This window comes from Cajanus cajan, chromosome 1 (genome assembly GCF_000230855.2).
Source record: "Cajanus cajan strain Asha chromosome 1, NIPB_CcT2T_4, whole genome shotgun sequence".
In the NCBI taxonomy this organism is placed as follows: domain Eukaryota; kingdom Viridiplantae; phylum Streptophyta; class Magnoliopsida; order Fabales; family Fabaceae; genus Cajanus; species Cajanus cajan.
The window spans coordinates 21,162,407-21,234,495 of NC_138517.1; the positions used below are offsets into that span (position 1 = coordinate 21,162,407).

A 72,089-nucleotide genomic window follows, 5' to 3' on the forward strand; every position below is an offset into this window, starting at 1 on the left:
TAAAATTCCTTCGTACTAATACACACATATTCAACCCCCCTTCTATATGTTTTATGTCTAACTTCAGCATGCTTCGATTTTATCCACATACGAATCAATATTGGTCACTTATAGCTAGTATATCTCGACTTGCCCCACATATTTCATCAACTAAAGTCCTAAAAGAGATTCAACTATCCATTTCAAGAGTTTACTACTCAAGAAGAGTTTTCAACAATTGGGTTTTTAAAACACCACACCAATATCCTCACAATGGAATATCCAACTTTTGAAAACACCCTCTCCCCTGGTCCTAAGTTGATCATGCCTAAATGCCTAAAACATTTTCAACATCAACGCCTCAACAATTCAATAATTAACAAACATATCATGGCTAGATGCCTAAAACATTCTCAACACCATCACCTCAACATTCAACAATTCATCAACATAACATGTCTAAATATCTAAAGCATTCTTAGCATCAATGCCTCAACAATTCAACATTTATTCATCTATATGCATTATCCCAAATCAATGAATATAGAACTAACAACATTAAAAATATATGACATATAGTAGATTCACCTAACTTGGCCATGTTCACCATTTTATTAAACACACCACAAGTTTTAATAAGGTAATCCACACCTGGTACCATACACCTTGCGCCTAGAGCCATTGAGACAAAGAATTCTCTACCTCACTCACATCCGATGCCATTCAGCCTGCAGTCGATCTGGATATGAGATAGCTATGGAACCCTTGGACTTTCACGTCTAGCGTGGCAAAGCCCATGCTTGACCCTATTTCAATAGTAGAGCACCTCTACCTGACTCATGCTTAGTGTCACTCCATTGACACCTAATATCAATCCATGCAAAAATGATTCTCTCTCCTCATACCCAACGCCACCAATCTTGCATCTAACATAAGTAAGATAGAGGGCCCTACTAATTTGAGTCATGCTCGATTCCATGAAAGTGCATTAGGCATGATGGTGAATTTTGCACTTGCAAATTCACAAAATTGCTCTTTTCACTTGAAAACTAGAAAATCTCCAACATGCAATGCAATATATCATACATATACACCACAATGCAATGCAAGCAACTCAAAACCAACCAATATATCCGCATGCAACTACAATTGATCAAAATCCATCCCAAACATGCTTTACAAACAACTACTCCAACTTCACTCATTCGATCCAAATCAACAAACACCACACGTTTATAAGTGAAATCAAGTAACACACAACTTCAACAATCAATCAAGATTTTGTTCTAACTTCCCTTACCTAAAAACCCAAAAGAAAGGGAAGAAGAAGACGAACTCTGAGCTATCACCAAAAAAGCTCCACACTGACTTCGATTCTTAGCTTCAATGACTTTGAATCTCTAACAATCAATCTCAACTCTCAAGGGAAGGATCCTATAAGTAGTTGGGGTCAATAAAAGAAGGGGGATCTCATTAGCTCTAGAGTACTTTTTTCTAACTTGTCTCTCTAAATTTCTCTAAAGAATAAGCTTATAAGGCTCAAGTTTTAAAAGAAATCTTATATACTTTGTTCTTAGGATCAAACTAGACCTATACTCAGGAAAACCTTTTAAACACCTAAAAACTCCTCAAGAGTTTCTTAACTCCTAAGGTCTCTCAACAACAAACTCCAAAAAATCACAACACATAATTATCAAAAGAAATCATAATAATTAACAAAACAAAATACAATGTTACAAAAAAGAATAAAATCAATTCAAAAGGCTTGATCTTTTATTAATATTTAGTTGCAAACGCTTAAAGATAATTACATATAATGAGATCCAAATTATCCGTTAATTATTCAAATTCAAAGCACATTTATTATTTACAAGTGTTGCCATTAACTTGGAAATTTTCTAAATGTTGAAAATCATATTTGACTAGGTCTATTTTAATTTTTCAAAGATCATGTTTTGAATTGAAGTCGGAGGTCAATTCGAAAAACTGTTCTTTGAATGTATTGAAGAAAAAAAAAATTAATATTTTATTAAAAGTAAAGAAGTATAATAGATCATTTTAATACATCAATGCATTAACTAACTAATTGAAAGTTACTTTTTTAGTTTTAAGGTCTAACCCTCCTCCCCTCCCCCACACCTCGTTAAGAGTGGATATTTAATGCTCTTAACACAGAACGGAATTTGGAAAATGGAGATGAATGAAGGAGTTTAATGAAAAGATTGTCAAAATAACCAACACTAACTATAGGTTGTAGATGAATTAATTTTATATCAAAGTTCCTCGCAAACTATATGAGAATCAATCTTTATGTGTTTAGTGTGATCATGTAATGTTAGATTAAGGGCAGCTATACTGCAATGAAATGAGATACGAGAATTAAAAGGCGATTGTAGTTGTTGTTGGAGATAAGTAAGCCAGTGTGTTTCACAAATTATGGATTTAAAGGCACTATATTCATGTTCGTAAAAATATTTGGACAATATTGTTTGCTTTTTGAAGTTTTACGAGATGGCATAATTGCTAAGGAAGATGCACGTGCCAATGACAGATTTTTCTTTTGGTGATTGGACAACTACACCGATCAAAATCTTTAAAGGAGTTGTAGATTTGACTTAGGATAAAAAAATAAAAAATTAAAAGGGCATTGGAATGGAGAGCTTGGTGTGTGTAAAACAAACTCTCAGACAAGTGTATCTTTTCATAGTAGTGATAAGGAGTTGAGTCCAAAAATCGTATCCAGAGGACTAATATGTAAGTATCATGCTTGAGACATTGTAATGAGGTCTAAGCAATGATCAAAATAGAGGAAAGATAAATATCACAATGAGATGAGAAGCAAAAATATACAAAGATAATTCAATAGTCAGGAACATAGGGTAACAGTTTTGGTTGTACTTTTAATTCCCCAATCTTAATTTGATATAAACCCTAATTAATTTTAGAGCAATAATTCCTTTACAATTTTTATTAACAATTATTGACCATAAGTTACAAATATACTTTCTCTAAATTAATTCTTATTTGATCATGTAAAACATTTAGCTTGGAAAAGCATCAAATACAAAGAGGATGTTTAAAGAATTCTTTAATTCAATTTAAAGTTTAGGATTAAAGGTTGATCATACATTAATTCCAAACTTGATTGTCCTATTGATCTACTAATCAATTGTGGTACGATCATCAATCAATCAATCAATATGAACATTTCAAGAGTGTAAATTCTCAACAAAGATTAAAATAGTAGAACAATTTATCATGACTAGTAAAATTAGGAATTCAAAATGAAATTAGAAATTATGGGTTCGAGTAAAATCACACCACATAACCCTAGATGTTAAATTTAGTTATCCATTAGTAAGACAAAACCAAATTGATATACATGAAAATGAGAAGGAAAATAACTCTGTTTATAGGTTCCCATTTTTACTCTTCATGCACCTTCTCCATTTCTAAATTCTCCTAGAAGTGCACTCTCCTAGCCTTCACAATCTTCTAGTGTAAAAAAATGACTTTGCATTTCCTCTTTTCTCCTTTTTGTATAGGTAACAAGTAGGAAATTGAGGTGTAGTGAGAAGAACGATTTATGCAACTTTAGGCATACCTGTGCATATGGACACATGGGAAATCTTAGGCAAAGAACCCAAAATTATGCACAGTCATGTGTAGTTTAGCATAACCCTGCTCCTTTAGGGATAGGCGTGCTTTAAAGTGTGCATGCAACATATGAAGCGGAGACGGATAATCCTTGCACGATTGTGATAACCTTTGCACGACCATGCTAATTAACCTCCTCATCAATTATGATTTTCTGTTGTGCATGCACCATTATGCTTCAACCAATAAGATGATCGTGCTCCTTAATTAGGAACTCTAACTTAACCTTTTCTTCTTCTTCTTGTTTTTTTCTTTTCACGAGAAAAAGTCTCCAAGATCTTCAATTTTTAACAAGTCTAACTTTTCATCAAGTTTGTATCAAATGTAAGAAAAATGGATGAGTTGCAAACTTTTAAAGCTTAAAATGTATGCTTTTCTCAACAAAATTATTCAAATAAGTACACAAAATATGGTTTATCATAGTTCTTGATATATCAAACCGTAACATCTTGTTACATTTGATACAACCCTAGCTAATTATTTACTTATTTATTATTGTGAAAATTAGGGTACTTTGTTTTTGGTTTATTAAAAAGATATTATCATCATAAAACATGAAAAAAAATAAGATCTTCTTGAATATAAATATGAATTCTTATTAATAAAAATTGTTTATAAGCACCCATACTTTTTTACCACTCATACTACACTTTTTGCAAAATTTCTGTTTACTTCCACCTTGGATCAACATCAACCAATCAAACCTCTCCATTTTAAATTTTAGAGTGCTAAGCATTATTGTTTCTCCAAGCAACAAAGCTAAAACTTTTAGAACTTGTCTTGCCACATATGCTTAGAAATTTATTGTAAGCACTATTGCTTAAAAATAAAATACACAACAAGCACCTCCCACTGAAGGTGCTCTTATTCTAGGCACAAGTACCAAATTTACCCTAGGGTCATGGGTAGAATAGTCATTTTCTATCCCACTTCCTGCCACTTGTGCATCTTTCTCAATAGTTATCTCGTTACACCTACTTGCTTTGAACAACTCCCTAATGTATGGACATAGAGGTTACACTTGCAAAGTAAATGCAACCATTTGTACGCCACATTGAATCAATGGTTTCTAAACCATGCTCTCCCTACCACAGGTTGATCATGATCAATTTCCATGTGCATACACACAAACCTTCTCCTGGTTAAATCTTTTGTCTTTATATATATCCACTTTAATTGGTTTCCATACCACTAATGATAACGTCAATAATACACTCTCATCATAATATTCCGTACCCAACCTTAAAAAGTGAATCCAAAATTAGGTTTTGTCAATTCTAACATGGAAAAAAAATAAAATCTAGATTCCATTGTCGAACTGTTAAATAGTGATAAAAAAAACATCAATGAACTTCCATTCATCACATTTTTAGTCATCTTCCAATTCAAACTTCACCGTAAAGAATCCATTCTCAGATCAATTAATATCAATACCCCTACAAGTCTCCGAAAAACCTTCAATCAGGCTTTTATCATAAGAAACCCAATTAATTTCCCCCAAACTTTCACAATCACTATTTCCTTCGACGACTTTCACAACTCCTTGAGATTACTTTCCTTAATAAAGTATTTAGGGTTAAGCCCATACACTCCCTCCTACTTGATTTTAAATAGTTTGTACCAATAAAATCCGCCCTTTCCCTCTTAGGAAGAATTAAGTGTCTCAAATCCAATCCCTTATATTTGAACGATATTTTCTTTTTACACACCAAAATACATGAAATTAATTATCACTATAAAAAAAATAATTATCACATTTTGAAAATCAATTATATATGTTTCTGAAAATTTTAAACTGGTCATCAATAACCATAAAAACTCACAACTCAAGAAATATATATACAGAGAGAGAGGTGATTTTAACCACCACCTCTAAAAATATACGAGATCACGTACATCTTTGTATTTGTCTCTTCCCTTATTTTCCCTCTGCTAAGCACGTTGTATTTTTTTACTTATCACCTATTTTTAAATCCTATTTCTTCATCATTTCAATTTTTTTATATATAAAATCTTCATCATTTCAATGGTACCAACATAAGCTTTGGTACGTAATGCAGTACCTAAATGTATGATCACCATGTGATGAAAAAAGGCGTGGGTTGCGGATATTTGATGAGGAAAAGGCTTACATTCCGCAACAAAATGAAAATAGCAGACAACTTCATAAAGAAAGATCATCCGTCCAGACAACCAAATTATGATGGAAACTAATAATAGCCTTTTTGATAAATATATGCAAACCTCTACTTGCGTTGAAAAAATAGTAGCCTCGTTAATTATGTTTGGCTGAATTCGTAGCTAAATTAAAAAAATCTGCGAAGGGGTTCAATTTTCATGCACTTTTAGTAAAAAAAAAAAAAGAAAAACAGAAATTATTACATCAATCAATCAATAAATTCGCCTACTGATACTATAAAAAACACAAACTTAGAAGGTGAACAATAAAAAAAGTGCAGACCTAGAGTCCTCTGAAGCTGACTTGAGTATAAGCGTGCGAAATGGATCTCCTGACATTTCGGAGGAAAAGTTATAATAATTTAATATATTTAGACGGTTGAATTTTAATAATTTAATTTATTTTTATAAATCTAAAAGTTTAAATATATTAAATTATCGTGACTTTTACATCTTAAAGTTAAAAAATCTGAATCTATAAGTGTAGCCTAAATAATAAAATAATAAAAAGAAAAACCTATGACCTACTAAATGATGGTAGGCAAGTCATATCTTGACTTGTTCAGTTGGACTTGAGGGAGATAATCGGAAAACCTAAAATCTCACACTGAACAAATAAAAACAACTTAATGTGTATAACATAGCTGGATTAAGCTTAATTGATTTGAAAGTTTTGGATAACATACCTCCAACATACACATTCAGTTAATCTACACTTTCTTATTGAGCAGGTTTGTAGTTGGAAAATAGTGTAAAAATATTTACGTATTCTTGGTACAAATATTATTAGGAAAATACGTGTAACTTAGATTTGATTTTTATTGTGATAGTTGTAATCTTTTCCACTACTTTTATTAGGAAAATACTACTTTCATTTAAATAAATTGGTTCTTCTAATCTTATTTTAAAAATATTAATACTAATCACATTCATTATATATACTACTAAGTGTGTGGACTACTAGTATAACATTTAACCAATTTTTAAGGATTAAATAAGTTTTTAACCCCATTATTTTTTAAGAATTCAACTTTTAGTCTTTTTAAATTTTTTTGTCAATTTTTAGTCTTCCATTAATTTTTTATCACATAAATTAGTTCTTGGAATTTACTCTTATTTATCAAGTGATGATGCATGAATAAATTATAACTGACTCAGCTATTGATACTCACATAATTGCTTAGTAGATGTTAAATCATATGAAAAATGTAATTTTACTATTCTTTTATGGTTATATGGTGAAGATTTGTTCTAATAACATTTTTTTATTTTCAAAAAAGAAATTATGTCTATAGAAAAATTTCACGTGTTATATGATTTGACATCTACTAAGTAATTACGTGAACATCAATAATCGAGTTAGTCATTATTTATTAGCATACATTATTATCTAATAGAGAAGACTTAATCCTAAGAACTAATTTTTGTGAAAAAAAATTAATAGGGGATTAAAACTTGTCAAAAAAAATTAAGAGGAACTAAAAATCAAATTCTTAAAAGTTGAGAGTCTAAAAACTTATTTAATTCAATCTTTAAATATTAGGAAGAAAAATTTTGTCACTAATAACCGATCTACATGTCCGGTAGAGTATACATATGATATAAACAAATACATCATTATTTTTGTTGGAGATTTTACATCGACTAGTGAAATGACCAATATAGTATATACAAGTGAAAAACAATCTCCACCTTATGAAATAGTTTTGTAAAGTTGAGTTACATTCAATTTATTTCTTAAAATAGTATCAAAATTTATTCTAACAATTATAAATCGTTGTTATACTTATCACGCTACTTACTATTAGATCACTATTGAATCATCCACAAATATCCAGTCCTATATTTATATAATTCCATGCTGAAGATGTTTAATCTTTAGCATGGGGAGGGTAGGGAACTTGCATCTCTTGTAAAATGACTATAAGTGAAGAATAATCCAATTTTGTAAAGTTGAGTTAAACTCAATTTTTCTTAAGAATTTTTAATTTAATTTTACCAGATATTAAATTAAACATATATACATTAAGTAGAGGTAGTGACAATTCATGATTATCTTCTCCATTTAACCCAATGAAGCTGGACATCCTCAATTGAGCAAAAATACTGAAATGCAAGGTGATAAAGCCGAGATGTGGAAAGGGAAGATTTGAAATCTCACAAACCTGTTATGTTTGTTGTCCTGTGTCTCATTCGTGGGTTCCGGGTCCTCGGTTGAATTGTCATATTATTAGTACGTTGTCTCCTACAAACCCTACCAATGCAAAACGTGGGTCCTGTGGTGAGTTCATGCACTGCATGTGGGGTTTGCTATTTAATCATCTTTACCCATCAAAATAAATCATTCAATCACTCCTCTTTTCAAGCTTAAATACCGTTTAGGTTTCCAGATTTTAAACTTTGAAACGAATTAGACGCAAGGTAGAAAAGAAAAATGTTGGTGCTATCATAGAGGTGGGAGCCGTATAGATTTGGTAACTCTTGCTTTCTTACTTTATAAGAGGAAACGTATTATATATACTGAAAAAATCTCTTTAAGGTACTACAAATCTACAATGATTGAATTATCTAAAAACCGGTAAAAAGTTTCGAGTGATTTTTCATATATTATAACCATGGATTTAGTCCTTGAATTATTAATATTATTCTCACTCCTAAATAGTATCCAAACTAATAAAATTATATAATAAGTTCATAATGTATTGAATATTCATTAATTTAATCTTTCAACTAATATATTTTACTAGCATAAAGGACTAATTAGCAGATATTTTTAATAGTTAAGTGACTACATAACATAATTTCTAAAACTTTAAAGAGTATTTATATAATTTTAATAATTTAAGTACTATTTAGGAAAGAGAGTGATACTTTAGGGACTAAATTGGTAGTTTATTCAATTATAATTAAAAATTGAACAGTACTCTAGCATACTTTATTTATTAATTTTTCACTGTTTAAGCATAAATTGACACAATTGAATTTGGGAATTTAGAGGTTAAATATTCTTCTCTCTTAGAATATTTTTTAGTTCTTATAAAAATATTGATTTATTTTTAATTTTATAATTAATAAAATATGTAATTTTATTTCTTTGTCAAAAATTAAAAATAGTTTTATTATTTTTTAAGAATTGAAAACCAATATAAATTTTATTGCAATTCAAAATGAGAAAACTTTGATTATATATATATATATATATATATATAATAAAAAAATTATTTGCATAAAAATAATTTTAGGAATTTTTCTTTAAGGAAGTGTTTTTAGGTATTTTTTTATGAGTGAGTTTCAAGAATTTTTTAACTTTTTTTATTTATCTATTTCATGTGTAACATTGTATGTTTTGTGATGTTTAATTTAATTGTATGATTACGTGTGAGTATTTGTTAGTGTTGTTGTTTGAGAACTATAGAGTCAAAGGACTCTTAAAGTTAAGTTATCTTTAAGATAGTTAAGTCAGAGTTTAGATAGTTTAATCTAAGGAAGGGTTTATGTTAGATGAATTTGGTTCTTAGAGGTGTTTAAAGAGAACTTGATGATTCTTGATTTGGATGGATGCATATTGTTTTTCATAATGGAATTATGTTGTGCATGTTGTTTAGATGTTGTATATTGCAATGCATTTTTGATTTTGCTAAATTTTAGGTGGATTGGGGCAAATCAGGTTTCTGCATGGGTGCAAAAATTGATGTCACGCCGGGCACGACTTCAACCATGAGACTTCTGTCTTGCTCACATCAAACGCAGGATTGGTGGCATCAAGCATAAGGAAAAAGAAATGTCTTAGGTTGAAATCCTGCTAGAAGCAATTTGAATGGCGCTAAGCATGAGGAGAGAGAATTATCTCTGCTTGGATTCACATCGGACGCTAGTGGAATGGTGTTAGGTGTGAGTCAAGTAGAGGTCCTCTATTTGATTGAGGTTGGACGTGGGTTTTTACCATGATATACGTGAGATTAATGTGGGAGACTCTTTGCCTCAATCACACCAGACATGGATAGTTTGGTGTTGCATGTGGGCAAGATAGGAAGTCCTCTGCCTCATTAGCGTCGGGCACCTAGGGGATGGCGTCAGGCGTGGGTTACATGATTTCTCTATGAAGTTTAAGTTGTTTCATGATTGAAATATGATAATTAAGTCGTATGATGAAGATGATATGATGATAATTCATGATGTTCGTGGTTGATATATTACATGATGATGTTTATGTTGTTAAGTTATAAGTTGATTGATGATTAAATTGTATAAGTTGTAAGATGTTATAGTTGAGTAAGTTTATATGTCGTAGGCATGTGATATAGATACATGTTTTTGATAAGATGCATAAAAACTAAAGGTGAATAAAAGTTGTTTTAGAAATTAAATTATCTTATTGTGTGGATATAAGTTGTGGTACTTTGAGAACTCAATTGAGAACCCTTTAGTATGTAAGCTAACTTTTGAATGGGTAGTTATTCTAAGTTGTTTCCTCTAGATTTTTGTGTGAAATATGTATGTGGACAAGGTTAAGACATACATGTATAAAGCAACCAACTAAGTAAGGTACAAGGTCGGGAATTTAGTTCCTAACTAAGTGTTGGAAGAACGTAGTATTTGGAAGGTAGTCAATAGGCTAGTCTCATAACTAGGTGGCTTACTATTGTAAGCTAATATTATGGTAGCTCATACCCAAATTCTTTTACCCTAATAAAGTATTAGACTTTATAATTTAAGTGACGACACTTGAGAGATCAAATTAAGTTGTTAAACAAGTTCTCTAAAAGGCTTGAAGTTGTTTATACTTGACCTGATTGCGATAGGTCAGAAGTTGTGGCTCGGTAGGGTTTAGCCACTTAAACTGCTCATTTCTATTGTATAAGACCTTCGTAGTTGACATGCATGATGATGCATTAGTTGTTTAAAGTTGTTTTATGATAATATTGTTGTTGTGTTGTAAGTTATTGAGATTTTGGTGAGATGATGTTTTCTATAAGTTGAAAGGTTACATGTTGAATTGCTTTTAATTCTGGTGAAGTTGACTATATGTTGTATTGTTGTGCGAAGCTTAGTTGTATTATTATGTTGATGAATTCTTTTCAAAAGCTTACCATTCTTTTTCTTATGGTTAAAACTATAATGATCATACTTGGTATAGAAGTAGGACAGGATTAGCAAGTTTTCTTGGACGATTAGTGGCGAGCCATGCGGGTGATAACTTTTTTGTTGATGTTGCTTTAATGTAGCATGTTCTTGTATAGACGCTTGATCGGTGAATAAAGTCTATTATGTATACAGTTATGTATTTGGTTTGGATTGTGCATATGTATAAGGTCTATATATAACCCCTACTAGGGTTTTATTGATATTTCAATCATTTTAATCACTGCCCTATACATGTATAAATGACATGGATAATTAGGTAATTGTTGCATGAAAATTCAAGGATAGTTGATTGTTATTTTAATTTTTTGTTGCGTAGCAACTAAACTATAACAAGTGTAGTGATATGTTGGGTTTTTATGTCATGTAACCATAAAAATTATTTATCATAAATCTAAAATATATTTATTTATTTAAAAATATTTATTTATACAAATGGTAAATATAATTTATACATTTAAGTATAGTGTTTATTTTTATATATAATTATTATGAATTTTAGTTATATATAATAAATATTTAGCTTATGCAATACACAAGCTAAAATGTTCATAGTAATTTGTTTTAGTATTGAAAATTGTTAATGTAAATAGTTTGACATTTATGTTTGCTAATCAAGTATCAAGTTTGATTTATTGCTTTAACTTGCAATTATAATCAAAGATATTGCGTTGGGCTTATGACATTCATTCTATCCCCAACATATAATAGATTATAATAATAAAGAATAACTCCTTCAATGCAGGTAAAATGATTCACATATCAAAATACTTTCAACTATCCAAATAATTTGAAACAAAATTAGAAAATATAAGTTCATAAATTTAAATAATAAAGAAACATAAAATCCGATTACAATAAAATTAACATTCTAAAGAAAACCTTACCACAATGTCACATTATCAGAGAAATCCTCAACTCAATAATTGGTACCTTGAATGCTACTTATATCAAAATCTTCCTCACCTAAAAACAGTCACAAAACGTATGGTGAGGAAAGAAGACATTCATATGAAAAAATCACAACAAGAAATCTTCACCAAAACAATCTCAATTTATAAAACAAAACAAATACAATAGTCATCATCCAAACATACTTAACATCATCAACTCTAAAATCAATCCATTCCACTACCACATCACAACTCAAATATACATCGCGTCACACATCTAGCAACGTATGACGCATACACCTATGCCAACATATCACATATTCAGCACTGTGTCACACACACGACTCTGCCGATGCATTCCATTATTGTCATCGTATCATGCACATGCTCGTATCGACGCGTCACACTTCCAATGTCGTGTCACACATACGATCGTTCCCAAAACATCACGTAACCAACACTGTATCACGCATATGCTTGTGCCGACACATCACGCATCCAGCATCGTGTCACACATACGACTATGCCAAAACATCACACAATCAACACCGTATCATGAATACACCTGTGCTGACGCATCACACATCCAATATCGTGTCACGCACATGACTGTGCCAAAACATCACATAACATCTTCAATTTAACTCAATATCACACACACAAACCAACATTTCCATATATAAACCAATGGATCATACACAAATCATACACAACATCCTCAAACACATCAATTTTGTAATTCACATTTAATTACATTCCATCCAGCACACATCATTTATATCTATTCATACAATAGTCACTATTGGACATCATACGATTCACAACCATCATCAAAATCCATCAATATAATACCATATTTCACAATCCCACATCAAACTCATTCAATCATATCATAAGTATTATAAAGCATCACTAAGAAATCATAAGGTATCACAAACATACCAAAAAGGGGGTCCCAAAACGTCAAAAACGCAACTAAAATAGAATACCCGCATCAGGCATCGTAAATCCTAACAACTTGACCTCTACTCACTATTTTGACCACTACTTGAGTTATACACATCCTTTTTGAGTGATTTTAAAGCCATTGGAAAGCTAACATCCAAAGCTACAACTTTTTTGAAGCACACAAAGCATAAAAATGTAACACCCTAATTTTCATAAAATTATATTAATAATATGTCAGTATTTATTTTAATATTTTAATGTATTTATTAAAATAATTTTTAATATTATTTAGTTAGTAGATATGAGTTCTATTTTTATATAAACGTATGTTATTTTTACTAAAAGTGAGAAATATATTTTATATTATTTATCTATTTTATGTGAGCTCTATTTTAATATAAAAATGATTTTTAATTAATATTTGTATTATTTACTATAAGACTACTTTTATGAAAAATATGTTTTTATTAAGAACTATGTTTATGTTATTTATTAAAAAGGAGGAAAAGTGTTTTAATTATATTATTTTATGAGAAAGGAAGGAAGGACGTAGTAGTCTTTTTCTAATTATTATTATTATCATTTTATTAATTTGAGAAAAGTGTGGCTATTAGAAGTTACTAGAGTCATTTCACGCATTCACTCCTTTGACTCATTTTCTTTCTTACGCTTTCTTCTGAAGAACAAGGAGAACCAAGAGAAGAGGAACAATTAGATTTCGCTCGTGTCTCATTTTCTGCTCATCAAGGTAAGGGGGAGTGAGAAACCTCACTCAAGGGTGTGAGAATAACTATTGGGTAGCAAGATTGACCCACAATCCCTTGCCTGATTGGAACAGACACTTTATGAAAGTTTTTTGTTTTGCTTTCTGATTGTTCTATTGCATTTCTTGTGTGATTCTAAATGTGAATATGCATTCAATTTAAAGAATAGATAAGTTTTGATATGGATTAGAGTTCTTTATGAGTTCTTATGGGAAATCCTATGAGAAATAGATAAATTTTGAATATTTTTTGTTTTGTCTTCTAAGTTTTTTGTTGTATTCCTTGATGATTACTGAGCATGAATGTATGATTAATTTTGAGTTTGGATATGTTTTGATATGGATTAGAGTGCTCTACGGGTTCCTACGGGAACTCTATGAGAAACAAACAAATCTCAAATGTTTTCTATTTTGGCTTCTAAGTTTTCTATTGTGTTCCTTGATGTTTGCTGAGTGTAAATATGTGTTTGATTTTGAAAACAGATAAGTTTTGATATGAATTAGAGTGTTCTGTGATTTTCTATGGAAAACCCTATGAAGTGAAATTAGGGATATGATCTTCGGACGAATTTTGAGGCATTATATGTAAAATTGATGATGGATTCGTGTTTTGGATAATATTTGGAGTGTTTTGACCGATTGAAATATTATATTAACTGGCTAGTTGTAAAAAAATGTGTGAACTCATGAAGTTGGGTTTATGACCTTTATGCTTCCTATGTTATTAATTGCAAATTGAATGTGTATGATGTTGGATAATTTCTTGGTATGGTTTATGTTTTATTCTGATGTATATGCCTATGAGAAGTTTCTTGTATGAGACTGTGAATATGATAAGACATGTGAAAAGTGAATATGAGACACGAGACCTGATGATATGTGACAATGAGACATGATATATGAGAAACTATGACAAGTGAAATGATGAGTCAATGAAGTGTGAATGTGTGACATGCATCATGTGCATCTATGTGACGGGTACGATGTGGAGTACACCATTAGGGAAGGCCCTCCTTGTGTAACAGCTTGGGGGAGTTCTAGGGGATATAGTGCGGTTTGGATGTCTCGATTCCGCCCGTTTGTGAGCACGACACGTAACTTGCGTAGCTTCACTATCACGACCAGACCCTCATAGTACATCCTTCTAGTTGAGAGTGTATGGGTAGCTCCCTACATGTACTCCTAGACTACCTTAGGTGTGTTATTTCAGTAGCACACTAGTGATATGTGATATGTGACTAGCGCCACATGCATGCATCTATGAATCGAGTCCATAACATCATTGCATGATGAATGATTGTGTATGTGGTACTATTGAATGTGTAACTTGAATTTGTACTTGATTAATGTGTAGCTATGTCTGTGTTTGTTATGATTTATGTGTGTTTCCTAACCGTTATTTATACACCTTAACCTGAGTGAGATGTTTTTCACTCCCCTATTTGCTCTATGTATGTCTTTTATTATGTCGTAGGTGACCATCAATTGGGTGTGCTCTAATAGGATATATGACATCAGGGTGTAGTTAGGACTAGCCTAGGATGTTGTTTCCATTAAACTGTTTCGAAAACCTTAGTTTCTTTTCTTTTGTAATTTCTACATTGGAGTTATGGTTTATGAGTTGTGAATGTGAATCTTCTACCTTATGATATTTGAGACACTTGTTTTATCCATGAAAGATGTTATCAACTATGAAAGATTATTTACTCAGAAAATTATAGTTTACATTTATTGTGTATTAATGTTGGGGTAGAGAGTGTCACAAAAAATGTCGTTAAGGTCACCTCGCATGGCTGACAACACAAAACTTAATATTTTGCGCACTAGAATGGAGACTGAACTTATAACTCACATAACACAATCAATTCTTAACATTTTTACACGATTCTAGAGTCTAAATTATAGCCCCAAGTGTCTATTTTCTAACCCAACAAATAGAAATTGATTTGGTTAATATCACAGAAAGATATTATAAAAATACTAAGGTACATTCATAAGTAAAATCTCTTTATTACTCATTAATTCATATAACTAAGGGTGCTCATTAATCTACAAGAACCTTAACTTATACAGCACATCCCAATGAATTCAATCTCTCTTCAGAACATCAATTTTAACATCTAATACCAGAAATACAATCACAAATTCAAATAGAAATTATTAGAATTATTAAACATTCAAAAAGAAACATATGTAAAATTCCTAATAATTCTTGAGATCTCTTCCTCTACTTATTCCCCCCTATAACTATGCATATGAAAATCCCCTTTTCCCTTGTACCTAGTTGCATTAATCTGAATAATACTGATGCTAATTGAGATTATTCTTGAACACCTGTTTCTCTTCTCTTAACCCTTTTAGAACGCAAAATGAGGCAAATAAAGTTAATTTTGCCTAACTCTTTTCTTAAAAATAATCCATTGGGTCAACCCAACCCATTTTCCTATTCTTCCCTACCTGCTTCTGTTTTCTCCAAAATAATTATATATATATATATAATACGAAATACTTTTTTCCTAATAATAATAAAAAAGTATTTATGACCCAAAATATAATAATATAATTGCAATATCAAAATATCCTATAAAATCAACCTTTTAAATTTTATAATAAAATATATAATTAATATAATTGTAAAAATATAGGAGGTTGTATCTCATCTCGACTCCTAAATTATTTCTTAAAACATTAATTATTTAAAATGCTAATAAAAATACTTATTTAATACTTACAAAACAAGTATCCAAAATAATAATTATTTAAAACATACAAAATAATATTCCCCTATAATTATAAAAATAATTCTGACAAAATATCATATAATAATAGTATTTTTCAAAAAAAAATGAGGTGTTATATATAGTGCTGATCTTTTAAAACTTTTTTTCTTTTTTAAAAAGTTTTCTTTTAATAAAATAAGTGTTTTTATACTTTTATTTTTATGCTTGTCTCAAGTACTTATTTTAATATATATATATATATATATATATATATATATATATATTACATTTTTAACAAAACATTACTTTTAAAAAACTATTTTTAGTTTTTTTAAACAAATTAAACTAGTTTTTGTTTCTAAAATGGGCCAACTTATAATAGATAGGATTTTATAGGATTTTAAAAGACTTTTTTTGAGTAAAAAAGTTCGTTGGTATTCGATCAGGATTTTATGTTACTTAAAAATAGTCCAGTGGTGTTAATCTGGATTTTCAAGATTTTTTAAAGAGTTCATTAAAATCTATTGGTATTCATTTGAGACTTTTTAGAACTTAAAAATAATCTGTTGGTATTATAAAAAATATAGGTATTAAAAAATATAGGGATTTTGAAAGACTTTTTAGTGGTATCTATTATTTGAGATTGTTCCTCGGTTATATAATATAGAAAATGCTTGAAATTTTAACTTTTAAGTAGTAATTTTTTTTATAATGCGTGTCAAGAAAAGAGAAAGGTGAAAGTAAAAATAGATATCATGATCTCTATAATCAATTGTAGATCTTCAAGACCTTGTAATCAATTTAGATTTATTACAATAATATATATATATATATATATATATATATATATATATAAGATGAATTTGAGTTTAGATTTTTGTGAGTAGAATGAGATAAGAATGGATCTTAGTTGGGGGGAGAACCCTCTTAGCACAAAAATTGCGATCTCTCTCTCTCTTGAATTTGTTACTGTTATCCTTCTCCTTTTATGACTCAACAATTATTTTATTTCTTTTTTTTTACTATGATTTTTTTTTTTATATTGTGAAATTTGGATTTTTTATATTTTAAAAAAGAAAATTAACATAAGACATTGCAGTATCTTAGAATTCAATATTAAAAATATTTCTTCATGAGTGAATAATTGAAAATAATTAAAAAAATTATTTTGTACCTGTAACAAATTTTATATTTTTTTCTCCTAGTTGATGTTTGTAAATTTCTACTTCAGTACCAATATAAAATGAAGGACATATTTAGTTATAAGATGGTAGGATAGTTGTCCCACTATTTTTTTAATCATTTATAAATTTATAAATAAAATATTTTAAATCACAAATTATAAAACTTTTAAATGTTGTTTAGAATAATTTTTAGCATGTGTAGCACTACATAACTTTCTTCATAAAGAATGTCATTCTAATAAATTTTTAATTGGAGTGGTGGAGAAACCTTCATTTTCAACATTACCGGTTAATGAAAATCATAATTTTGAGCCTATTATTAAAACCCAAGAGCAAGAGTGAAAAAATGTTAATGCTTAGAGGACTAGTATAACTATGAATATGTGGGTGAATGCTATTTAGAAGGACATGATATTACGGAGAATTATTATTCTTATTATTGTTTATCCTGGCATTATTATTTTTTTTTTATATTTGACTCTTTTTAAATTTGAATGTATGAAGAAAAACAAATATTGAACTCTTATCGTATGTCAAAAATCTACAAAATTCTGCAAAGTTCACAAAGTCCTGCAGAATCTATTAAAATCCTAACTTAAAAATCTTGCAAAGTCCATTAAAATCCTTATTGAAAGTCTTATGGAATCCTACAAAATCTTAAAAATCATGAAAATCCTGCAAAGTCTTTTAAAAACCACGGGACTTTTTTCAACTAAAAAAGTCCTTTAAAATTCTAATCCAATACACCTCCCTTTAAAATCCTGATTTAGTGTAGTTGAAAAAACCTAAATCATAGTAAATAGGAAAGTTAATGATTATAATAAATCTTGAAAATAAATTATTATTATCATTAAATATTAACTATCACATTGTTCATTTAATATCGTATCATTAAAATTATACTAAAATTACAAATATTATGAAAAAAATTAAAATTAAAACTTAGAGAATCAAACTCGCAAATTCAAGATATTATAGGAGATTAAAAATGAAATTTAGCCTAAAATGAATTACACATTTCTCTCGTAAGACTCAAGAGATGTAGATATTAGTCTACTCATTTCTTATTATATTAAAATATAGAATTCCATTTATTTTTTTTAGTTTTCCACACACTAGTGGAAAATTAGTATATTACGTCACCTCTTTAACGTTGGACACACTAAAATTCGACGTAAAAAAGACGCGGTGGCATTTTTATAATTTTCGCGAACTTTTTTACGTTGGACCTGGTAGGGTCCGACGTAAAATGTCAAATCTACGTCAGATGTATGTTGTGTCCGACGTAGATTTGATATTTTACATCAGACCCTACCAGGTTCGACGTAAAAAAAGGACGCGAAATTGAATAAGAGAGTGCGAGGCACACTGCGTGTATTCACTCTTCATCACTTTTCATTTTTTTTCTCTGTAAACCCTCTCTCTCTCCTTTGTTACTGAATCATTTTTTGTCTTCTGCAGAGTGGGGTGAACTCTTTGTTACTCATTCGCACACTGTTGCAGCTCATCAAGTATGAATCAGGGTTTCATTAACATCTTTTTGCTTCACATTGCTATTGTGGCTATCTGTTCTATTCGATTTTTTGGTTGTTCTATTTGTATGGGTTGTTGGCCTTTTCTTTTGAATTGTTCTATGAAGCAGAACGGGTCGTTCTGCTTGCACTCATTTTTTATTTTTTTTATTACTTTTTTACGTCGGACCTTGGTAATGTTCGACGTAAATTTATGTCGATTTTACAAAGTCGACATAGATTTACGTCTCCCGCATTAACGTCGGTATTTTTTCCGACGTAAAAAACTCAACATAACCGACGTGGAATACCTCTTTTGTACTAGTGACAAGTATCTTATTGCTTTAAATGTGATCACCTTTTTTAGCAGATTACTGAATCTCATTTCACCATGTCACATCCCATTTTTCAAAAAAGAATATAAGTATTTTATTAATAATTTTTGTATTTTTATTTTATTAATAGAAGTTGTTAAATATTTATTTAATTATTTAATATGTTTTAGAATATAATATATGATATTTTATTAAAGGATATTAAAATATTTTATCAAGGGGACCGATTTGTAGCTATGGTTAGTATGTTTTAACTAGAGGGTTAAAGAGAGGTTAAGGTTTTTAAAAAGGGAGTTTTCTGATCAAATCATTTTTGCGCCTTTGTTTTCACATACATGCATTAGAACTCAGAATAGGAGTAGGAAGGAAATCATCCCGAAGTCGTGCACTCATTGTCTAGAGCTTATTCAAGTAAGGGGGAGTAAGAAACTTCACTTTGCACTAGTGGAAAAAAGGCTTTTAAAATCGGTTATTTAAGAACCGATCTTAAAAGTGATGTCTAATACAACTTTTAAGATCAGTTCTTTTGTAACCGATCTTAAAAGTTATGTCAGACATACCTTTTAAGATCGGTTATTTTATAACCGATCTTAAAAGTACTTTTAAGATCGGTTAAATTTTAATCGATCTTAAAAGTGTTCATATTATTTACAAAATTTCCACTGCGTCACTTTTAAGATCGGTTACCTTATAACCGATCTTAAAACTCCGATTTTAAATCCAATTTTTGCACTAGTGTTGCGTGTGTCGGAAACCGAAAAATTTTGATCTTACCCATAGATTGTTTAGACTTCAAATTAAAAATCACGTTAATTAAGGAATCCCCAGAGACCATACTAACCCCTAATTAAAGGCTTTGAAAAGAGTTCATGGAGTCGTCATCGATGTTTTACTCAAAACATTGAAAAAATAAAATATTTTTAAAATTGCAATAACGGCCTTTACAGCCAGAATTAGGTTCGGGGTCGGTTACGTATAGGAAAGGTGTTAGGCACCCTACGACACCCTAATTCGGTACCCTATGACGATTTTAGCATAATAATAAACAATAATTTAAATGTTTACCCCTTTTGTTAATAAACTATTTACATTTGAATTTAAAATTACTTGATCTCACCTATGATGTTTACATGGTTGTTTTTAATGATTGAAAATGTTATATGACAAGAATAATATATTAAAGGAAGGTTTTTTATGAAATACCTCTTAATCGAGCTTTATTGGATCTTCAATGGCAGAATTTAGGCACTTTTTGACAACCTTTCGCACTACAATTGTCTCACAAAACTCAAGAAATACAAGAGAAGTAAAAAGATAAGTGTATAGACTCTATAGCGACTTTCAAAGACTAAATTTTGGCTCTTGAGCACTGTGCACGAGCCTACTATTTATAGGAATGCAAATCCACTAGAATGAGCCGTTTTGAATTTGGAACGGGCCATTCTGGACTTTTATATTACGTGTAAGATTTGAACATGGAACGGTCCATTCCTAGAGCGGAACGGGCCATTTAAGATTTGAATTTTCCATGTAATAGACTAAGCCAGAATGGGGCGTTTTGACCTAGGGTTACAAGCCTTTTTCTAAGCTTGGAATGGTCCATTCCAGTTTGGAAATGGCCCATTTCGGGCTACTAATTCTTCCATTTTGTGTTTTGGATCTCTGGATGTCATGTTAGCCTACTCTCGTGTTGTTTCTGGGCCTTCAGAAACTTCTTCTTCATGCTAAAAGTCCATTTCTTTATTTTTATGCCCTCTAATGAAATTAGGTGTCTATAGATGTCCCTCTTTACTTGTCCTTTCAAATAGCTATGTGTTTCTTTTTCAAAGGCAAGCAAAGACATTGAAATTTCATCTAGGTCTTCTCTTTGTCTCTTCGTGTAAGCGCTTTCATGTCCTTTGCTTCGGAAAAATGGGTTTGACTGTATCCTTGTTCTTTGAAGTAGCTGAGTGTTGGGTTGCGTACTCCATTGGGTCACAAGAATGACAAACTGTACCACCTGATCTTCTGTCTTCGTGTAGATGATCCATGTCATTTCCTCTAGTTACTTTTTTGTGATAGTGAGGTGAAGATCCAGGTCTTTTCTTTTGTTTCAATAATGTAGGTACTTCCACATTGTTTCCTTCAGGTAGATGAGTTTACCTATATCCTTGCCCTTTTAGAGCACTTGAGTGTTAAGTTGCATGCTCCATTGGGTTACAAGGGTGGTATAATGTACCATCTAGGCTTCCAGTTCAATGTAGACGCTCCATGCTGCTATTGTTTATTTTGTGATATTGTGATCCTTATTCATTGCTCGCTAAAGAGGGAATATATTATAAGTTTAGCCTCTCCAGGATGGATTGATATTAAGGCTTCATTCGGCCCATGGCGAGTGTTACTTATTCCAGCCTCTCCAAGCTGAATTGGTATTAAGGCTCCAGTTGACCTTTTTTGCTCTTGTACTGGTTTTGAGGGTCCAACAACCTTTTTTGCTCTTGCACTTTGTTGTGTGAGTATTGTGATGCCTCTTCAGGCGTCTCCTATTGAGGATGACATGTGTGACAGGGGTTCTAGTCTTATTCCTACCATGTGAGTATTGTAATGCCTCTCCAAGCGGCTTCTGGGATTGATTGGTTAATGATTGGGTGGCAAAAATCTAGTGTTGCTCCTATTGAGGTGAGTATTATGATGCCTCTCCAGGCGTATGCTGTGTATATTGATTATTATTGTGTCAGCCTCTCCAGGCAGCCTACTATGGTGGTTTCTTTGATCTGGTCGCCTTTTTTCTTAGGCGAGAATGTTTAATGAAGATAGTTTGTAGATAGTGTCCTTGTGCTGGTGGGTAAAAAATCATCCTTTTTGTGGGGTGATTTTTTTTTTTGCTACATGCAAGATGCTGAATGTTTGTTTATTCCTCTTGGGCAGCTTCTGCTCTCTTTTGTTGTTGTTGTGCTTTTCTTTGCTTAGTGGCTATGAAACCACTTTTAGGGAGTGCCCTTACTTTGTACGTCCCTTTTTCGATATGGTTTTGGCCCCGATAGCCTTGCTCGTCTATTGAGTCTTTCTAATGCTTGTGGATTCTTTTGGCTTGAGAACTCCCCATGACTCATGGCAAGTAAACACACGCAAAGAATGCAAGAATGCAAGATGCAAAGAGAATGCAAAGTAGGAATGGATTGGAATTATTCTCTCTTTCTCCATTTTTTAAGATGAATTCTTCTCTCATACATTCTATTCGGAAAAAAAAAAAAAAAGAAAAAAAAATTCTAAAGCCGACGTAAATTTACGTCAGACATTCACAAGAGCCGACGTAAAAAAGTTGGAAACCAAAAAAAAACATAACACGTGCAAGTAGAACAGGCCGTTCTGATTGGAGAACGCCCCGTTCTCCTTAGAGAATGGCCCGTTCTGCTTGGAGAACGACCCGTTCTGCTTGCAGATCCACCCAAACGCAAAGCATTTTCTACCTGGTATTAACTAATATGTTTACAGACAATGATCCACCCAAACGCGAAGAAGAGGATAATATTAACTAATATATTAATAGATCAATACATACATTTATTTTCAACATATTAGCTAATATATTAAGAAAGTATTTTCCAAACTAACCTCAAACGCGAGCCCAATGCAATCGGTCAAAAACTCAAGAACCACCCAAACGCGCAAACATACACTCATATGCAATACGCTCAAATGAAATCTTAACTCAGAAAACTTGAATGGCACGTACACTCAAAGCTCTCTTGTTTAAATATTGACGCGTGCGCGAATACAATTTGAAATTTGTAGATATTTTACGTCAGACCTCATAAGGGCCGACGTAAAAAAGCAAATCTACGTCGGATTAGCTTATATTCGACGTAGATTTTCTTTTCTACGTCGGCCGCTATGAGGTCCGACGTAAAAAAGTTGGACTTAATTACAAAAATGCCACCGCGTTTTTTTAACGTCAGATTTTTCTTTGTCCGACGAGAATACAGTAACGTAAATTACCCTTTTTCTACTAGTGTGCCATATGCATGTAATGCATTAATGCTTCTACGCTAAGCTTAAAGTGGAAATTATTTTTTACCTTCAAGAAATTAATCTATGCACATTAGTTGTTGATATGGAATGTTAACCTTTAACCGCATCGAATCCATTCCAAGTGTTGCCTTTTGAACCTGAGGTTTGTGCAATTCGACCTTCTTGCATGTACCAGATATGTTGTATTAGCCCTTAGATTAGGTGTACCTAGACTCTGTTCTAGGACACCTCCAACTTCTCCTTATGAGTGTTCATTGTGCATACTCCGTGTATCTCTCAATATTACCTTAATGTCATATTGGTCAAGAGAAAGAAAAAGGATGTACATATTTTTTGCAAAAGGTATGTTAGAAGGGATTTTTCAAAAATGATTTTTAGAAGCATAGCTAGTTGAGGTAGGCTAGTGTTTTAGGTTGATAAACAAGCATATCCGTTATAGGGAAGTCATTGTTTTACTTAGCCCTTTTCTTTTTTAAGAGTCGAGCAATGAGTTAGGGTCGTGCTTTGATTGAATCCCCCTAAGCCACCTTTCGATTTTCAACTCAGGTTGTTGCTTTAACGTCTTAACTTTTGCCTAGGTCACTTGAGGTGTGTTCCCTAGCGGACATTTTTCTTTTGATCCTTACTTCTGCCTAGGCGACCCTTTTTTCTTGTGGTTCTCCTAGCGGATCTTGCCCTAATTTTTGTATAACCCCCTTAGTGGGTTTCCTGTTGGTCTCTTATTTTTGCAGCGTTCATTTGGGGATGTGAAATTTTATTAACCTCAGTCATTTATATTGTGCGATCATTCCTTTATTGTGTTTTCCAACTTTAGTGCATGCTAGGCTTATCGTTTGAGTGATGCCCCTATTCCGAATAGGCTTTGTTTATTGCGGGTTAATGAGTGAGGCTTAGAGTAAAGAGAAAAGAAATGATATAGAGAAAAAGTATGGCATTAAAATAATATTTTGATTTACACATGCTCTTTTAATGTAGCTTGAGAGCCCGGGCATGCCCCAGGTTCATGATTTGTACACAAAGAAAAGAAGGGAGAATGCCCATTAAAGAGGCCTAGGTGATCTGCCTACTAGAGTTAGTCCTCCACTTGCTTGGATGTTAGTGCCTTAGAAAACCTCGTGTAAGGGGAGGTCCTTCGGCTTCTTCTCCCATAAAGATGTGGCTGACTCGTATCTTGAACCTTTTCGTTGTCTCGGATGTCTAGTAGCTTGGTTATTCCTTAAACATCTTTACCTAGCCCTTGTCTTGGCCGGTACCCTTTTTGTGCCACAAAGCTTCCATTGCTCAAGATCGTGTCCTTGTGCGTGATCCCTAGGGTTTCTTCCATTGTATCCACGTAAAAGATGGTGAGTGGTTTGTTGATAAGTAGTTATTCCTTAGCTTAAACCACTATTGGCTTATCATTCGCCATGAACTTGACCTTTGGTGGAATGAGGAGGATATAGCTTGCCCTTGATTCATCCTAGGAGGCGATTATAGGCGGGAGTGATAGTAGAGATTGGAGTAGAACTTCCACAAAGTCTTTCCTCTTAAGGGGATACCCAAGCTACCTTTCAATTTTCAACTCGAGCAGACATTGCTTTTTTTTCATTTATTCTTTTATCCCTACCTTTTACATAAGACTTATCCTATCGGGATTTTTATCCTTTTTTTTTGCCTAAGACCCTTGTCTTGGCGGGCTTTTTCTCACCCTAATTTTTGCCCAGAACGTCCTTTATGGGTTAGAAAGATCTATTTGTTCCACCTTTGTGTGTTTGAGAAGCACATCCTCCTCCTTAGGTTTTTTTCCTTTCTTCCTTGTACTTCTCCTTCGCTTTGGAGATTTCAACTTGTAGTTTACTAAGAGCGTGGATCCATCCACTCCTAGTTATTCCTTCTATCTTGGTGATGTTGGATGGGTTTTCAATTGATGATGCTTGGATGCTCAAACCCATGACACAACTTTATCCTTTTCGTATGGGGAAAGGCTTTGGCGTCTTGATAGTTAATGTTTCGATGTTCCTTCTCCATTACCCACTTGGATTGTAACTGGTTTATTCATTAAGTGTTCCCCGCTCTAGAATGTGGGCTTGATTACCAGCGACTTACTTTCCATGATTAACATGCATAGGTTAATTTCCCTTTTTATTCTTATTTACAAGGAAGGAATAATGCTCTAGATGAATTCCATGTAGATAAAGTTAAGAATTGATAAATATCAGTCTCATTGATTTGTTTATCGCTAAATGCTTAATAGATTTTGACAGTACTGCAAAAGATTCTAAAGATATTTTAAGGTGGTTGATGTCTATATGAAACATGTCTCATTAATGCCTAAGTATGCACTATTTTTTCTTTTTTCATTCAAGACATTTGTCTTAGCGAACCCGTAATTTGCCCCAAAATTTTTTATTAATAAAACAATTTTTTGTCATAGTGGGCTTTTTTGTAAAAAGTGCATATTAGATTTTAAGGATTATTTCAACAGACATATCAAAATAAAGACTTCAGAGACTAAATTTCAGCCCTTGAGCACTGTGCACGAGCCTACTATTTATAGGCATGGAAATCCACCAGAATAGGCCATTCTGAATTTGAAACGGGCCATTTTAGACTTTTCTGTTATGTGTAAAATTTGAACTTGGAACGACCCTTTACTAGAGCGAAACGGCCCGTTCCTGATTTGAATTTTCCATGTAACAAACTAGGTCAAAACAAGGCATTTTAACCTAGGATTACATGCATTTTTCTAAGCTTAAAACGGCTAGTTCCGGTTTGGGAATGAACCATTCTAGGCTACTAATTCTGACACCTTGTGTTTTGGATCTCTGGATGTCATGTTAGCCTGCTCTGGTGTTGTTTTCGGACCTTCGGGAACTTCTTCTTCATTTTGAAAGTCCATTTCTCTATTTTTGTGCCCTCAGATGAAATTAGGTGTCTACAGCGTGTTGATTTGTATATTGAGTAGTGGGATTGGCCCCCAATCCTGCGTATGTTGTGTGTTCATTATGAGGGGTTTTTCCTAAATGTGTCTGTTTTACTTCTTGTTTTTCTTGTATGTGATTAATGGTATAAATTGTTTAAATGTATAATTAATTTTATATTTGGGATGGTAATTGTGTGATTAGAGGTCCCTCAAAGTTCCCATGGAAAGTCCTAAGGGAACTTGTTGTGATGATAGTGAAGGGATAGTGATTGTATGTGTAAATTGAGATATATTGAATGTTAATTACATGATATAGAACAATTTTATTGATTAAAATGTGTGTTTGGTGATTTGGAGTGTGACTCACAATTTTGTGTTTTTTTGTTATGTGTGTTGTTTCTAATATGTTGTCTTGTTTTTGATACGTCGTCCAGTTCCATTTGGGGCGCGTCGGGCGTCATTAGAGTTAAGAGCAAAGTTTTCTCTCAAGTTCTCTCATGTTTAGAGTGGGATGAGCCTCGTCGAACACAGAATCTCTAGGGGTTCCTTGTGACGCTTCCGCCAAGTGTGAGTTGACTCTTGTTAGGCATGGACACTCCAAAGGGCTCTTAGTGGTGTTCACACTAGGCATGGACTCAATCACACTAGGTGCGGTTCAGATAGAGACCAATGTCGTCCTTTGGAGGTATTACGTCGAGCATAAGATATGTGTCGTTGGGCACCGTCCTACCTGTGAATTCTTTACTTTACTTCTATTGAATCCCATTGCTATAATTATATGCTATGACACTGATGTAGATAGGCTATGATATCACTAGTGGAAAAAACATTTTTAAAATCGATCATTTTTTACTTTTAAAATCGGTTCTCTGACCGATTTTAAAATAGCCGATTTTAAAAAGTGAGACTTTTAACATCGGTCATGCATAAACCAATTTTAAAAGTTAGACTTTTAAATTGGCACAGATCGTTCCAGTTTCCTCAAAAGGCCTAAAACTGTAGTCTAGAATGGCCCGTACTGCAATTAGAACGGCCCGTTCTGGTTGTAGTACGGGCCGTTCTGATTGGAGAACGGCCTATACTACAACTAGAATGGGCCGTTTTGACTACAGAACGAGCCGTTCCAGATTCAAAATTTACGGAAATGCAAGACATGAGAAAAAAATTAGAATATTACCTTAATATAGTCTTGCAAAGAAAATGAGAAGCTAGAGACTTTAGATGTGAGTGCGAGAGAGAGTAAAGAAAAAAATGGAGGAAATGATTAAAGAGAATAGAGGGAAAGATCAAAGAGAATGGAGGGAAAGAGAATAAATATAGGCATTGACATTTTTAAAATCATTTATTTAAGAACCGATTTTAAAAGTAGCACTTTTAAATCGGCTCCTTAAAAGTAGCTTTTAAAATCGGTTCTTAAGTAGCCGATTTTAAAAGTAGCACTTTTAAAATCGGTTCTTATGTAACCGATTTTAAAAGTAGCATTTTTAAAATCGGCTCTAGAGTAGCCGATTTTAAAAGTAACACTTTTAAAATCAGCTACTTAAGAACCGATTTTAAAAGCTACTTTTAACATCGGCTCCTTAAGAATCGATTTTAAAAGTTACATCAGAGACCTTTTAAAATCGGTTAAAAGGTAGCCGATTTAAAAAGTAATGTCATTATTTACAAAATTGCCACTGCGTCACTTTTAACATTGGCTGCTTAAGAGCCGATTTTAAAACCCCGATTTTAAAAGTGATTTTTGTACTAGTGTATCTATTTATGAATGTATGGATATGAATGATGTTAATGTGATATGAATTGATATCGATGTGTGAACATATGAATATGTATGAGGAGTAATGTGACATGAGGAGAATGTTAAATGTGAGATTATGGAACCATGTGTATGTATTGTATAGAGTTTATTTAACATGCATCATGTGCATAAAAGATGTTTTTTTAAAGGGTAAGATATGGAATTAATACACCGCCAGGGACGGTCCCTTGTGTAAAAGCTTAGGAACCAACCTTAGGGATAACTCGGTTTGGAAACCCCAGTTCTACCCTCGTGAGCATGGGATGTATCTTGTGTGACTTTGTTATCCCAACTAGACTCTAGTAGTATGTCCTTCTAATGAGAGTGGGCAAAGGATGTGACCCGACATATACTCATAGACTACTCTAGTGTGTTGCTAGCGACAATGTACAAGTGAGATGTTTTTACTAGCGCCACATTTTGATAACTTGTAGTCCATGTCCATTGCTTACACATTATAATTATATTTGTTATGATTTGTTATGTTGTGAATGAATTAAGTATGATGTTAATGTGTAATTCTGTATGTTATATCTTATTGTATGCATTATTTGTGTTTGGCTAGCCGATTTACATTCTTGCATCGTGATTCAAAGTGAGATGTTTCTGGCTCCTTTTTTCTTTTATGTTGTATTCTTGTGGCTTTTGTAGGTAATCATCAGCATGGTATTAAGGAAGTTAGTGATGAGACTTAGTCCTCAATGTTGAGTTTTGCTCTGATAGGACACGTGACACTGGGATTAGTTAAGACTAGTTAGGATTTGATTTATGTTATTTAAATTGAATAGTTAATTTTATTTCCTTTGTAATTTGTTATTTTCGCTAAGTCTAGTTTATGTTAACAATGTGATCCTTTCTACCTGTGTGAATCTAGAGTTCATTTATTGTAATGAAGTTATTCAGTTTTATATTATATTATGTGTTATGGCATGCAGGATAGAGAATATCACACACCACATTATAGAGATTAGCCCATTTCACTAGACTCGATCTCCATTGATTAATTACTCTTTTAGTTTAACACTATTAAAACGTATTTTTTAAAGGATCAAAAATATATTTGTTATATTTATTTCAAAATAAGTTTTATGAATTAATATTTTAAAAATAAGAAAAATAAAATTTATTATATATATATATATATATTAGTAAGATGTAATATATTTGTATTTATTAGAAAAAGTGATGGTGCATTATAACACATAAATTCATCAAATTGATATTTTATTACATAAATTCAAATTAATGTATAATATATTTTTATTAATAAATGTTAATCTAAATTTATAATAACAAAGATACTTCATTGATAGAAGGCACATTTTGCAAGTACAGATTAGTTCTTGATTGTCAACTTTGAAACATTGCATGAATCATCATGTCTATGGAACAAAACAAAAATCAAAGTATCAATTTAATAGTTTTCAAATTTTATAAAAATTTGCAAATTTGATCTTTTCAATAAAATTTTTTAGTTTAACCATTGAGTTATTGAAATTCAATTTATATTGTGATTTATCGAGTAGAGTAACTCTACTAATAATCACTCTAAGTGACTTATTTCCATCCATATATATAGAGATATTCAAACAACATCGGTGTAACTTTTACCAATTATTACACCACTTAATAGCTTTTATATTAAATATAAATTTTTTTGATCCAACTATTGAATTATAACTTCATATCACCTTGTCTGTTTAAATCAAATTTTGTTCAAATCGTTATTGAACAACGATTTGAAAGTAATATATATTATGTAATTTTATTCTATATGAACAATATATCAAATCATCTTGAATTAATATACCGGGACCACTCAATTAAGAAGTTTGCGGTAGAATTTTCCTATAAAATTTTGTATTTATGATTTAAGAATAAGGAACTTTCAATCTAATAGTAAATTTTAAAAAATTCACATCTAATATTGAATAGTGTAATAAATGGTAAAATTTACACTAATATCTTTTAAATCCTTCTCATATATATATATATACACACACACATATATATATACATATATCAACATATAAAATATTTTTATGATTATTCGTCAATTTGAATTAATAAAATAGAGTATCAAACATTTTTCATATATTTTTAAGAATTTACAGGTTTAATCTATGTATTAAGAATTTTTAATTTAACAGTTGGATCGTTAAATTGAGTAAAATAAGCATAAGTAAACTTACTCTTAAAATAAGTAGATTTTTCATATATATATATATATATATATATATATATATATATATATATATATATATATATATATATATATATATATATATATATATATATATATATATATATATATAAGAAGGGTTCAAAATATAATTTTTACTAAGAATAATAATAATAAGATTTCATGATGCAATTATTGGTGTAGCTAACTAAGTTTTAAATTCAATCTAGTACCTATCCAACATGACAGTAATTAAAAGTTTTGAAAAATTATTACATATCTCTTTAGAAATCATCAATATATTGAAATACGTCGAAATGAGATATAGTATTTGGTCAATTTGGATGCATCGTAAACATACAAACTAAAGTGATGAAAATAGTGATGTGAAGGGAACGCATGAAAGCATGGTATTGCTACGGACAAAGTCTAATACACCAATTAAGATGGCACAAAATCTCATCTATCTATATATATATATAACATAGTGTAACTCCATTCTATTACGCATGCAATAGTTCAAATAATTGTACACAAACGACATCCACATGTTTTGTTTTATTCAGTGATCATTTTCCATGTAACACATGTACGTCCAACAAAAGCTCAAAAGCCAACTACAGTTATGTACGAACTATAAGTGTCTTCCTATAGTTTTGAAAATGACCAATACCCTTTAATCATATATAACAATAACATGGCATCGAGCAACACAAAACCTTCCTAGTAAGAACAAATCTTTTGTCTAGTTTATTTTGGGGAGAATCACACATTTTGAAACCGAGTTATATAGAGAAGTCAGAATAATTTGAGGGTCGCACATCTAATTTATCTATAATTAATAAAAATATCTTCCCTTAGTTGTATTTATAATTTATTATTACGAGTTTTAATGAGTAAATATTTTTAATTAAAATAAAATTATAGATATATAGAAACTAATTACATATATAGAAACTATCCATTTTTTATAATGATTTTGATTAGAAATTTAACTATCAATGATTATAATCTGATTTAAATAATGTGATAAAATCAAATAAAGTGTTGTAAGATCAATGATTATATCACAGTTTAATCATTAATTTTCTAATTGACCATTATAAGTATACTTTATTTTTCAAAAAAAACCTCATTAAAAAAAATATAATATCTTCTAATTTTAGAGCAATATCCTTTTTAACCATTTTTTTTCTTCAAATAATAATCATTATGAAGTGTGTATACTATTTTTTCTTTTTCCTATTACAAGTATCTCTCAGCTGACTAGGTCAAAAACTAATCTTATTGATAATACTGTGATTATTATTAAGGAAGTCTAGCTTAATTAGTTAAACAATGTATATAAATGTTGTAAAAAAATTTAATATTCATATTCAATTCTTATTTTTTTTTTTAAAAAGTACTATGACTATCACCAACTTAATATATATATATATATATATATATATATATATATATATATATATATATATATATATATATATATATATATATATATTAATTAAACCAGGATCAAAGACAAGGGCGCATACTAATTTAAATAATTCGAAGTGATACTCGGACTAGGATAGTGATGGCAATGAGGTTTTATGGGGGCGGGTAATAGTAAATTTGTCCAACCCTGCTGGATGAAAATTGGTCCCATATTTACTCCATATCCATGCGGGTATCCATTAAGCGGGTATCCATGAATTTCTTAAATATCCACGGATATCCACGGGTATTTATAAATTTTTTAAGAAATTAAAAACATTATATTACAAATAATTTTATATTTAATGTCATTGAAATATTAAAAATAAAAATTCAATGTTAATTTTGAACTTGTATTTAACGTTAATTTTTTTGAAATAATAATAAAAATGCAAGATAATCATTAACTTAAAATACATCAATCTCACAAGTAAGTGAAAGTCTCATATCAGAAAGATGAGAGAGTATAGTTTGAAGGTTATGTGGTACAAGGATAATTAGGATATTTAAGAAATATTATTAAACGGGTACCCGCGGGTATGAATATCATCATACCCGCCCTCGTCCCGTATATAAACGGGTAAAAAATTATCAGTCCCCATTATCCGCGAGTACTCAATTAGCCTATCCATTTATTATCTGTAGCAAATTTTACCCACAAATACCCGCGAATGTAGGTATTTTTGTCATCTCTAGACTAGGATAACAATCTTACTTTCGACGGCCCTATTGGTTTAGCAATGTTTTCATTAAAAAGAATCGGTGATAAATAAAATTTAAATATATATATATTTTTTTAATCTCTTAAATTTATATTAGATTTACTTTTAGTTACCTAAGTTTAAAATTATTATTTTTTGTCCTTTTAATTTTTAAAATTTTAATTTTAATTTTCAAGATATCAATATATTTAAAAATAATAGAATGAGACAATTATGTACCATTAATTAAATTTAATGTGATATTTTTACTATCAGAAACACTAGTAAATATATTTTATACAATATTGAAGAGATATTTTAACAAAATTTGAGTATAAAGATTAAATAAATTTTTTTTTTGAAATTATATGATTAAAAAGATCAATTTTAAATTTTAAAAATAAAAATAAGTTTATTTTAAATTTGAGATATTGAAATATATTTAAGTCTATTTTTATTACTTTTTTAGTTTTAGCTAAAAAAATGTAATATTTTTTTGTCATTACAAAGATAACTTCAAGTTAATAAAAATATGTTGCATGGATATGGTACAGTACCGATACCAAATACTGAGAATGAAATACAGGATTTTCAAAAAATTAAAATATGACTATGTTAATATAATTTTTAAAAAGTATATATTGTTATATAAACTGTAAACATGAGTAATTGTATTAAAAAAATCCACAAATAAAATTTGTAAAAAGAGATTAAAATCTTTCTATTTACTCACTTTTTTTTTTCAAAATATATTTCTAATACAAACTTTATGAGTACCGAACGTGTACTGATTGTAGTACCACATGAATTTTGAGAACTCATATTGAAAATTTTAAAAAGTTATGTATCAAAATCGCAGCGTTGAAATGATATATACTCATCATCCTTGGAAGAAGGTGATACACCAATTTGTAACAATCCCTTTACTCGTGTTCGATCTTCAATAATTATAAAAACAAAAGGAATTTGTTCAGGTTAATTTATAAAAATTGAAAAGTAACTTCTTTTAAATGTAACAGTAGAGAAAAGTAAAAAAAAAAAAACAAATGTAAAAAGTTTTCATTTTTAAGAAATATAAAGAGTTTTTTTTTTCATTTTGATTTTTTTGAGTTATTTAAATTTTCATATTAAAAGTTAAAGGAATCTATGAATGCCCTTCTTTCCTATATTAAAATATATAATTTAGATTATTTAACTTAATCCTATTAAAATAAATTATTTTCTCTTCTTCATCTTAGATACATGAATACCCTTCTCTCCTGTGTTAAAATATATAAAATAATTATATATATATATATATAAATTATTTTTGCCTCTTTATCTTAGATACATGAATGTCTTTCTCTCTAGTGTGTGTTTCGGGTTTAAATTTTAAAATTTAGGATTACAGACCAAAAAATAACACGCAAGTTTTACATCAGTCTTAACTAGCAAGTTTTACATCAGTCTTAACTAGAGAACCGGGAAAAAATGAAGACCACGAGAGAAAAACAAAGAGTTTCAAGAATTGTGCATGATCCTATGAAGGATAGATTCTCGATCATGGAAAGACGTCGAGGAAAACGAAAAAGTGAAATTCTTGGAGTATCGAACGGCGTCTTGTTGGATTTGTACAATGGTGATTGTGTTTTGGGTTTTATCTATTGGAGAGTGAAAAAGGTTAATCAAGAAAGAACCTATCTTCCATCTATGTATGAATGTGCAACTGTGTTCCCATGAATGAGAATGGATGTTACTGTGACACAAGTTCCCATGAATGAGAATGGATGTTACTGTGACACAAGAAACCGCCTGTGTTTTTTAGGGGTGGCTTTGACGGGTACACATAAAACAGTACAAATAGGTTCGGGCCAATCAACTTCCGCAAGAAATTGTTGCATGCTGTGAGAACACTCCTTATTTATCTTTTTTCTTTAATTGATAGAAAATATTATAATCACACCAACGTATTAATTCAAATTTAGGAATATCTCACTCTAATTGTTCTTATATAATCAACATTTAGTTGAGTTTTCCAATTAAAAATAATAATAAAATTTGGTTATATTATATATATATATGGTAGTCATCTCGATAAAAGAGAGATTTTTATTTAATATATTTATTAATATATTTGTCTTTTTTTATATATTATTAATGTATTAATGCAGATTCTCTCCATCTATATATTTTTTTCAACCAACGTCTTATTAAAATATTAACAGTTACTTTAAAATAATTTAAGAAAGAGAGAGAAATATATAAACAATACTTGGATATATTTAAAATAACACCTAAATATGTAAAACAACTATATAAATATATAAATTATGTATAGTAGTCCAGTATTGAAATACTAATTTTAAGTTGTCAGATAAACAACTTTATCAAAAGTAGTTACATTAGACTTTAGAGTAGCCTCAACAAATTAGCTATATCATCACCAACATGGCCACACAAAACTACTTTCTTCCTCCAGCTAACCTTGTCTTATTTCTATGAAAATATGATTGTCACAATCTAATTACCAGGAAAACATGCAATAGTAAGCTAACTTTCAAATGAATCATCATGGTTCACCTCATACAACATAAGCAAATCAAACTTACACCATAACCATGTAATCACCAAAGTATATGAACAACACCAAGTAATTAATGTCACATCATATGCATACACCTCAACTAATATATCATCACATATTCACTTATGGAGATCTCCTATACCAAGATGAGTAGTCTAAGTGACTTGACCTTATCGAACCAATTGATATTTTTGATGCCTTACACACTTGTTAGATCAACAACTAATTGGGATATCAATCCCTACACATTATTTTTTGGATTTTACCACTTAAATTAAGAAAGTCTAATACCATCATTAGGTATAAACATAGTTAAGGTGTGGACCTACTATGACATTGACATATATTAACCAAGTCACTCATGAAATTAACTCGCTAACTATTATTGTGATATCACACAACTTTCCAATAATCAGTTAAGGGTATAAGCCCTTAATTTCATACCTTACTCTAACACTGACTAAAGATTTAGAAGAGACTCAATAATTCACTCCAAGAGTTATCGCCTACTCAAGGATGATTTTTCAACAACTTCCTCCCAGAGTGCCCCACACTATGTGATATTTAACTTTTGAAAATACCATCTTCTCTAGTCCTAAGTCAATCAACATGCTTTAATGTTTTATAGCATTCTCTACATCAACACCTAAACAGGCAACAAATCATGTCTAAATGTCTTAAAGCATTCTCAGCATCACACCTCAACAACATAAATCTATATGTATTACCCTAGGTCAATGAATATGTCAATTTACAACATACTAATGCATCTTAACAAAATTCAAGCATACAACCATCTATATATATCATTCTAAATCAATACATAGAGCAAATTTCATCAATCAACATACAACATGCAATAGACTCACCTAACTTATTCATTTTCACCATTCAATCATACAAATAATAGGAATTTTGAAAGCAACCTATGCCTGATGCCACACATCTTGCACCTTGCACCATTTGAGGTAGGGGACTTCTGCCTTGTCTATGCCCAACACTATATAACCTGTGCCCAACGTGGACTAGGATAAAGACCTCTAGGTCCTCATGCCTGGTGTCACAAAGTTCCACTCATTTAGAACTCGACACCAATCCAAGTATAGCCAATTCTCTCACCTCACATCCGATGCCATTTAAACAACGCTCAATGTGACCAATTCAGGGACTATTCTCTCTTGTCATGCCCAATGCCATCAATTTTTTGCTCAATGTGAACAAGACAAAGATCCTTGAAAATCAACAAATCCCGAGATGCAATATAACACACACCTGTATGTGTATATGCATCATCCACATCTCATTTTACACCAAAACAACTACATGCAACAACAATTATGATCATTCACCAACATTTCGCATTCATAACTCAAAATGCCAAAACTCAACGCTTCCATTATTCAGTCTGAAAAAATCAACCAACCTAATCACATTTAATGGGATTCAAACACATGTAACTCATACAACTCATTCAGAATATTTTTTAACTACCCTTACTTCTAAAAATCTCCAAATCTGAGAAGAAAAAGAAGAACGAAGAAGATGGTTTCGAGCTTCACTAGGAGCTTTGCAAGACTCAACTCTCTTGATTCATGGTTCCACTGATCCAAATCAACAAACACAACCAAAAATCAAACTTTAAGGAAGAATCACACTCTCAAGATAAGGTTAAAAAAGAAGAGAACTCACAATCTAGAGCGTTTAACTTACCTCTTAAGATTTTGAAGAACTAAACTTATGAAACTCAATTTTTAATAAAAATCTTATATATTTCCATTCTCAGGGTTAAACTAAATATTTGTCGAAAGAAACCCTCTAAAATATAAAAGATTCCTTAAGAGTTTCTTAACTCCTAGAATCACTCAATGACACCTCAAAACATTATACACCATATATTATTGATAGAAATATAATAATTAACAAAAATTTCAATGTTACAATTATATTGTTAATTCTATAAATTTGTTATGTAATTTTACGATTCTATGATTTGTATGTCTTGTAATCCTATAATTTTAACTCGAGTTTATACATTAACATTATTTTATAACAATTTTTTTCGTCATTTTTATCATAATCGGATCTAAATTAATTGTCATTTTTCCTTATTATTTATCATAATTCGATCTAAATTAATTGTTATTTTTCCTTATTATTTTGACACTTATGAAATTTTAATAAATTCTTAAAGTAAATTTTATTAATTTTAAAATCAATATTAGAAATAAAAATAATATTTTTAAATTTTAAATACTAAATATATATATATATATATATATATATATATATATAATATTAAGGAAAAGACACTTTATGTCTTTTTATATTTAAAAAAAGAAAAAGAGAAATAAATATTTAAATTTATATTAATAATTAGAGTGTGCAAATAGTGTAATTAATAATTACTAAATTTTGTCTAATAGTAAAAAATTTATAATAATATACATAAAATATTAAATTTTAATAAATAAAAAATACGACAACTTACAAATTAAAGTTATATAAAAGTATAATGTTACTTAATTGAGAATAGATGTAGAGACCAAACATATGAGTGGACAATTTTTCCTACTTATATAATTATATTAATTTTTTAATAGGTAAAATATACAAACATATTTATTATATATAATTAAAATTAATAATAAATTATATATAAATAAATATTATGTTTGAATATAAAATTTTTATTTATAATTAATATATATAAATATTTATAAATATATAAATTATATTTTAAATTTATAATAAATAATTTATAATAATTTTCTAATTTATTAATAACTTATTCTAAAAATATTAATATTTAATTTATAAATAATTTGATAAATTAAAATTGAATTAGATAAAAAATTAAAAAAAAATCTACAAATTCTCTAATTAAAAAAAAATTTCAAAAAAACTCTCGCACAAAATTGAAATTCATGTTTAATATATAAAAATTAAAAAATATTTAACTTTAAATTATGTAATACATTAGTTAAATTTATAAATACTAAAAAGTTATTAAAACTTCAAAATATTGTTCAATAAAACTAATGAAAAATTTTCAATTAAATCCATGTTTTCAAAATATTTATTATAATTATTTAAAAATTATATTTTAGTAATTTAAAATAAATTATTAATAAATAAAATATTATAATTTATTATAATTTTAATAATATATAATAAATATTCAGATTTGTTAAGTTTTAATAAAAATTAAAAAACTCTCAAACACAAAATATGCTTAAAAAAAAATAATAATAATAATTTGTGGTTTTGTGCTGCTCCCATACCATGGTGAGCCACTTTTTATGTTGTTCAGAACCGCAGTTACTCAGTGTACAGACTCTGTACTGGTCGGTCAGCTTTATCTAAATCCTAACTCGTAAAGAAAGTAATATATATGTAGATAAAAATAATTAAAAACTAATCATAAAGTAAAAGAACATTAAAAAGATAACTTTCATTTTCATATAATAAATATTTTTAAAATATATATATAAGACAGTAAAGAATGAGAAGTGGAGAATCAAATTGTTGGCGTTTAGCAGAGACGCGAGTATTACACGGTTTGAATTATTATTAAGTGCTGCATTGTGTGCAACAGCTTTCAAGCAAAGCTGCTTTCAGTTTAATCTCTGTCTCAGGCTCTCAGCCTTTCATCTAAATATTCTCAAATGTCAAATTCTCACATCCCAGCCACATACATCTCCCTGCACACCACATCAAAAGCTACTTTTTCATCACAACACCCAAAATCAAAATTTGCCCATTACTTTCAAATTATGTGACAATTAATTGGTATAGAAAATGATACTTGGTTCCCCATTCACCCGATCCAAACCCCAAAAAGTAAATATAAAATTGAAAGCAACCACTCACAAAATCCCAATCATCTTTGTTGGTCTCATTTTCTTAACAAATCTCATCTTTGTTGTTCCCATTTCCATTCTCCAATAACAACTCTTTGCTTTCTTCATCTTTCTCATTCTCCTTATTATTTCTAAGTCCATTGCAACTACCCATCATCTCAACTCTTGTCAGCTTCTCAGCCTTTAAAGCCTCAGCCTCCCAATCAGTCTTCACCAACACCACATAGAGTATTGATACAGCACATGCTACCTGGGCCGACAGAAGCCCAAACCAAAGCCCACCAAAGCCCACCTTCAACCAAAATGCCAGACCCACAGCCACGGGAGTCCCCACAAAGTAGAAAGACCCCAGGTTTATGTGGGCCCCAATACCGGGCCGGGCCGTCCCTCGAAGGATCCCACAGCCCGTGGTTTGTGGGCAGTTTCCAAGCTCACACAGGCCCATAAGCGGCATCACCGACGCAACCAAGGCTTTGACGGGCTCATCATTGGTGAAAAGCCCGGCCCATCTCTGCCCAAGTATCACAGTCCATGTCACATTGATGAAGCCTATCACAAAAGCACACCCTAATGCAACCATTGCTGCTAGCTTTGCCTTGTATGGTTTACCAGCTCCAAGCTCATTCCCTACCTGCATTGAAACTGTTAATTAAATTCTACATATCATATATCATATAATATACCAAATGTTTTGTACAAGTTAATTAACCTATAGTACAAACAGAAATGTATGTACCAAGATAGTTATAATGTACCAACTATTTGATGGGTCCTACAGATTTGATTGTTAAATTGTTTTTGGTCAAATGGAAATTCATGATGGGCCTTGTATGCAAGCCTAGCAGAATTGCACTTACTTAGAAGTAATTAATTAATTAGTTTTGGTTTTGTGGAGTCACATTGTAAGTGTGACCTAACTGGGTCCATGTACTTGACGCAATCATGCAACAAATTTATACCTCAGCAAGCACAAAAAAAGGGATTCAAGTTTAGCCCAAAAAAAAGAAAAAGTTGAGATTCGGGTGTGAACAGTAAAATAGCAGTACATGACCTCCACACGTGTATTTCGCATGTGATCAGATAGAAAGAAAGGGAAATGACCTATGGTTGCCACTAATATGTGATGATCCTAACAAACCATTAAAACAGTGAGAATATATATATATATATATATATATATATAAATCAAACCTACTACTACAACTATCTTTGTCATCATTATTCATCAAATACCATCATGATGATTCCAACCTATTGTTACAAATCAAGTAAATTTGTGAGAAAAATAAAAATGAAACATTTTATTATTGTTATGATTGAAACATTTATGTCATGCCTTAGAGGTTGAAGCTATGCTTAGTGTGTTTTTGGGATTGTTTTGACGACAAAAGGTAAAATGCAGGTGTGAATCAACACAATTCTATACCTTTAAGAGATGTTTTACTCAAACAAGTGTATAGCTCAATAAATACTATGCTTGAAGTGTTTAGACAAACAAAAAAATGGTTAAGAAATTATAAAAGAATAAAAATATTTTGGAAGTAGTCATGGGTTATAAAAAGCACCCCCAATAAATAATAAGTAATATAAATAATAAACATATATTTGACAGATATAGGAAGTAAATAAAAATATAAAATACAATAAAATGCAGCTTTTGAACCTAACAAATAAGAACATTCCCTTCAAGCTAATAGACTACCCTATCACAGTATCTACTAGCATTTATGATTATATACATTGAATTTAAAGCCTTTTTTTTTTATTACAAATTTGAACTTATCCAAGTTGCTTTGACTTCAAACCTCATTCCACATAAGCCAAATTGCTAAAAGTATATGGTTACTTCCTGCTCACAAATTCTTACACCAAATCCCACAGACGCAAAAAGAGAGAAAAAAACAAACCAGCCAAGTTTAACTGCAGTCTGGACACCACTCTCTAGTCCCTATCTCCCTCTCCCTCTGTCTCAAACTAACCCAACTGATTAAAAAAAGGTAAAAAAAAAAAATTGACCCATCAAAGCCAGCACAAAATCAAAATCCATCATCATCAAAAAAAAGGTCTTTTTTTTATCCCTCTTTTGAACACCATTGAATAAAATTGAATAATCACATAAACACATGATCACTATATATATTTAGTGTGTTTGGATCGATAGTAAGTTGAAATCACTATGACTTTTGAAAGCTATAAATAGATAAAATCATTTGAAAGCAAAAAGTAAATAAAATCATAGTAAATTCACTTCAAATGAGGTGTTTGTTTGTGTTTAAAACATGATTTTTCGCATCTAAAAATATTTGTAATAGCTTTTTACATATTGGACATGATTTAAGGTGAAAAAGTATTTTCAAACACACTTAGTATATATTTTCACGTTAAAAATAATAAATAAAAAAACATAAATAAGTTCGGATTGCTTCAAAGAAATATGAAAAATCCCATCTTAAAACCTTACTAAACATACACTAAACTCACCACAAAAGTAAGTCATACTTATTTCATCTCATACTTATCCAAACACCCTCTCAATTCTTTTGTCTATCTTATCTATCATGGTGTACTCTATCACCTATCATATTTACTTTTGCTTCATGAGTACCAATGAATTATCTTAGAAGACAACAGAATGTGTATATTATTACAGTGTAGAGAGACTCACCCTGGCAGAAACACACCCTGCAAGTGCCATGGGGACAGTGTACATCATGCTTGTTGTCTGAATGAGAATACCAGTGGCAGCCACAGCCAGTGTAGGACTTGGCAAGTACCCAGCCAACACAGTCACAATCTCATACCACCACCACTCCAAACAAATCATAAGACAACTTGGCACTGCAAACCCCATTAAACCCCCTAACCCTGAACACACCCCACCACACCCCCACCGCAGCACCACCTCCCTTTTCCTCCTCACACACACATACCATGCCATCAGCACCACCATGTTCAAGTTCGTCACCACCGATGCCATGGCCACCCCCGGCACTCCCAGTCCCATCACCACCACAAATAAATAGTTCAACGGCACATGAAAAACCACAGCCACAAGTGAACAATACATCATGGGCTTGGTCACCTATTCAGATACAAACAACATTTTACATCATTAGAAAAAAAAAAAAAAATATATATATATATATATATATATATATATATATATGAATTTATAAAACACAAAATCTTTTAAGTGACAATAAAAAATAAATCTAAAAAAATTTAGATTTGAATAGAATATTAAACCAATGTAAAAATGTGTATAAAAATACCTTATGTATAACACTATACCTAGGGACAGAGTAGAGACACATGGTAGTCCTATTACCTGCCCCATTTATTACATGTATCTATAAATATCAATAAATTTAATAAGTTTTTAAAATGTGAATATCTTTAAATACAAATACGTTATTGGGGGGTATAGCATACTCCCTCTTAAAAAATTTATCCCACAAAAAATAATGATCAAAACCCAACATACCTTCTGCGACCTTAGAAACACCCTCAAAGGTTGCAGCAAGGTGTTTGTTAAAAGGTCTGGAAGAGAATAGAAGCAGTAGAGCGAGGCCATGCCCGTGATGCCACTGTCCTGCCCCATAAAGAGCATGATCCTCTCTAGATTCAGCCATAACAGGCTTATGGGGATGCTTGCCATGAGGAGGATGAGGACCATGCGTTGGAGTGAGAGAGAGAGGAGGTCCCAGTTTTTGCTGCCATAGGCTTGGCTGCACACGGGCTCTAGGCCCGCTGCTAGGCCCACGAGAACAGAGTACCCTGTTATGTTGGTGAAGCCTATGGAAAGTGCACCACCTGCTAGCTCTAGGCTTCCAAGCCTACCCAAGAATAGAACAGATACCACTGCCCTAACAAATACCAACATGTTCATAGCTGTAATGGGTAAGGCCATACCCCACAACTCCTTCATCTCCTCCACCACCTAGTTGCAACACCCCATCATTAGAAATCAAATGAGAAGAAAACACTTTTTTAAAACAATAATTAAGGTTTTATATTGCAGTGTTTTAGATACAAACTATAATTATTTTGGAGAGTTTTTCTATGGGAAAAAACTCTTTATCCTTGTGAATTTTTTTTAAAAAATACTTCTATGTTTATATTGAAACAAACTATATTATAGAAAATTGCAAATAAATATTAAGTTTACTTGGAAACAAGTTAACAAAAGTTTTCAATATGCTAAAAATAAATTTTAAAAAAACTTCTATTGCAGAGAGACTCTAAGAATAATCTCTTATAAACTTGTATCTCCAAAAAGATTGATCAGCTACTAAGAGGTTACAATAGTGGCACTGAAACCTCAAAAATCTTGTCATTGTTGTAGAAACGGTGGTGGTAGACTTTTTATAAAACCTTGAGAATGATCTCATTCTTTTAGTAGTATCATGAATGAGAATTTTTTTAAGAGAAGCAATTATTTGCTCTTGCAAATGTGTTTCCAGAGAGAAGTAGCTACATGAGTTTACCTGAGAGGCTGTGGGGAACTTGTGGGAAAAGAAATCCTGTTCTTTGTTGTCTCCCATTCTTTGTTTGTAGTCGTTGTTGTTGTGCTGCAAAAGTGGTGAATCAAACAGTGGTGAGGAAGAGAGGACTACTTTTGACAACACCTAGTGAGCAAAAACAGTAGTAGCATATGCATATAGGGGGAGATGGAAACAAAATAGGGTCTACAATGTTTCATTATATCATATATATATATATATATATATATATATATATATATATATATATATATATATAGATAAAAGTATATATATTATCATCCCATGATAGTAAGCACTAAGAAGAAAGAATGAGAAAAGGGCATGGAGTATTATGTAACAACCAAAATAACCTTGTTCTTTTCTCTTCTTGTGCTCCTTCTCTCTAAGAACTGAAAAAGGGTGAGGCAAAGGGTGTGTGACAAGAAAGAAAGGCTAAGAGGGAAAAAGGGGGGTATTTAAGAAGAGCAACATAAGCACTAAACAGTAGTACCATGGCTTAAAATATGGGATTTTTTCGGTAATTATAACTTGACAATAAAGATTAATAAAAGTAAAACAGAAACTGTAAGGTCGATATTAATAATAGTAGTAATAATATTATGCAGTTTCTTCCAACTTTTGATGCACACTATTTGGTGATGTGTGACTGTTTATATATCTGGGAAATGAGGGAAATGGTTACAAACATGTTATTGTTGTGGCGGCTTTCCAGAGATGAAGTGTGAAGACAGAAAAGAGTGGTTTTAAAATTTATTATTAATCATAATTGTAGCAGTAAAAAGAGAGTTTTTTGGTAACAGTGAATGCTCCCTCGTGAGTAATGAATCGTGAAGGAGAGAAAGGAAAACGTAGGAAAAAAGAAAGAGATTCGAGTCTCTCTGAGCCTTTGTAATGGTGGATGCTGGTGTTTGTGATGAGTTATTATTTTTTTTTACTAAAATTAATTTTTTTTTTCTTCTCATAAACCACAAACAAGTCCTTTTGTCCGTTGTTTCGATTTAATAAATAATCTTAAATAAAAAAATCGAATATGTAATCTTAAACTGGATGATTAGCAAATAATTTTTTTTATTTAAACATGTAAAGGGTTTGTTATATAAGCATAGGGGTGAGCATTAAACCGACACCCGAACCGAACCCGAAAAACCCGAAGAAAAATATTGTTTTTGGGTGGATTCGGGCGGGTTTTATGGGTAAATTGGGTTAAAATTTTGATTTTATACGGGTTATATTGGGCGGGTTCGGTTTTGAATTTTTAAACCCGCTAAAAACCGAACCCAACCGAAAATGAGATAAGTTTAAATTTTTATTATTTTTGTATAACTAAACAACAATGGTTCAAATTTAAAAGTCTTTATTTCAAGTATAATATAACCATCAATTTGTAACTTATTTTTTTCCTTTTTCTCATAACTTAGATATTTATTTTGTCTTCTCCTTCCTCATTCAACTTCTCAACACACTAGTCCATTTTTAGAGTTATCTTTTTGCTTCTTTCTTTGTCTTTCTTTTCCATCTTCTTATCTCCATTTTGAGTACATTTTGTGTAACTGTGATTTCTTATGGTTTTGTAATCTAACTTTATATTTCTTTTCCATGTAACAACTATGAATTTTGTTATCTTTTATTTTTGCTTCTTTAGTTTATAAATGTTTCAACTACGAATCTATTTACACCATCTATTTTCACCTTCATTCTATTTTTATACACTATTTTAAAAATATTTTTTATCGTTTTAAGCTTCACCTTCGTTAAGATAAATTGGTCTACAAAAAAATTCAAACCCGATTATACCCACCCGCTTAAATCCGAATCCGTTTCAACCCGAACCGCCTCAAATCGAAAGCTCAGTCGGTCGGATATGGGTCACATTTTTTCAAAGTCGGTTTACAACGGGTTGAACATTTTTCACCCGAACCCGACCAAACCCACCCGTTGCTCACCCCTATAAGCATGTCTATATAGAAAAATATTTATAAGATGTTAATTTTGAATTAATTTTAATATATCAAAGAATTAGTTCTTTGTTCCCTTTCAATTCACTTTATTTTTTTTAATTATATGAAAATTATTACACTTATATTTATCGCTAATTTTCTCTCTTTCTCTAAGTATATTTTGGTTTCGAAGAAATTAGTTCTTAAATAAAATGAATTTGATTTTCATTCTTCCAATCTTGTAACTAAGTCACGTGTTTGTCACTGTTTCATTGTTCTTTTGCTCTTTTTAGTTAAAAATTAAGAGGATAAGATGCACATTTTATAGATAGTCTTGATTCGACAAATGAATTTTAAGTATTTTTTTATTTTATTTTTAGAGTAAGTTAATTATGAAATTTAATTTAATATAAAAATAAAGATTTAATTTAAATATACTAACATTATTAAAAGAAAAATTCACCATTTTTTAATTATAAATTAACACATGATAATTTATTCTTTTACGATAGGATAAGATTATTTGCTCTTAAAATAATTATTAAAAACTTATATGTATAATAATTTTGAATTGTTTAATTATATAAAAATATTAAATTTAATCCTATTTTATAGGATACAACATAATAATAACTATTAATTAAAAAATAAAAATTAAATTGTAATTAACTTTAAATTTTGTTAGATATATGCATTTTATTTTATTATAATTTTCAATAATTAATCAGTTAATCACCGATTATGAGTGCATTCTTATTTTATTACAGTGTATTTCCTATTAAAAGAACACAAATATAAAAACTTTACACAATATACTTATCAAGATTATAAAATGTTTAAACTAACAGAATATGTGGAATAATTTTTCTCAGCCAAGCATATATATATATATATATATATATATATATATATATATATATATATATATATATATATATATATATATATATATATAAAGTAATATTTTAGTTTGTATAATGCATAAGTTAAATGTTTATTATACATAATTAAATTTTAAATGAATAAATAATTTTAAATATAAATTAAAATTTAGATTTTTAGTAAAATAAATTATATTATAACAAAATATATTATTTTTATTTATTAATAATGTATTTTAAAGTATAAAAATTTAATTTATAAATAATTATATAAATAAAAATCAATTAAATATAAAATTAAAAGTGTTAATCAAAATACTTGAAGTCACTAAAAATGTTTTTGTACGACATAATTATTCTTATTTTATATATAAAAATTAATAATTAGTATTATTTTTTATACTATATTTTACAGTTTAAAACTCCAGATAAATATTATTTCCTTTTCCTAATTAAACAAGTGTAACTCAAACGTTAAAAGCTCTAAATTATGTGGTTTAGATAATGCAACATAGGATGCTCTCTATTTCTTCAATTGAGATCATAATTAGAAATTTAATATGTTTTTTTTTAATTATATATACACAGAATATAGTGGTATACATTAACTAAACTTGTCCATAGATATTCTTAATTGAAAAATATAAAAATAAAAATAAAATAATTTTTTTATTAGTTAAAATTAACTTGTGCATAAATTAATTTATATAATTTTTATTATTTTTTATATAATATAAAAAATTCAATTTATTTATTATTTTTTTTAAGAATATTTTAAAAAAAAAATTATCCAAACAATTTTTGTAAATATGATGTCTTTAACTTTTCAACGTTACTTATTAAGAGTCTGTTTATATTTTATATCATTGTTTTAACAGATTTTGTTTGTAAAAGTATATTTATTATTTATTTTAAAAATATAATAATAATAATAATAATAATAATAATAAATTTTGAATTTATAATTATGTAAATATTATCCCAACACTTCATCATTTGAATTTATAATTATCTAAATATTATCCCAACACTTCATCAAAAGAGTCCTCATTGTGATCAGTGTTTTACAAAGAAAAAACTTGAGTTTTATCGAACAAGACCTCATTGACTGTAATTAGGAATTAATCATATATTTCGTACATTTTCGTGGACAAACTTTTCATTTTAAATAGCTGGATGTTGTAACAATTGATTTGGATAAGAAAACATAGTAATGATTGAATCCAGTAATGAAAAGAATCACAAAAGAATAAATTTTAAATTTTAAATAAAGTAATTATTAAAAAGATTTCCTTCACAAGAGCGTGTTTTACTTTAAACCTGTTTGAAATATAAAGTAATCCAAGTCTTTGTTTTAGGTTTTGAAAAAAAAATATTTATACAAGTTTTATTATTAACTAGTCTATTTTTTCCTTGATAAATGAGATTCAAATCCTATACTAAAATGAATTTTATTTTTTTAAAGTCTTCTAAATTTTTGTTACTATAATTAAGTTTTTAAAAAATAATAATTTATCTGAACTTAAAAATATATTGTGTCAACCTTATTTTAAATAAAAAATGATTTTCAATAAAATATTAAATATTAATAACCATTATTAGAAATTTATTAAAATAATTATCATTTTACTTAATTTTTAGATAATAAATTAGTAATTTCATTGTTTAACCTTTTCATATTTTTAAATCAAAATAATTTACGTTATATAATTTTTATTTATTAATATTATGTTATTATATATAATAAACTTTATTTTATAATTATTTTAATTTTTTCTCTATTTTTTTAATTAATAATGTTAATTTTATTTTATGGATATAAAAAGAAGTTTTACATCTTTTACTTATCCATATCTTAAAGATAGTACCAAGACTCTTTTCTGATTATGCTTTCGAGGATACAACTATAACCCACCAGGCTTTAATAAAGTTAGCTCTGCCAACACATTTGTGGATACAGATAACAAATTTTAATTTTTTTTTATTAATCTGATAATCATTATCTATCATTAATGATAAAAAAAATATAAATATAAATATTATTAAAATAATAATATTATCTCCATCTTTAATTATAGAAATTTTTTAACTAAAATAGTATGTACATTATCTTTCTTATATAATTAAAATTTATAATAAATTACATATAAATAAATAATATATTTAAATAATTATATAAATAAAATATTTTTAATATATAAATTATATTTTAGAATTATAATAAATAATTCATATTATAGTATAAAATTATTTTTATTAAGCGGTAGTTGTAAGACCCGAAACCTTCATTCTCCTCTTTGTTCTTTTTACTCTTTCTTTCTCTTCACACTTTTTTCCTACATTCGCTTGCTTTCATTCATTGTGTTGAAAATTATTGCATTCTTGGTGTTTCCTTTGTTGTTGAACCTATTCCTCTCATTTTGATTCACCAAGGTGCTGAGCAATAGGAGAAGTTGAGGACTTAGAGCACCAGAGTCACACGGATTCTTCTTCTCCATTCTTTTTCTTCCCCGTAGGTTTGGAGTTTGGATTTTCAAATCCCACTCAAGGTAAGGAGAGCAAGAAATCTTAGATTTTTATGATTTGTGGGGCTGTTGATTGAGTTAAGAACTCAAAATTGGTATGAATTCTGAAAATGTAAGCGGGGGAAAAGAAATTTGAAATTATTTACTTGTGAAAGTTGAAAACTTGTTCTTGATGATCTCTTTGAAATCTCGATGCATGCATGTGGTGTTTCTTGGGGTTTCTGGGTTGTATGAACAAAATGAGTAGAGATTATTGTTGGGATACAAGCAAAGTCCCACATCGTTAAAACAAGAGGATGGACATGGGTTTATATACGCACAATTGTCTTCATTGGTTGAGAGGCCTTTTGGGTGGTGTCCAAAAGCAAAACCGTGAGGGCTTAGGCCCAAAACGGACAATATCTCACCAATGTGGAGATATGTGTATATGTGTGGTAACCCCCCGGTGCTTCCTAGTAACATGGAGGGTTAGGAGGCGTATCCCGCTATCATGAGGGAGGTCATGATGGAGCAGTGGTGCAAGCACTCTGAGCGTGAGTGAGCTTTGTGGGGCCACCATCGAATAATACTTGTAGTTTCCACTACAGGGGAGGGGGTAAACCGTGATCTTTTGTTTGAGGGGAGGACTGTTGGGATGCAAGCGAAGTCCCACATCGTTCAAACAAGAGGATGGACATGAGTTTATATACACATAGTTGTCTCCATTGGTTGAGAGGCCTTTTAGGTGGTGTCCAAAAGCAAAAATGTGAGGGCTTGGGCCCAAAGCAGACAATATCTCACCAATGTAGAGACATGTGTATATGTGTGGTAACCCCCCGGCATGTGTATATGTGTGGTAACCCCCCGGTGCACAAAAATTATGAAGGTAGGTCTTTTGTTTGAGGGGAGGATTGTTGGGATGCAAGCAAAGTCTCACATCGTTCAAACAAGAGGATGGACATGGGTTATACACATAGTTGTCTCCATTGGTTGAGAGGCCTTTTGGGTGGTTTCCAAAAGCAAAAACATGAGGCTTGGGCCCAAAGCGGACAATATCTCACCAATGTAGAGACATGTGTATATGTGTGGTAACCCTCCCGGTGCATAACAATTATGAAGGTAGATCATGTTTAGGGATAAAAATTGATGGATTATAGGTGAAAAACGAAGGGGGGAAGCCATGAAAGTGCAAAAAGCTCTACACTCAACAATGGAGCACTACACCAACATTGCAATTGTAAGAGAAACACATGGAGGTCGAGATCTGGCACTATAGCTCCAGGTTGGGCGCTGCAACCCTGGGAGGAATTGATCTAACAGAGATCCTGTGCTACAGCTCCAAGTTGGGCACTGTAGCTCTAGGAGAGAACAAAGTTGGTAGAAAGTTAGAGCTAGAGCACTGAATTAAGCGCTACAAAACCAAGGTTAGATGACCAAAATTTGTCTTGGAGTCTTCATGAAAGTTGTAGCCTTGGATGTTAGCTTTCTAATGACACTAGAATAACTCAAAAAGGAGGTTTATAATTCCAGTTATGACTTTTTTAGTGAGGAAAGGTCAAGATGTCAGTATTTAGGAAAATGGTTGTGGTTTTTACAATTTTTAATATGGTAGATGAAGGAATTAGAACCTGAGTTCTTCATGAAAGTTGTAGAAAATCTTCTTGTCTTTCATATGAGATAATGATGAGAGTGATTGGTGTGACACCCTCTACCCCGCATACCATAACACATAATAATAAAATTTGAATAACATAACATTTCATAATTAAAATATCAAACGTGTTTAGATAGAGAGTATCACATCCATAACTTAACAAAATCAGCAGAAATTACAAAGAAATAAAACTAAAGTTTCAAAAATAATTTAATAAGTGAAACATCCTAATCTAATCCTATCTACGCCCCGATGTCACATGTCCTATCAGAGCAAAGCCCAACTTTGAAGTCTAAGCTTCATCACCTACATCCTCAGCCTCATGCTGATAATCACCTGTATAACGGTCAAAGGAAAACAACAAAAAGAAAAAAGAGTGAGAAACATTTCACTCTGGCTCACAGTGTAGAAATACACACCGGATAGCCAAATACAAACAAGACAGATATAACATAGATATATTAACAACAATATTACATCTCACTCATCCAAGGCATAAAAATATCAATTTATCATATAACATTAAAAATGCACATGTATGGACACAGACTACATATTATCATGCATGTGGCGCCAGTAAAACATCACATGGCATATTGCCGCTAGCAATACACGAAGAGTAGTCTAGGAGTACATGCCGGGTCACACCCTCTGCACACTTTCACTAGAAGAACATACTACCAAAGTCTCATCGGGATAGCTAAGCTGTGCAAGATACATCCCATGCACACAATGGGCGAGACTGGGACTTACAAACCAAGCTATCCCCAAGGACTAATCCCCAAAGCTCTTACACTAGGAGGCCTTCTCTGGTGGTGTATTCCATATCGTACCCTTAAAAAAACATTTATGCACATGATGCATGTCAATCAAGACTCCATGTTTTTCTCATATCACATTTTCATGTCTCATTGTCATATCACATTAGCATATCTCATTGTCATATCACATTATCATATCATATTCACAATTTTCGCAGAGCACTTTAATTCATATTAAAACTCATCTATTTGCAAAATTAAACACATATTTATACATCTCATTCAACAAGGAATACATCAGAACAATCAGAAAGCAAAACAGAAAACATTCATATTTTGCCTATTTCTCATAGGGTTCCCATAGGAACCCACAAAGCACTCCAATTCATACAATTAAAACAATACAATTAACTCATACAATTATCTCTTCAAACCATCTCCTCTTACAATCACCAATGCATTCTCTTAGGGTTTCCCATAGGAACCCATAGAGATCTCAGATCATACAATTAATTACATATAAGAAAAATAATAGGCAAAACAGATACAATTGGGGAAAAATTCCTCATACATGATCATACAAAAAATACAACAAACATAGGATTTGGGGCCAATCCCACTACCCAACATATATTCTCACATCCAAAGCGAGGTTTCTCACTCTCCCCTTACCTCGATAAGCAGAAGCTAAAACTGAAGCAGGATCTTCCTGGTCTCTTCCTCGGGGTTCTCCTTGGTCTTCAGAGAATGTAAAAGAAAAGAAGTCAGAAATGAAAAATGTGCTTTTGGGAGTGCTAGAGCGGTCTATTTATAGATGTCACGTGTGGCCAGAATGACCCATTTCAAATCCGAAACGGCTCGTTCTGGACCCATTCGAAATGTGTAAAAGTCACATCCGGAACGATTCGTTCCTAAACCAGAATGGCCCGTTCTGGGGTTGAGTTTAACCCATAACGTCCATGTTTGGAACGACCCATTCTTAAACCAGAACGGCTCGTTCCCAACTAGGGTTATACATTTTTGTAGTTTGGAACGACTCGTTCTAGTTTCGGAAGGGTCCGTTCTAGGCTACTAAAATTCAAAATATTAAAAATAATTTTTGTAAATATTTATTATTAAAAACTTCTAAAATATTCTATAAAACTCATTTAATTAATTAAAATAATTATAAGAAAATTATCTTGATAAATATAACAATAAATAATAATTAACCATTGTATTAATAGAAAATTCGGGATGTTACAATTGGAGTAGTAGAACTCCATATGGGTTATTTTATGTGAAGATTGTCAGTGCAATAATAAGTGATTTTGATAAATTGCATGTGATACATGTTGTATGATGGGTGAAATTGGTGAACATGAATAGAATGCTTGTGTCTATTGTATGTTGTGTGTTATAGGATGATGATAATGAGCATTGATATGCTATCTTTGTGTACTTCAAATGATAATATGCATTATAATGTTATCCTTGTGTACTTGAAATGGTGATGAGCATTGGTATGCTTTATATGATTGATATGCTATGTTTGAATTAATTGTGGGGCATTGATATGTTATTATTGTATGAATTGTTAAGTCTTGGTATGTTGTTCTTGGTTGAGATGTTAAGCGTTGATATGTTGTACATGATTGATGTTATTGATCTCTATATGTATTGACTGGATGTAATGTATATAGTAGATGTATGGTGAGGTGTGGATGCTGAGAATGGGGTGTGGCATTATAGCATGATGGCTAACTTAGGACTTGTGTGACACCCTTACTACCCCAACACATATAATATAATTTAATTAAGAAGAATAAACTTTCAAAGGGTTCATAAAAGGGTTCACATAAAACTTCAAAACTGTTTTTTCTTCAATATAAGAAAATGACTGAAAAATAAAACTTGAAAGGTAAAATTTAAGAGTTTACAATTTTAAAATCATTTATTACAATACCAAATCCATATAAATATTCTGTCCTAGAAATCCTCTACCCCGATGTCACACTATCAGAGCATTCCCATAATTTAACTGTTGGCATTCTAGATGCCACTCGTAGCCGGATCTTCTCCACCTAAAATATCCACAATTTATACGGTGAGAAAAGAAAATATCTATATGCAAAGTACATACAAACACATCACAATATAATCTCATCATAATTCATTAATGAAATATTCACAAGCATTTATTTATATATAATTTATCAATCACACAATTAACAATATCATTTCCACATCCATAATTCACACCAATCTTACAATTAACAATATCATTTCCACATCCATAATTCACACCAATCTTACAATTAACACTATGCCAAGACGTCGCCACATCTGACACAAGTGATACAGGTTAATTGCCTCCCACACCAAACCAGGGTCACGCCCTCCCTGTAGCATCACTTACCCAGGGGCCGTGCCATCCCTAGTCATTAAGGAGTACGCTTGTCCCTGAAGCATCACCTACCCAGGGTTCGTATCATCCCTGATCATCCGGGAGTACGCTCGTCCCTGAAACATCAACTACCAGGGTTCGTATCATCCTTGATCCTTTAGTGTGAGGAACCACAATCAAATTACAATCCATACAGTCTCTTGCAATTAACCCTATGTCAGGGCTGCCATAATCGACATAAGTGGTGTGTGTTAACTGTCTTACTCATCCCACACCATGCTAGGGTCACACCCTCCCTCTAGCACCACTTACCTAGGGGTCGTGCCATCCCTAGTCACCGATGTGAGGCACCACAATCACAATCATAATCACATCCATACAACATCTCATCTCATAATTCAAATTCACATCACGTACACAATTCCACCTCACATACGCAACAAATAAGCCCAACAAAATAAGGGTTTACACACCCCTCAAGTAATTCACATCAAGATCATTCATTCTTATCAATCAATACAATAATAACATTCGTAAATTAATATTATAAACAATGAAATTATCAATTTCATATAACTTTAACATAAACAATAAAACCCCCAATTCTTTCAAAACCTAACTCACAGGCACTTTTCTACAGTTTCGTTCTCCCTCTCAGGTCATCATTCTTACAAATTAAATATATATTTCTAATCCTCAACACATATAGAATCTAATGGTATCATTAATTCCTCAAACAGAAATATTTTAATTTTTCCAAAACCTAGCTTACAGACACTTTTCTATAATTTCGTTCTCTCTCCCAGAGCATCATTTTTACAAATAAATCATATATTCATAATCCTAAATTCATACAGAATCAAATAAGACCAATAATTCTCCAAACATAAATAATTATAAAATTTCTCATAATCCTAAAGGATTCTTCCTCTATCCAATTCCCTCATGTAACTCTACATATAAATAATTCCCTTTTTCCCCCGTACCTGGATAAATAGGAACTCGGGCAGAACCTCCTCCTCTTTTTCCTTAAACAAGGATCAGAACTAAAACTGGAGCAGAACCTCATCCCCTGAGTTCCTCTTGGTCTTCAAAGAGAAGAAGAGGAACGAAAGAGAGAACAGAAGAGAAGAGAGAGTGAGAATGAGAGGTGTGTAGAAATGAGAGGATTTGAGGCCTATTTATAGGATTTTTCGCCCACCTACCACTACGGCCCGTTCCAAAATCGGAACGGCCCGTTCTGGGCCCTTCAAACCTACGTAAATTTTTCAACTGGAACGGCCCGTTCCCAAACCAAAACGGCCCGTTCTCAAACCCAGCAGAACGGTCCGTAACCACATCAGAATGGCTCGTTCTGCTTCTACAATTTTGGCCATACTCACTATTCCAGAACGGCCCATTTCAAAATTGAAACGGGCCGTTCTGGGCCACGAATTGGGCCTTTGGCCCACGAAAAATGGGCTGTTACAACTTGAGGAGAGAAAATTATTATGAAAATTGAAGATCTCACATAGGGTATCTTGGAGTGGTGCTCGGGTAGACCACTATTTATAAAATCCTCATTGAGTAGGTGTGTCTCTTGGAGTAGGTTTTGAGATGTGTTGAGTCTCCTCCAAATCCTTAGTTAGTGGTTGAGTAAGAGAGGAGGTCGAGGGCCACAACCCTTAACCAAGTACCTGGAAAGGTTGCATGGTTCCTTGAGGATAAGTAGTGGGCGAATTCCATATATGACTTGGTAATGCATGCCAAGGTCGTGGTAAGCTTATACCTAACTGTACTACTCCTGATGGTGGAATCGGACTTTCTTAGTGTAAGTGATGAGATCTGAAAGACTAGAGGAGGGATTGGTATCCTATTTTGTTGTGATCGAACTGACTCTACGGGCGTGAAAATGATTGGGTTGGTTTGATAGGATGAAAATCACTTAGACTGCTCATGTTATTAGGAGAATTCCGAGTTGAAATGCATGACGATGCATGTATTGATGAGTTGATATTGTGATGATGAGTTGTATGTGTTGTGAAGGTATTATTGAGATGTGTGTTGTTTACGTGTTGTGTGTTGTATGTTGAACTAGTTGATGATGATAGTGATGTTAAGTTGCCAGTGTTGTAAGTTGCTCTCCAATATATATAGTTTATTTTTACAAGCTTACCCTTGCATGTTTCCATGTGGTTTGGACTGCGATAATCATACGATGTATGAGAGCAAGGTAGATATGTTGAGAGATAGTTGCTAGAGGCCACTGGAGGTATCTATAGTGGATATTTTGTTTTGTAGGCTACCTTAAAGTAGCATATTTTTTTGTATATATTTGGATTTTTTGGTTGCTTGCTTAACAACTTGTGTTATAATAATCTTATTATACTATTTTAGTATATATTATAGTAGTGTGTTGTGTTATTTCGCAGTATGCTGGTCACGACGGGTTGTTGCAATAATTTATTTTAAAATATTAATATTTAATTCATAAATAATTATAATAAAAAAAATCAAATTAGATAAGAAATTAAAAAAAATTTACAAACCTTCTCATTAAAAAAAAAAACTTTAAAATTTTTTTTCGTGCAAGATAACAATTTGTGTTTAATATAAAGTTTGAAGAGGATGATTACACTTTTTTTTTATTTATAAAAATATGGTTGGTTTCATTAAAAGTATTAACTCTATTAATAATTTAAACTAATTTTTCAAATTCATATTTAAAATGTTATATACACAATCAATTTTCACCTATTTAATTAATTTTTGAAAAAAAAAATTTATATATTTATTTATTTTGTATCATCCTAATACTACAAAGACAAAATTTTTATCTAATTAATTCAAGCATCTATTATCTTTTATTATAAAGAATTATCAATTAAATAAAAATATTTTTTAAAAAATATAATTAATACAAGTGATAATTAAAAAAAAAAGTCTAATAAAGAGAGACAAAGATAAAAGTGAAAAAAAAAGTATATATAGAGAAAAAATTGTATTTAATATAGAAAAGAGGTCAGAACTGAAAGAAATCAAAACTGAAAGGTGTACTTTTGGCAGTGCTAGAGCGCTCTATTTATAGGCATCAGGAGTGGTTGGAACGACCCGTTTCAAATCCAGAACGGCCCGTTCTGGACTCTTCGTCATGTGTAAAATTTTACATCCAGAACGACCCGTTCTAAAACCAGAATGGCCCGTTCTGGGGTTACATTTTAACCCATAACGACCATATTTAGAACGGCTCGTTCCCAACTAGGGTTATAGGCATTTTTGGTAGTTTGGAACGCCCCGTTCCCATCTGAAATTTGTAGGCAATTTTAGTATTTTGGAACAGCCCATTCTAATTTGTGAACGGGCCGTTCTAGGCTACTAAATCACCCTCGTTTTAGTAGTTTAGAACGGCCGGTTCCAATTTGGGAACAACCCGTTCTAGGCTACTAAATTACCCCTATTGGGTTTTGGGCACTCGTACAACCTGTGAAAATCGGGCTGTTACAGACAGTAGGACAAAGAAGAATACACGTAATGTCTAAAAATAGGAAGTAACATTTAATGGAAGACCAAATGCATTAAATGAAAGGATCAAAGCCATGAACAAATATATCTGCTTCAACGGACACTTGCAACGGGAAGCTCCGCGCCAATGGATATATTCAAAATCAAGCAACGGGCAGATTTGCACTAGACCATATATATATATATCACTACTTCAAACCTTAATAGGTTGGCTTTTGATTAGAAGAAAAAGAGTGATATCAAGCACACAAGACAGAGACCAGAGATAAGCGTTCTTAGTCATTAGTACAATGTAATATTGTATTTGTATCTCTATAGACTAAGGTGTTTTATATGTCAATTGTGGACAAACCTTAGTGAGTTTTATAAACCTATGTATCCTCTCTATGAGAGTAATCCAAACACTCAAACACAAGTCTCTGTGAGACTACGGTAACAAGCCTTAGCGAGTGTAGAAAGTTCCCAATCCTCTCTGTGAGAGTAACCCAAACACTCAAACCTGAATTATAAATCTATCATGTGTAAAGCTTGAAGAGGCTAGGAAAAGAATACTTGTAAAGCCCGGAGGGGCTTGTCAAAGAATACTCACTGCTAGCCAGAAGTGGCTGATAAGAAAATACTAGCGTTGGTGAGTGAAGCCGACGGGCCAGGAGTGGTCGAGAATACTTGGAGAATCAGAAGTGGTTTAAGAATACTAGAGTTGGTGAGTGAAGCCGACGGGCCAGGAGTGGTCGAGAATACTTGGAGAACCAGAAGTGGTTTAAGAATATTAGCGTTGGTTAGTGAAGCTGACGGGCTAGGAGTGATCGAGTATACTTAGGACCAGGAGTGGTCGAGAATACTCAAGTCCAAGAGTGGACGATAATACTCAATGTTCTTCATTTCATATCTAGTGGAACCCTTCAGTTGAAGGGGACTGGACATGGCTCAGATGAGCGAACCAGTATAAAATGATTGCATTCTTTTATTTATTTAGACGCAAATTTTCCTCATTGATTAAACTTTTGTTAAAGACTTTGTCCAATATTTATATATCTTTAAAACAAATTTTAGACGAAGACGCTAATTTTGCTTGACAAACTTATTAACTAAAAGTTTCATTTGTTGCTTATCCTTAAACGAGACTATCTTGAAAAGGAAAATTCAAGAACCTCAATCATTATTGTTATATGAAACATTTTCCTTCTGTAGATGATAAATCCCTCAGACGCAGTAACCCTGTATTAAGTAAAATTTGCATAACCGTCTGATTTTCAAAAAGGCACTGGATGAAGAACATTACTCTTGCAAAAACGTTTTCAAAATACCTTCGTACACACACACATATTCAATCCCCCTTATGTGTTTTTCATGTCTAACTACGAAAAGTTTATCAACAACTGATTTATATAACAAGAACAACTAAATCATATAACAAGTATATATATTATGTCATGTATATCTAGGTATTGTAAGTATACTAATCCTAGGTATTTGCATTTATATTTTCTGTTGCTAGTAATTTAGCCGTTAAGTGTAATGATCTAGCAGATCATTATAGATTGTATAATGGAAAACATAAATATTATTCTATAAAAAAATAAGAAAAATTATTACATTTCTTAGTTGTATAAAATAACTTTAAATGACTATCATAAAAAAATAGAGATAATGTTTATTACTAAAATACAATAAACACATTTTTTTGTCTAACACTTAGATTTTCATGTGATACTTCTAGCAGACATTTTTAGAAGCCAAAAATATACACCTTTTCATAAATCTCAAATTTATTATAATACATTTTTTTTAAAAAATAACACATGGAAACTACAAGTTATATAGTTGATACCTAATAAGATAAACAAATAGAAATATGAGGATGATAAATAATACAATTTAATAAAAAAAAGTGAAATTGAGAAAAATGATTCTGGGAAATTTATTGTTGGTTTGACTAGTATTGTGGTTGGTCCTTAAATCTTAAAGCCTCGAGTTCAAGTCGTAGATTTGATAATATAAATATATATATATATATATATATATATATATATATATATATAAAGGAGGGTTCAAACGACACTGGTATAACTTTTACTAAGTGTTACACCGCTCAATAACTTTATATTAAATGTGAATTTTGAAAATCCAACCGTTAGATTGAAAGTTCATATCTCTTAGATCATATATATCAAATTTTATATTAATCTAAGATGATTTGATACTTCATTTTCATAAAATAAAATTGACATAATATATATATTTCAAAATGTACTAAAATATGAACACTTTGATTACCTTCAAGTTGTTGTTCAATTTAAACAAAATTTGACATATATGATCTAAGAGATATGAACTTTCAATCTAACGGTTGAATTTTCAAAATTCACATTTAATATAAAATTATTAAGTGGTGTAACATTTAGTAAAAGTTACATCGGTGTCATTTGAACTCTCCTCATATATATATATATATATATATATATATATATATATATATTAGAAGTGATAACCTTAATGCAGACAAGGTCTTTAGGAAGACTAGATTTCAACGAAGTTGGTAGATACTTAGACTAGATTTCAGTGAAGTTGGTAGATACTTTTGTCGTTATCGTAGTACTAAAAAAATTAGTGATATTGAAGTATTCATGATTTATTTTTGATCTATGAACTATTTCACTTATAGAGCTTGATTTCACCAACCAAATATTATTTTAATATAGACTAGAGTTAAACTTTAGGTTGAGATATTCATATGTATAATTATTCTATATCTTATATATATATAAAAAGAATACAATTGAATCTCAATTCACTATATTTAACATAATTTTTTTTATTTATTAATAATGTCATTATATTTTTTTTTATAATTTTTAATATAAAATGATATGATGTGAAAATAAAAAAAAAAATATGTTAGTGATCTAGTTCACAAGACACTAATATAACCACGTTTAGTTAGTTTAGAATCACAAACTATTTTCTCAATAAACTTATCTAATTAAATTTAATCAGTTTATTTTATTATTTTTTTTTCTCTTTTAACTTATCAACTCAACTTGATCCACACATCACGGAACACTAGGACTAGGAATGGCAAAAATATCCGCTCCTACAGATATTTGTGGGTAAAATCCGCTACGAATAATAAATGGGTAGGTTAATTGGGTACTCGCAAATAATGAGGATGGATAATTTTTTACCCGTTTATAAACGGGGCATGGGTGGGTATGATGGTACGCATACCGCGGGTACCCGTTTAATAACAGTTCTTAAATATCCTAATTATCCTTGTATCACATAACCCTAAAACTCTCATCTTATTTTTTTCCATAGCCACACAGCCCACACATTAGTCATCACACATTATGAGATTGAATTATTGTAACTTTGTGACATGAGACTTTCACTTACTTGTGAGATTGATGTATTTTAAGTTATTGATTATCTTATTTTTTTTTATTATTTCAACAAAATTAACGTTAATTACAAGTTTAAAATTAACATTAAATTTTTATTTTTAATATTTCAATGACATTAAATATAAACTTAAAATTATTTGTAATATAATTTTGGCTTAATTGCATTTTTGATCCCTCAAGTACTACAATTGTGCAATTTTGGTTCCTAAGGTTTTAATTGGGTAATTTTAATCTAAGGAATTGAAATTGTGCAATTTTGGTCCTTCAATTTTTAATTGAAAAATTTTAGTCCCTCAAATATTACAATTGTGTGATTTTAGTATCCCCAATAAAAATTTAATAATTTTAATATATATATATATATATATACAATATTTTAAAATTATACAATTATTTGTCTATTAAAGTTAACGTATATTATAATTTTCGTTAATGTATCAAATGATATATATTTATTATTATTAAATAAATAAATTTTTTATATGATTATTTTTATAATATTACTAATAAATTAATATCAACAATATTATTAGTATATTTATAGATAAATTAATAACTCGATTAATATAACTTATTATATATTAATATACGTTTACAAAAATATAAGTATATTAATTAAAAATATACACATCTTATCTAATATATTTATATTTTTGTAAAAGTATATTAATATATACTGAGTTATATTTATCAAATTATTAGTTTATCTATAAATATACTAAAAATATTATTGATATTAATTTATCAGTAATATTAAAATACTAATATATATATATATAATTTTTTTTATTTAGTAATAATATATATATATATATATATATATATATACATATATAATTGAAATATTAACGAAAATTATATATATATATATATGTATATATATTAAATTTTTAATGAAAAAGACTAAAATCGCACAATTATGATAATTGAGGTAAAATTTTTCAATTAAAAATTAAGGGACTAAAATTGCACTATTGCAATCTTTTAAGAACTAAAATTACTCAATTAAAACCTTGGAAATCAAAATTGCACAATTACAATTCTTGAAGGATCAAAAACACAATTAAGCCTATAATTTTTTAATTTCTTAAAAATTATAAATATCCATGAATATCCACGGATATTCAAGAAATTCATGAATGCCCACTTAACAGATATTCACGCGAGTATGAGGCAGATATAAGACCAATTTTCATCCAGCAAGGTGGAGATGAGTTTACTATTACCCGCCCTCATGAAGCCCCATTGCCATCCCTAAGTTGGACACAAATAATGTAATAATTTAGGCTTTGTATATGAAAATACTTAATTTATCAAGTGTTTTTGGTAGCTGAATGTAAATTTGAAAAACTTTATTTGTGTATATAATATAAAGAGTCACTCACCATTTATTATTTTAGCTATAACAATTGAAAGCCAAATTACAATGATTCTGAAAAAAAATTATAAGAAATTGAAGAGAAAAAAATAGATTGATTATAAAGTGAAAAATGTAAAACTATTTGAACCGGTTTGGCAAGCCTGGCATTTTTATAAATAAAAAAAATGAAAAATGTACAACTATTTCAAATATTGATAATTTATCTTCATAATGTATAAGTCTTTGTCAAAAATTCCTTTTACTGTTAAAAAACGAATTGTAATTTTTGATAACATTATTTGTGAACAATAATGATTCTTAATTTCTTTGGATAATCAAAGTATAAAGAATTAAAGAATAATGCAACAATAAAGTTAATTAGCAATAGCGTAAGCCGATTGTACAAGCAAGTATCCTGTTGCCTGGAAAATGCTTTCCACAAGGACAAAATTTATTCTTTTGAAAAATGTCAAATTTTTATACAATTAAAAGTTGTAACATAATTTTGGCTAGAATATATAAACACTTATATACTTTTGAAATGCTCAAAGTAGTAATACCATTAAAAATAAAAAAAAATAAAAAAATAATTCTTTGGTATTAATTACTCTAACTTGATTGATGTATAATAAATAATATATAAAATAATGTTATATACTGATTTTACATCATCCATAATCTGACGGATTATTATAAATTTGTTTAATTTTATAATAATATTTTAAAAGTTATAACAATAATAATTTTTATTTATTAGTAATGTAAAATTCTTTTCGTTCACTATAGTCAAGGAGTTAATAGTAATATTATATGAGAAAACAAATTTTGAAAAGATTTTTCTTAAATAACACACTTTTTTTTTTTTTTAATTTTTTAAGCTGAATATTAACTTTATTTATTTATTTAAATGATACATACAATTTCTTATTTAAAATAATATTATTTATGAATTATTAAGAAAGAATAAATTAATATTATGTCTATTTTATTAACTTTGAAAGATAATTTTAAAGAATAGATTGAGAAATTATTATTTTTAAAATAAAAAAAATAATGAAAATTTTTATAAAAAAAAGATGAATATTATCCGTAATTAAAAATGAATAATAAATATGTCTATAATTGATAAGATATGAATTAATTTTTTTTACTAATGTGTCATTTAAATAGATGTAAGAGGAGATGATTACAATTTTTTCTGATTTTTAAAACTCAAACGTTCTGATTTTATTTTTATGAAAAATGTAATAACAATAAAAGGTGTATTGTGTAAATAATTATTTTTAAAATGCTGGTTATTGATTAATAAATAAAATTTTATTAAAAATTAATCTTTATATATATTAAATATGAACGATTATTTTTGTACCAAAATATTTTCAAGAATTTTTCTTTAATGAAAGAGTTTTTAGAAAAAAAATTTAACTTTCTATCTAATTTAATTTTTATTTGTTATAATTATTTATAAACTAAATTTATTTATATAATAAACATTTAATTTGTGTAAACTAAAATACTAGTCTCTTAAGACCGAGGGGCACTTAGAGGAGGAGACCAAGGAGATCTTTATTTTAGTTTCAGTTACTACTTATCGAGGTACGGGAAAAAAAGGAATTATTTGTATGCAAAGTTACATGAGGAAATTGGGTAGAGGAGGAAGCCCGTAGGATTATGGGTAATTTTATAATTATTTCTGTTTGAGGAATTGATGATCCCATTAGATTTTACATGTGTTGAGGATTAGGAATATGCAATTAATTTGTAAAAATGATGATCTGGGAATTAATTTGTAAAAATGATGATCTGGGAGAGAGAACGAAATTGTAGAAAAGTATTTGTGAGTTAGGTTTTGAAAAATTGGGAGTTTTACTGTTTAAGTTAAGATTCTACTAAATTGGTGATTCAGTTGAGTATTATATTAATTTATAAATGTTATTGTTATATTATATGATAAAAATTGATGATCTAGATGTGAATTGCTTGAGAGGTATGTGAACCATTATTTTGTTGGACTTACCTGTTGTGTGTATGTGATATGGAATTGAGCTATAAGATGAGATGTTGTGATGAATGTGAATATGATTATGATTGTGGTTCCTCACACTAATAACCAGGGATGACACGACCCTTGGATAAGTGATGCTACAAGGACGGTGTGACCTTGGCATGGTGTGGGATGAGTAAGACAATTAGCACGTATCACTTATGTCAGATGTGGCGTAGCCTTGGCATAGGGTTAATTGCAAGATTTGTGTGGATTGATTGTGATTGTGGTTCCTCACACTAATGCAGGGATGGCACGACCCTTGGGTAAGTGATGCTACAAGGACGGCGTGACCTTGGCATGGTGTGGAATGAGTGAGGCAATTAATCCGTATCACTTATATCAGATGTGGCGTGGCCTTGGCATAGTGTTAATTGTAAGATTTGTGTGGATTGTGATGGATTGATGTAATTGTGAATTGAGATGTGAAGATGATGAATGATTGACAAATTATGATATATATAAATGCTAGTGAATATTTCATTAAGTAATGAGTTATGAAGGGATTATGTTGTGTTTTTCCTTGTGTGCTTTCCATATATATGTTTTCTTTTCTCACTGTACAACTTGTGGATGTTTTAGGTCAGGAAGATCCGGCTATGAGTGACATCTAGAATGCCAATAGTTGAATTATGGGTATGTTATGATATTGTGACATCGGGGCAGAGAATTTCTAAGACATGGATTTTATTTGTATATGGAGTTGTACTTATTATTTTGAAAACATTTTGTAATCTCTTATGTTTTATTTTCCAAGTTTCATTTTCAAAATATTTTGGATATTGAAAAACAATTATGAAGGTTTTATGTGGACCCTTTTACCAATGTTGAAAATTTTATTCTTTAGTTTATTTACATTATTACAATATATATGTGTTGGAGTAGTAATGGCATCACATTGTCAGCGGTGTTTGACTTTATATGAGACCTAGAAGTTGTTTGTATTTTTCTAGTCATGCAACAATATAGCCGTTGTCCTTTTTCAGAAAAAGTAATCCACTTTTTATGACACAAGCATGCTTTTGCTTTTGCATGCTTCTCTTCTTCTTCTTTTCTTCATTTAGATCACGCGTTTTTTGTTAAGAGCCTCTGTGTGAATGTAGACGATGTCTTGGTTTATCTCTTGAGACTTAATTCTTCATATGCTTTTATGGCAGTCTTTGTCTTCGTCTGTTTGTTCTGTGCATCTCAATTTTGACCTTTGTCTCAACGTTTGAGTTTAATGCTTTGGCTTCTCTTGATCTGGTCAAGAGTGTGGATCGACCTTGTTTCCGTCTAGAGTGTCTCTCAGTCTGTGTTGTCCTTTGTCTGATGCATAGTTGACTTCCTTCTGACCTTAGACATATGTCTCGTCTAATCTAAGCTTTAGAATAGTTGCACTTGACATAACCTTGTCTGGTTATCTTGTGATCATGTGGCACATATTTTGTTCTAACTATTCATCTTTTGACGCTTAGTTTCCTATGTCATTTGCTTCATTTGTCTGCATTTGTCTCGACTTATCTGGTTCGTATGACTTGTCTTTCCTTGACTTTTCTTCATGAGCTTCGTCTGATACTTTAGTGTCTGATTCTAGTGGTAGTCCTCTTTCGTCCGTGAGCAGACTTTATTTTTATGCTTGTTTAGCTATCATCTGATTCTTTCATCTAGTTTGTACAGTCTTCATAGATTGTTGTATTTAATGCCTTTGATTTTGCATTAAATGTTTGCTTACTGTGACTGATATTTTGATGTCTCTGTACTTCCCAGATACTGTTGCTGCAGAGGTGTTGTCTTTTCCTGGCTGGTAGGTGTACTTGCACTGACACACGCAGTTTTGATCTGTGGATAGGTGCTAGTCTATTGTCCTTTCCTTTTTCTTTCTATTTTGATGACTTCATGCGTTCTTCTGAGAGTATGTATGCTAGGTAGTTTGTCTCGCTGTGTCTTCAGACGCAATCTAGCCTTCTCAGTCTTCATCTGTATCTTTGAATCTCTGTCTGGTCCACTGTCATCGTCCATGGTCTTGTATCATCTGAGGCTTCATTATCTTCCTTCTATTTCTTTTGTGTTTGTGTTTGTGACTGTCTTCATCTAATGTGTTCCCTTCATTTGCCCAGTTTTTGTCCAGTGCTTGGCTCATGTCTCTTGATTCTGGTATGGATGTATATTCTCTATTCTTTAGTTTTCCTGTACTTATATCTGAAACACTAACACACTTGTTAGTAACTATAATATGTATTATATTTGTCTCATTCAAAACCTTGTTGGGAATTGCTTCCGTCTTCATCTGACTTAACACTTTTGATATACACATACACACACATAGTAATCTTGTATTAAAGGATGAAAAGAAATTCTAATTATCAGTCAAGCAACACTACTAACATCCAACTACACTAGGGAAACTCAAAAGATCAGCACTTCCATCATTAGCATGACCTTAAAACAAACTCCAATGGTAACCTATCTCTACCCTACTCTCATATTAAGTATGATCATTGCAGTCCAACTACATGAAAGCATGTAAGGATAAGTTAGTATTCAAAAGAAATCAACAAATCAATGTAGGAGTGAAACTACTATACTATCAACATAAACGACTTAACATGTTTCAACATAACATTATCCTACAACTTATCAATACAATACAACACAATACTCAATTAGAACAACTCAACAATGCAACTTATTATAATTCAGCAAAGCATTTGAACAACATAAACATCAACACATCACATACACAACTTATTATTCAACTTGAACAACACAACAATATGACATATACATCTCACAACTCAACAATTCAACCGCATAAGCACAATAAATCAATTGTATGCATTATCACATATTTCAACTAGAAGATCTCTTACAACATAAGTAAGTAGTCTAAGTGACTTGACCCTATCGAATCAACAAAAATGCGATCATTTTAATCCAGCTAGATCAACAACCAATTGGGATAAAAATTCACAACAACATGATTTCTTACATTTTTTCACTTAAACTTGAAAGTCTAGTTTTCTTATCAGGATAAACCAACTTGGGTGTAAGCCTACCACAACATTAGCTTGCATAATTAAGCCCCCTATGAAATTATTTCACTGACTACCCTTTAAATACTACACCTTTCTAGTACTTTATTAGGAATTTTGGTCCCTAACCTTGTACCTTACTTGGTTGGTCACTTTATACATGTATGCATCAACCTTAACCATATATAAATCAATATTGGTCACTTGTAATCAATGTAGCTTGACCTAGCTCCTATATTGTGGTTGCTTATAGATGGTATGTCTTGACCTTGCCCATATATCATATCAACTAATATTTTAGAAGAGACTTAACTATCTATTTAAAAAGTCAACTACTCAATAAAGGTTTTCAATAATTGGGCTTCTAGAGTACCACAACAATATCTTCACAATGAGGTATCCAACTTTTAAAACATCCTCTTATCTAGTTCTAAGTTAATCAACTCAATACAACTCCATGCCTTAAGCATCCTTAACAATGCTACTCAACACAGTATAACATATGACTCATGTTATACTCCAATAGTTTAATCAACTATATAGATTAATGTATAATTAAATGATATCATGCAACAACGTACAATATATACGTTCTCCTACTACTCATACAATGTTTAACACTTAGCTAAAAATAACACATTTTAAATAGGCAACCACACCTGACACCATTCTTCTCGCTCCTGATGTCATTGAGGTAGAGAGCTCTCAAGTTCCCCTAAGCTTGGTGCCACTCGACCTAAGCCCAGTGTGGATGAGCTATAGAGCCTTTTTTTCTCTCACACATGGCGTGGCCAAACTCCACGCCCGACCTTATTTCAGGCAGAGAAGCTCTACTTGACTCACGCCCACATTACTAAATTGGAGTTCAACATCATTAAGGTAGAAAGTTTTTGTCTTGGTCATGTTAGGCACCAATCAACTTGGGCCTGGTGTGATCAAGTCAAATACATTTCTTTCTCATTATGCATAATTCTATTCAAACTATGTCTGATGTGATTAAGTTAGAGACACTTCTCTTACTCATGCCCAACACAATCAGAGTAAAGAACCCTGATTTGAGTCACGTTTGGCATCATGAAGGCGTGCCTGACGTAATGATGATTGTTGCACTTGGCATAATCATGAAATTGACTCTCTTCACCTGAAAATCAGGAAAAATCCCAACATGTAATGATACAAACAACATATATGCATCAACACCAACTCAAAAATTCCATCAAATTCAACATGAAATCACTATTGGTTAAGTTCACCAAATTCACCTTATATGCTTCATAAACAACAAAACTAAAAACTTCAATCAACATGCAACTCAAACAACCCAAACAAGAATCAAAATCCTAGCTGCAACACCCAAAGTTTTCTAAAATTATTAAAAGGATATTTTTATTTATTAAAAGGGTTTTATAAAAATATTTCAAAAAATTTTAATAATTATAAATATTTTTAATTAAATACTAAATATTAGCAAAAATTATTTTCTATAATATTTATTAGAGAAATATGCATTTTTATGATATTTTGCTATAATATAAATTTGGAGAAAAATATGTGTTTTTAATATAATTGTTTATATATTTTATTTTAATTATAGTTGTGTTGAGAAAAATATATTTATTTTATGTACTATATATTTGTTAATTATTAATTATTGTATTATGTTATAATTATTTGTGTTGGTTTTAATAATTGTTTTAATTATTTTATATACATATGGATATATTATAAGGTTTTATAATTAAATGATTTATTTATTTTATTAAGTGAAGGAAGAGTTTTGTAACAGATTAATTATTTTAAATGTGTATTAAGTGAGGGGTTATGTTCTTAAAAAAAGTTATTTTGATCAGTTTTCCTTTTTACGCTCATTATTTTCCTTTCCTCATACGCTTATGCATTTCAAGATTGGGAGAACCAAAAGTCATAGAAGAATACCCCAAAGACCCAGGTCTTTCATCAAGCATTCATCGAGGTAAAGGGGGTGAGTTTTTTAACCAATCCCTTCTTTATTACTTGTATTGTATGAAGGAAGTTTTCCTAATTGATTGCATTATGTATTTTTTGTCTTTTGTATGATTTCTTATTATTCAATTTGATGTTGTGTAGTTGTATATGCCTCCAATTTTGTGATTGGATTTGTAATTGTGAAGTTTGGATTGTTTATGGGTTCCCGTGAAAATGCTAAATGGTTATTGTGTGAGTAGTTAATAGGAGTATGTAATTAAAATGTAAAATTGATGTTGGATTTGAGTAATTGAGGATATAATAGAGTAATATTAGCTTTTAACCATGATTTTTACCAATTAGATTGGAGTTTTGGAGTTTGGAGCTCGTAATGTGAGATTTTTGCACATATTACAAGTCCTTCATGAATTGGTATCATGCTAGATGTTGGGTCACGTCGAGCACCATTTGACATTATTCTTGCAAATTTTTGTGTCAGGTGTGGCCTTAGTCATGCCGGGTGTAGGTACTCCCAAGACGGTGCTATCTCCTCTTCATGCTAGGCCCAATAAATGTTGCATCAGATGTGATATTGTTAGAATAAGGATTTGTGAAATTCATATGAATTGTAGCCCTAGATGTTATATTTTAAATGTCATTGGAATCACCTAAAAAAGAGGTCTAGAACTCAAGTTTTAATCAAATTAGTAAAGGAAGGTCAAACTGTCAGATTTAAGATGAAATGTTGCGATTTTGTATTCTTAAAAAATAATAGATGGCATAATTAATTCTTGAAGTCAACATAGAAGTTGAAGATAATTTTCTTAACTTCTAAGAAAATTAAGTTCAACTTGACAGCATATATATAGTTCTAGATAAGGTGTTTGGACAACACGATGTCTTAGAAGATTAAGTTATGGAAATGTAGTTTGTGAATGGTGACGATGAATAGCTTTACCCTTTAAGTGTTTGATTTTATGAATCACTTGAAGTACCTAAATCAATGTTTAGGAAAAATAAATCATTGGAAAAAACAATTTTGAATATGTTATGATGTAAGTTGATTTTTAACAATTTAAGGTGTTTTGAGTATAGTGAAGTCTAAGGTCTTAATGTGTGACATTGAACACCTTGATAGACTAGTTATGTTATTGATTTAAATGCTTAGTAATGTTGATGTCTTAGTGATTATGGTTAAGATATTAACATATGATTATGATTTGATGATTTTATCTTAAGATGTATCAGATGATGTTGTATAATTGTTGTGTTTAAATTACAAACATATGTAACTATTGTACTAATAAAATGTTGAAAAATAGTTGTGGTATGTGAATATGTTATTGACATGATCGTGAACTATGTATGAATTGATTTATGTTCTTTGACATTGATACATTTGATGTGTATAGATCCTGTGAAAGTTATATGATGAGAAGTTTAAGCAAAGCTTAGTCATGATATGATATGATATTGTAATGTAATAATGCATAAAGTCTTGTTTGACATGCATCATATACATAAAAGTGTTTTTAAGGGTACAATATGGAATACACTCTAGGGAAGGCCCCTTGTGTAAAAGCTTTGGGATCAGTCCTTAGGGTTGGATAACTTGGTTTGGACCTCCTGATTTCGCCCTTTGTGTGCATGGGATGTATATTACGCAGCTCAACTATCCCAATCATACCCTCGTAGTATGTACTCTTAGTGAGAATGTGTTGAGGGTGTGACCCAACATATACACCTAGTCTACTCTACGTGTATTGCTAGCAGTAATGCATAAGTGTTATGTGTGATGTTTTTACTGGTGTCACATTCATGATAATATGTAGTTCGTGTCCATTGCATATGCATCTTAATGTTATGTGTTATTTAATTATTATGTCATGAAAGTGTGAAATGTGTTATTTTTACCAATCTATTTATGTTGTGTATATATGTATTCCTTGTTTGTATTTGACTATTTGGTGGCGTTCCCGTACTGTGTGTTAGAGTGAAATATTTCTCACTCCTTTCTTTTTCTTGTTGTTGTTTTCTTATGTTTTTTATAGGTGATTATCAATATGGTGCTGAAGATGTTGGTGAGGAGGCTTAGGCTTCATGTTACTCTGATAGGATATGTAACATCGGGGTGTAGTTAGGACTAGTTTAAGGGCTTACTTCATGTTATTATATTTGAGAGCTTTGGTTTTAATTTCTTAGTATTTCCATTAAGTCTAGTTATGTTAACAATGTGATTCATTCTACTAGAATGGTTTTAAGTTCATTTATTTTACATGATGTATTTAAATTTCATATTATTTATATGTTATGGTATACAAGGTAAAGGATATTACACTAACTCCTTTACCTCAAGATCACTCCAAAAAGAGGAAGAAGGAAGAAGGAAAAAGAAAGGAAGACCTCTGAGCTAACTATGAAATCCCCGTACGACAAAACACCAACTATGATCCTTAGTTGGTGAGCTTAAATCAACACTCAGCTACCCAACCACGATCATTTACACCTTTGGGGAGGCTAGAAAGAAGAAGAAGAGTTTCAAATATCCAGAGCTCATCTCTCTACGATCTCACTTAGATTTATTAAGAAATTATCTTATGAAGCTCAATTCTTAAAAGAAACATTATATATCATCCTTTCAAGATCAAACTGGACCTCTACCCAGAGAAATCCTGTAAACGCCTATAACTCCTCATAAATTCCTAAATTCCCAAAGTTTTCCCAACAACAAACAAAAAATTACCACAACATACAATTATTGATAAAATCAACCATAAATAGCAAAAATGTACAAATGTTAACACAATTTAGTTTTTGTTCACTAGTTCAAAAATTAATTTTAAAATCGAGGTTTTAAGATTGATTAATAGGGAATTTTGTAAATAATGTGACCATTTTTAAGATTGGTTAAATTTTAGCTGATCTTGAAAGTACTTTTAAGATCAATTCTAATATGATTGATCTTAAAGGGTATGTTTGGCACAACTTTTAAGGTCGGGTATAAAAGAACCAATCTTAAAAGTGGTATACAAGATTGATTCTTTTTATACCCGATCTTAAATTGTATCAGACATACCTTTTAAGATCGGTAATAGAAGAATCGATCTTAAAATTACTTTTAAAATCGGTTAAAATTTAACCGATCTTAAAAGTCCCATAAGTATGATCGAAACACACTCTCCCCTGTATTTGCTCACGCCTCCATGTCTATTGTCTCGCTTGGTCTTCCTTGCTCCCCCTCATCTCATCTCATCCAAATCCCAAACCCAATCAATAAAATCAGAAACCTACTTCTGCTAGGTTCCATTACCAAAGAAGATTACTTATCACAAGGAGAAGGCATAGTCAATGCTGAACCGCTTCATCACGATGAAGGCATAGGAGAAGAAGA

At 30.7% G+C, this 72,089-nt stretch overlaps 1 protein-coding gene across 2 annotated transcripts; it reads right to left on the reverse strand.

Moving 5' to 3' along the window:
• Positions 1 to 38,364: 38,364 nt before the first annotated feature.
• On the reverse strand, positions 38,365 to 44,119 carry LOC109816091 (MATE efflux family protein). 2 transcript variants are annotated; one of them, XM_083076481.1, is made up of 5 exons: positions 43,659 to 44,119; positions 43,291 to 43,374; positions 42,288 to 42,743; positions 41,469 to 41,885; positions 38,365 to 39,434 (listed from the first exon to the last, which is right to left on the reverse strand). In XM_083076481.1, exons 2-5 carry the CDS (start codon positions 43,345 to 43,347, stop codon positions 38,847 to 38,849), a joined length of 1,518 nt encoding a protein of 505 aa, XP_082932607.1. In that variant the 5' UTR covers positions 43,348 to 43,374; positions 43,659 to 44,119; the 3' UTR covers positions 38,365 to 38,846. The 2 variants fall into 2 exon arrangements, with proteins under 2 accessions (XP_082932607.1, XP_082932608.1); XM_083076482.1 differs by having other exon boundaries at positions 43,650 to 44,119.
• Between the last annotated feature and the right edge of the window lie 27,970 nt (positions 44,120 to 72,089).

Bases quoted from the DNA above. Each gene is read 5' to 3' on its own strand.
- LOC109816091 (XM_083076481.1), bottom strand. From the start codon at position 43,347: ATGGGAGACAACAAAGAACAGGATTTCTTTTCCCACAAGTTCCCCACA. The intron at 41,886-42,287 runs GTATGTTGGGTT...GTATCTGAATAG, and splicing joins TGTTTCTAAGGTCGCAGAAG to GTGACCAAGCCCATGATGTA. The intron at 39,435-41,468 runs GTGAGTCTCTCT...GTTTCAATGCAG, and splicing joins CAGGGTGTGTTTCTGCCAGG to GTAGGGAATGAGCTTGGAGC.